Raw genomic sequence first — 72089 nt, 5'->3', positions numbered from 1 at the left:
GGTTAAAAACCACAGTCACAGGAGGAACTCACAAATGGACTGTGGTTTATGGAGAAGGGAGGGGTCAAATGCATCTCTCCTATGATGTCATTTTTAGCTGGTTCAGGGAAATAAGTTTTTTCATTAAAGATTTTGAATACGGTAGTAAAAACTAAAACAAGCTAAACTTAGTATAGAATAGAATAGAATAGAATAGAATAGAATAGAGTAGAATAACAGAGTTGGAAGGGACTTTGGAGGTCTTCTAGTCCAACCCCCTGTTTAGGCAGGAAACCCTACACCACTTCAGACAAATGGCAAAAGAAGGAAAATAGGAAGAGAAAGCAAAAAAAAAATGTGCATAGAAAAAGTGGGGAAGCAAAATAAAAGAGGATAAGGATAAATAAAAATAAAGAAGTGACTCCCAATCTTAATCTGAAGTTTAGATCAATTTAGTAACTCTTCACCCTTTATATTTTTTAGAAACAAATACTCTTCATCTCACATCCTATCCCTTATCTGTAAATCCATAAAATCTCATTTTTTTCAATCCTGGTGTCAGGGAAAAAATCATAAAGAATTGCCAGAACTTTATAAAAAATATGTCTTTAAAAAAAAATCTTGGTCACATAATCCAACTTTAAATTCCTTCCCTTTACGTCTGATGGTAATTTATTCAAAAGTTGTCACACGATTTGATTTCAGTTCTTCTTTATCTAAGCCTGTAGACTTTTTTGCGGATTTAGCAACAGGGGAATCTTTTGAAAAAATAAGGTGGTGTTACAACAGGTGCTAGGGATGGTAAACAAAGCAACTCAAACTGTATATTATAACCTTTTAAATGGAATAACAAAAGTATAAAAATGGCAAAGAAAAAGAATAACTATATGAATGTACACCTATAATTGTACGTAAGAGAATAAATGACAGTAAGAATATAAAGCACAATATAGGTAAACAATATTTTGTCATAAATAGCTAAGTATAAATAAATATAGAATTGTACATAAAAATGGATAACAAATAAGGAGACCATGAATGCAAGATAGAAATGTATAGAAGGGAAAACACTAACTGTAAAGAAACCGATACGGAACTGCTGTATGATATATGATGGAACTTCTTGTTCCTATGTTGTTTTAAGTCATGTGTTTGTTTTTGTTGATGTGTTTATGTGTTTAAAATAAAAATTAAAAAAATATTTTCCCAATGTTACTTATTTTTTTGGGGGGGGGGCGGTGGAGTCCCTTTATAAAATTGTACACCTAAAAGTAAGGATGGAGGCTATCCATCTTTATTTCCATATCCTTATCCATATTTCTCAAGCCAGAGCTAGATATTGCAACAAAAAAAAGAGAGAAATATTTGCTAGCTACAATCCTGTTGTCGTACATTCTTCTTCAGCCAAGGTCAACAGGGAAGTGGAAATCAAAAGTGGTGCAGAAAAGCACAGCTCTGATAGAAAAATACTGTTGTAACATATAACACAAAGAGTTTTGATTTCCTGAGAGAGTCTTCTAGTTGACTCGTGGTTGAAAAGCAGGCTTTATTTTTTTTTTAAACTTCTTTGTTAAGGGCGAGAGTGACATTTTTTCTTTTAATAAAATAGAGCAGCTGTTTCGTGGCTAACCTTAGAAATTTTAGAAGAAGAAAAAAACCAAGCCTATTTGGTTTCACTGTTGTGTTTCTTCTGGGCTTTCTTTCTTTATTACACTGTGGGATACAATTAGGTCTTTTTCATTCTCATGTCCTAAACAGGATCAAGGGTGGTGTGAAGAGATAAAATCTCTTGTGAGTTCAGTTTTGTATCTGGGAAATTCCTGGATAGAATAGTGCTGTTTTCTGGGTTATGATATGAAACTGGTTTATCAGCGCCATTGCGGATTTTGTCAGAAGCATCACAATTAAGGCATAACATACAATATCTCAGGGGCTGCCACAAAGAAGAGGGAGTCAAGCTATTCGCCAAAGCACCCGAGGGCAGGGCAAGATGCAATGGGTGGAAACTAATCAAGGAGAGAAGCAATACGTTGACTCCCTCTTCTTTGTGGCAGCCCCTGAGATATTGGAACACAGCTATCATGTACCCTAATCCTTCTTTCATTAAACTAGGCTTCCTTCTTTCCTTCTTTCCTTCTTACCCCCTCCAAGTCCTTCCTTCCATCCTTCTTTCCTGCCTCCCTCCCTCCTTCCCTCCCTCCATTCCTTCCTTCCTTCCTCTTAAAGAAAAAAGTACCCTGAGTAGGTATTGATATAATTAATTAAAAAATAAAGTTCCTTTCTTCCTTCCTCCCTCCCTCCTTCTTTCCCTCCTTCCCTTCCTTCCTCTTAAAGAAAAAAATACCCTGAATAGGTATTGATATAATTAATTAAAAAATAAAGTTCCTTCCTTCCTCCCTGTCCTTCCTTCCATCCTTCTTTCCTCCCTCCCTCCCTCCTTCTCTCCCTCTTTCCCTCCCTTCCTTCCTTCCTCTTAAAGAAAAAAGTACCCTGAATAGGTATTGATATAATTAATTAAAAAATAAAGTTCCTTCCTTCCTTCCTTCCTTCCTTCTTACCTCCCTCCCTGTCCTTCCTTCCATCCTTCTTTCCTTCCTCCCTCCCTCCTTTTCTCCCTCCTTTCCTCCCTTCCTTCCTTCCTCTCAAAGAAAAAAGTACCCTGAATAGGTATTGATATAATTAATTAAAAAATAAAGTTCCTTCCTTCCTTCCTTCCTTCCTTCCTTCCTTCCTTCCTTCCTTCCTTCCTTCCATCCACCCATCCACCCATCCATCCACCCATCCTCCTTTCCTCCCTTCCTTCCTTCATCTTAAAGCAGGGGGAGTACAAATGTAGGTATATACTTAATTGGCATTTTTCCTTGCCTTTCTTTTTCAGATCCCAATGCCTTCCCCGCCATATGTTCTTTGACATTTCTTTTAATTAGTGACAGATGGATGTAGAGATTTTAGATACTAGTCTAGATCTCATGCTGTTGCAGTATGTTTGAAACAATACTTCCTGTCTAGTAGTCTGTTTTTAAAACTACCTCAATATCTCTTTTGCTTCACTACTGTCAAGAAATCATTGTGATGCAATGGGTAGAATTCCCCCAAGTTAATTCCATTGGAAAGTAAGTCTGCCCTGGGAACTGCTCTAAAGAGCCATAGTTTGCAATACTTCAACTGAAGTAGTAGGCAGTGACATGCGGTGAGGTTTATGGCTGGTGAGGCAGCAATTTTTTTAGACTTGTGGACTTCAACTCCCAGAATTCCACAACCAGGCATGCTCAGTTCCGATTTAAAGTGACAGCATTTGCTTTCCTCCTTTGCTAAATAAGTTTCTTTCTTTCTTTTTCTTCTCCCTTCCCCTCTTTCCTCCCTCTCTCCCTCCCTCCCTCTTCTCTCAAACACACACATACACACACACACAAACACCAAAGTTGCACCAGGAGCATGAAGTTTGAATTCCTCCCCCTCCCTCCGACTCATACATACCTTTTCCAACTGTTTCAGAGAGATTTCAACTCTGCTCTTGCCTGTCATCATGAAAAGAAAAAAAAAATGTAAAAGGAAAAAGGCAAGATCTGAGGTCAGGCTGGGCTAGTTGCTGCCAGAGTCATCATGGATGACTCTGCTTAACTCTTTTAAAAAAGCCTCTAAAAAGCAACCTCTACAGGAGGAGGTAGGAGAACAACGTGCCTCATCTATGTCAGGAATTTTTCGGCTTTTAACCCTTGCTTAACTCTGCTCGAGTGATCATAAAAAGTCAGACTAGATGAGGCACCTCGTTCTCCTGCCGCCTCCTGTAGAGGACACTTTTTAGAGGCTTTTTAAAACAGTTAAGCACTAAGCAGAGTCATCCATGCTGACTCTGGCAGCAACTAGCTCAGCCTGACCTCAGCTCTTTGCCTTTTTCCTTTTACATTTTTTTTCTTTTCATGATGACAGTGGTGAGGCTCTGCTATCAGAGCTATCAGAAGAGGGGAACAATTAAGGAACAGGGGTTGACTCAGGAGTAAAAGCACAAGTGGGCATTGAATGGCCCCTCCCATAAGGAATAAATGGGACCAAATAGAGAGTGGTGTTCTGCAAAGACAATTGGTTTGTTTATTATTGTGAATATTTGTGTTGTGCTTCACAGAGTCTCTTTGCCAGGTATTTCATTGTACAGCATTACACCTGGAAGCTCTTGGCCTGGCAACTATCCAAGAACTGATAAGGTCTGTTGTTGCAATTCACCCTTGAAAGACTGTTTGCTGGGATTTTGCTGGATGTGAATGCTAGGAATTCACATTAACCAAATAAAAAGTATGTGTGTGTTTTTTTAATGGGACAAGGAATCTGTTTTGTGATTCTATTAAGCCTAGGTCAGAACATTACTTTATTTCTTTATTTATGCTCCGTGGTTCATTCTTGTGTATGATCCTCTCTACTTTCCCCCAAATTCATATATTATTAATGCTCTGCGTGATCTAGTGTTTTCTTATTCTCTGTATATATGTGTAATTTTTTTTCCAGTCCCCATTCATTTTACTTCTTTCCCTTTTCCTTCTACTAATTTCTTTTAAGTAGCTTTCTGTTGCTATTTTGGACATCTTCAGTAACAAGATTTGAAGTACTGTGTTTTGGGTTAAATTACTCCTTGTTGAAAGCAGCAGGGTGTACACAATAGTGCTAACACAGGAATATCTCACAGCTTCTTTTTCTTTTAAGTTGACTTGCTATACAAACGCACTTCACTTTGTGCCTCACATTAACAAGAATTATTCGGTAATACACATTATATTTCTTTGTTGTTTCAATTTCTCAGGCTGCGTACTCCCCAACAATTCTTACTAGCTTGTAAAAACTTAAATAATTAAAATTAATTCAAATTAAAGAATTAAACACCCACCCATGCCAGACTGATGGTGGTAGTGGAAACAGAATAATATACACTCAAATAATGGGTTCACAAGGTCTAATATGGTTGACTGAGCTGAACCATTGGGAAGATTTTATCTTGGGGGGCATCACAACAAAGAAGCAAGGTTCCTGTCAGGTTTCCGAAAGATGCCCTAATTAATTCATGAGCCTTGAGCCAAGTTTCAAAGGAAATCAAGTCATTTATTAGGAACACCATTTCGGCAATACCCCATTGAAGTCAGATCTGATCTCATTCTAATTATGACTGAACTTTACCCCTGTTTCTTCCCGCCCCTCAGTCTGTGTCATAAATCACATTCACCAATGAGGTGCATACCTCACAAGCCTGCTGTAGTAATCTGAGATCCTACTCTAGATGAAAGTATGTGTGGAATATGCTCCCAGCCCCTTTCCTCACCATGGCAACTTTATGGGTGTCAGGAGGCAAAAAATGCTGTATTCAGTTTATAAGATGCACCCAGATTTTCAGCCTGCTTTTTGAGAGGAAAGGGTGCATCATCCTCCGAAAAATCTATGTCATCTATCCACCCATAGCCATACATCCACCCAAATGCCCATAGATATTTGCAGCTAGCCATAATTACTCTTAACTACCTGTCTGCAATTAGAAGTGTAAAAGAAACCATGATGGATTTCTTTAATAACAATCTGCTCTGATCTGTAATGGCAAACTCTTTTATGGTACAGGTGGCAGATAATGAGTAGATTACAATACTGTCAATTATTCTGATCTCATAGGATATCAGATTAATTAGACGACATCAGGGGAAAAAAACAACCCACCTCGATCATCAGTTGGATAAAGGGCAGTTTATAATGCCAATACTAAATAAATACAATTTGATAGAATGTGTTTAAATATAGAATATAGAACACAAAATAAATGAGTTGGTTGTGACCTTGGAGGTCTTCTTATCCACCCTGCTGCTCAAGCAGGAGACCAGAGGTGGGTTCCTACCAGTTCGCACCTATTCGGTAGAACCGGTTCGTCAAATCTACCGAACCGGTTAGAAGAGGTTCCACCAGTGGACCCAGAAAGCAGGCCACACCTACAGAAGAGGTTCCAAAATTTTTTGAAACCCACCACTGGTCCTTGGATATGATTATTCTACACTATCATGCTCATATTTATAAAACTCAGTGCCTCTGTGAAAGGTAAGGATGACTACTGCGTTTGTGGTGCAATCAGGACATTGCGTGTGTTGAAGTTGTTTTAACGCAAACCAAAGATGCCTTTTAAAAAACAAGTTTACATCCTATTCTTATGCATGCCAGTGCTGTGTGTGAGGTAATTTAAGGTGGTTCTGAGAAGTGTCGTCGGCACCTTCATATCCGGTCACATGGGCGGCAAGCCACTCCCATCCGGTCACATGGTCGGCAAGCCACTCCCACAAAGGAGGCCACACCCACAGAGTAGGTTCGAACAATTTTTGAAACCCACCACTGCAGGAGATCTATTCTATGTCAGACAAATGGTTGCCCATTCTCTTCTTAACAATCTCCAGGGATCAATCTGAAATTAAGGAAAAGCTTCCCCCAAAAATCCAGGTTGATCAAGGGAATGAGAGGCCGAGAAGGTCCAAACGGCATCTGGGGTCTTACCAGGCTATTTATCAGATCCATGAATCTGCCATTCTTCAGGGGAAGAGGGGGGGGGGACCCTGTTTCATAATTCATCTTCATTGTACTTTGTATACTTTTGCCTTTCATTACTCTCTCTCTCTCCTATATATCCTGCATCCTGTCATCATCGATTTATAACCTTTAGCCTGGCACCTAAGCAGCCTGGCATTTTCTCACCTTTTGTGGGATGTAAGGGGAGGGAGGACCATGTGGCTTGTATTGCTCGAAAGCTGGTAGAGGATGGCCCTGAGAAAGTTCCCTTATCACTTTCTCAGAGCGACCGGTACAATGACATTAGTGGTGGGATTCAAATAATTTAACAACCGGTTCTCTGTCCTAATGACCAGGTGGGTAAGTGGGGCTTAGTGGTCATATGACTGTGTAGGTGTGGCCAACTCAACATTACTCAGGTCAATGGGCACTTTTCCTTAGCTGTTACAATGTAATAAGGGTTAACCGGAGAAGCAGTTTCTGTAAGCAGGGCAATAAAGGTTAGGCTAGAAACAACACTAGAATGTTTCCTTCCTGCCTTCCTTACAGGATTAGCCCTGTAAAGTGGAAAAAACCCAAAAGAAGATTTCTTCCAAGAACCGGTTCTCTGATCCTCTTAGAAAGTTAAGAACCGGTTCTCCCGAATAGGTGCGAACTGGCTGAATCCCACCACTGAATGACATCTTCACACCTGTGGATTGGCTGAATCCACACTGGACTGTTGGGAGGGGTTTCTAATTCTTTTTATTCCAACTATATGGCCTGAGGGTCCCCAGAGCCTTTTGCTTTCACCCTGCTATCACTTCCATTCAATAAAAGGTTCCTTTTGAAATGCTAAGTTTCCAGAGTCTTTACTTTCTTGAAAAGGAGAAGAGGCCAGGCCTTACACTATTTCTCCTACGCATTTTTCACCTTTTCCTTTTGTCAAAATATTCATGACTGGGAGAGACATGGGAAGAAGGTCAGTCAATGAATAGGCATAGCAGCTAAGCCAGCCAATGGGAGCTTGAACAGATCTGAGTCTGTGAAGAGAATTGAAACAGAAACTTAAGTCTGCTGCTCTGAGAAGTAAACAAGCAATCTGTCTGGGCTTGTCTGCTGAAATGAAACTAACTGCTTATGTTTCCCTGTAACTCTACTGCCTTGTGTTTACTTGGAAGAACCATCTGTTGGTATTGTACATTTATTCATCTATCCTTATGTATTTAAAGAAGTTAATGAATCCAGCTGAATCAGTTATCTGTGTGTGGATTTTGGATGTGAATTTATGCAGCAAACTCTGACAACTTTGTGTCTTTCCTTCCAACTCCACTGATTTGGGAACTTCAGATAAATGACGTCTCAGACTGTTCCCCACTCAAACTTAGAGCATTAGATTCTTCTTTCCACAGTGCTGATGTGCTTTTGGAGCACGATGAGCCTCACAGGTTGTGCATTGACAATTCTTAGAGAATTCCCTGGGGCTCAACAAAATGAAGTTCTCCTCCCCTGCTCGTAAGGCAAAGCAGAATTGTGGCATCTTATTTTTTTTTCCTAAACAGCTGCCTGCCTGTTAATGTATTATTATTATTATTTTTAACAGGAGGTTGAAAAATATAACAACTTGCTCTCAACGTCTTTCACTTTCTATTCTCCTGAGTTAGTTTAGGTTGAAGTGATTTTTCTCTACGGGGCATCCAGACAGGTTTTAATGAATATCTATAACCTCATTTCCCTGCTAAGGCTCCATGTGTATGCATAATATAAACCCTGGCCTTGGTTTATCAATAAAAAAACATAGTTCTATGGGATCCCTCCCATAAGCAAATTTGACATATCTACTTGTTTTCTCTGAGGTCTCAAGATGATGAATATCGCGGTCCTTGGATTGAGCTATTATCCTGGCAAGTGGCAGAAGGATTCCTGTGTGAGAAACTGTTGTGGCAGCAGATTTGGACAAAGAGGAGGTGGGGGAGAGGGGACATGGGCCAATCCTGGAATTTGGTGAAGGCTCTGATGAGGACTCTGTGTTGGAGGCAGAAAGGGGTCCGGGGCCATCTGACAGTTATCAGCTGCCTTTGGAGTTGGATATCAGTGAGGCAGATGAACGGCTGGAGCCTGTTCCCAGTGTGCTCATGCACAGAGCTGCCAGACAGCTAAGGAACAAGGGTCAACTTGGGAGTGAGGCCACAGGTGGATGGTGAATGGCACCTAGGGAATAAAAGAGGAGTGAAAGGGGAGTGGAGTTTGCAGGAGACAATTAGTTCATTCCTGCATTCTTGCCAAGTATTGGGGTGTCTGAAAGATATCGGCCTGGCCAATATCTCCAAGCCTGAGAAAGGTCAGTAATTGTAAACTATCGTGAAAGATTGTGGGAGAGGAAAGACTTTGCTGAAGAGGAATTCACTGCAAATTAATTAAAGGGGTTTATTGGGATGAGGACTCAGCTTTGTGCTGCTGGGGAAGCCTAGGTCAGAACAGAAATAAAGGAAGGCAAATGAAGAATGGGTGCTGCAAGATGTGTGCAACTCCATCTGTTTCCTACTCACATACAACGCACAATGCAAGGATAACATGTAAAGATTTCCTCTTGAGCTCACAATGTCAGCTTTAGTATTGTGCACCGTTGCACTCATCACCAAACATACACAATGCGTCATTCCAAATTGGGGCATGTTGGACTGATTTATTTATATGTTTAGCTTTACAGGTAGTCTTCAACATACAACTATTCCAGTGGTGGGATCCTACTGGTTTAACAACCCGTTCGGTGATCATGCGCTTCACCCATAAGTCATTTTTTTCCGTGCCATTGTAATGTTCAGAAGTCATTTTTTTCAGTGCCGTTTTAACTTTGAATGGTCACTGTTGTGGCCCAGCAGGAGCCGTTGGAGCTGCCACCAGACTCTGACAGAGAGGGCCCCTATGAGTTGGCTCTGGACGATGTGGAGGACCCTGGACAGGGTTCCAACTCCGAGCAGGGTGCAGAGAGACTGGTTGGCCACCAGGTGGCACCTGAGCCTTGGACCAGTGGGGAGGAGACAAGAGAGAGTGATCGAGAAGCCAGCAGTGAGTTGTTCCTGTATGCACGCCATCGAAGAGCTACTAGGCATCAGGAACAATTACGCAATTACAGGAGGTAATTGCGCTCAGCTGGTGGTCATTAGGCTCCTCTCTAGAGTATAAAAAAGACTGCTTGTGCACACGCCCCTCTTGCAGAAGTCAACGCATTGATTAAAGAGAACTGTTGTAACTACCTTGGGAGGATGGATGGCGGCCAAGGTTTGTCTGAGTTGCTGCCAAGGTTCTTATCTGTTTGTTTGCTTGGCTTTCAGCCACCGAGATTTTGATCTTGCTATTAAAGTACATTCTAGTTAAGCTTGTCTCGGTAGTCATTACTGGACGGAGGAGGGGGTCAGAACAGGTCACTAAATGAACTCTTGTAAGTTGAAGACTACTTGCTCTGTTTTAATTAATAGCAACATTTTCCTACCCCCTGCTTGATTCCCAGGTTTTTTCAGCATTCCTTCTACCCTTGCTCTGCATGGGGCTTTACAACTTTGCTTCCAGTAGCTTTCTATTTTTATCCTTACTTTAAAACACACAATGTGCACATGTGTGTGTATGTGAGAGGGAGAGTGCACACACACATGTGTGTTTGCTATTAAAAGTATGCACCGTAAGAGAACAGCATGATGAGAAGCTGATCCCATAGGGACTCAGTGAGTAATGTACCAATTATTTCTGGTGCTATAATTATAACTGCCCTCAGAGCAAGTAGGAGAACTTTAGTGTGCAGAGGAAAAACAGTATTATTAGCCAATTTCTCTTCTGGTTCCAGCCAATATTAACTCTCTGATGAACTGCATGCAGATGGCCAGCATAAGGCTCCATTCGAGGGCCATACCTCATCAGAGAATTTGCTGTCAACCCAAACATTCCTTAGTTCTCTTCCTAATCTTCCTTTTGGTCAATGCCAGCCCATCAGTCCAAATGTGGCACTGGGGTTATGGCATTGAACTATATGGAGAGACTTGGATACAGGTGCAATGACAGCAAGAATGATTAGGGGGCTGGAGACTATAACATGCGAAGAACAGTTACAGGAATTATGTCTAATGTAATGAAAAGAAGGACTAGGGGAGACATATAATAGAATAGAATAGAATGGAATAGAATAGAATAACAGAGTTGTGACCTTGGAGGTCTTCTAGTCCAACTCCTGCCTAGGCAGGAAACCCTACACCACTTCAGTCAAACAGCTGTCCAACATCTTCTTAAAGACTTCCAGTGTTGGAGCATTTACAACTTCTGGAGGCAAATTGTTCCACTGATTAATTGTTCTAACTGTCAAGAAATTTCTCCTTAGTTCTAAGTTGCTTCTCTCCTTGATTAGTTTCCACCCATTGCTTCTTGTCCTTCCCTCAGGTGTTTTGGAGAATAGTTTGACTCCCTCTTCTTTGTGGCAACCCCTGAGATATTGGAACACTGCTATCATGTGTCTCCTGGTCCTTCTTTTCATTAAACTAGACATACCCAGTTCCTGCAACCGTTCTTCATATGTTTTAGTCTCCAGTCCCCTAATCATCTTGGTTGCTCTTCTCTGCACTCTTTCCAGAGTCTCCACATCTTTTCTACATTGTGGCCACCAAAACTGAATGCAAATATTCCAAGTGTGGCCTTACCAAGGCCTTGTAAAGTGGTATTAACACTTCACATGATCTTGATTCTATCCCTCTGTTTATGTAGACTAGAACTGTGTTGGCTTTTTTGGCAGCTGCTCCACGGGGCTTGCTCATGTTTAAATGGTTGTCCACTAGGACTCCAAGATCCCTCTCACAGTTAGTACTATTGAGCAAGGTACCAGCTATACTGTACCTGTGCATTTTGTTTTTCTTGCCTAATTGTAAAACCCTACATGAAAGCAATGTTTCAATATTTGAGAGGCTCCTACAAAGACGAGGGGGGTCAAAGTAATTTCCAAAGCACCAAAATTTGTGGCAGGTCTGACAGTTATTTTTGTTAGATTATATCATATCATGCTACAGAACAGTAGGCAGACAATAAAGAAACAAATAAACAAACAAACACACTCTGCTAAACAAATAATTCCCTCAACACTGTCAAACTATTCACTAAGGCTGCATTACTATTCCTATTAGTCTTCTCATTGTTCCTGTGTCCCATACCCTCCCACTTATGACTGCAGGACTGTAACTTTGTTGCTTGTATCCTTACGATTTATGTTGATATTGATATCGTTTCCTGATTGCTTATTTCTATCCTATGACCATCATTAAGTGCTGTACCTTGTGATTCTTAACCAGTGGTGGGTTTCCAAAATTTTTACTCCTGGTTCGCTCTCTCGCTCTCGCATGCTTGCACACCCGTGCGATATTTCTGCACATGGGCAGAAGCGTCCAGATGGGTGGGTGGAGCCTCCCGCCACCGCTACTACTGGTTTGGCCAATCCGGGCCGATCCAGGAACAACCCACCTGTGTTCTTGACAAATGTCTTTTTATGTATATGGAGAGCATATGCACCAAAGACAAATTCCTTGTGTGTCCAATCACACTTGGCCAATAAAGAATTCTGTTCCATTCTATTCTGCAAACAAATAAACAAACCTTGATTCTTTCTTGTAAAGTCAAGACAATTCAAAAATTACCAACAACATAATCGCCTTTAAAGACAGACCTATCAGTCTCCGAATCTAATTCCACTTTTTCTTTCTACATCAATTTGTTTTATAAGAAAATTGCCATTGTTTTTAGTATATGGAAGATAACTCCTGTATAATTATATCTCAAAGGATTTCTGGAGAATTTTAAACCAGGGACAGAAAAATTTAAAGTCATTTGTTCCGTCTAGAGCAGGAGTGTGAAATTCACATTGTCACGGCAGTGTCACATGATGTATTGGGACTTTCCCCTCCTTCAGTGAACCAGCCGTGGGCGTGGCCAGCCTGTGACACATCCAGACCGCTGCCGGGACTTTGACAGCCCTGATTTATTTATTTCATTTATTTATTTAGTTTGTCAAAAATGTTCGAGATAATAGGCATAAGTATAAACATGGACATGAGCACATGAAATTAGTACATATGAATGGGGGACAGTAGGACAGGGACAGTAGGCAGGCTGGTGCACTTATGCACGCGCCCTTTACGGACTTCTGTGGAATGGGGCGAGGTCCATGGTAGACAGTTCAAGGTGGACGTTTTGGGGGTTTGAGGATGTAACAATGGAATCAGGTAGAGCATTCCAGGCGTTGACTACTATGTTGCTGAAGTTGTATTTTCTGCAAGCAAGTTTGGAGCGGTTTACCTTGAGTGTGTATCTTTTGTATCTATTGTGTATTATTGAGGTTGAAGCTGAAGTAGTTGTTGACAGGTAGGAGGTTGTAGTATGTAAATGTAGATGATCTAGAGTGAATGCAAACTATTTCAGATTGCCTTAATCTGCTCTGTGTTGGTGCATATCTCTTGAAGATGCTATTCAAAGCAACTCTTTGCGCACCAACTTGGTAGATTCACCCATTATTGCAAACCTCAAGGTTTTAAACCATTTTTTAAAAATAAATCACAGTAGCTCGACTTACACAGAAAGCAACACTTAACCCATGATTTGCATAATGCAACTGCTGAGTTCACGCAATAAGCTCAAGCAAGAATTTTATTTAAAAATAAGATATAAAAAAATGTTAACAGCTTAGTTTGATGTGTGAACTCAGCCAAGGCATGGGGGTAACTTGCTCAATTTTTTTCTACATTTTTTTTCCAATTGATGTTAAAAAACCCTACATGATATTATAGTGAAAAAAGATGCACTTTCTTTGGATAAAAGAGCTTTGTTCAAAATGGTAGCGGTTGTTCTGACGCAGGCTTCCCAAGAGCATGAAGCAAACTGCTTGTCCAGACCAAAAAAAAAGAACCCTTTTATTAATTTACTATGAATTCTGCTCATTCACATCCAGCAAAGTCTTTCAAGGGAGGATTTACAGTCACAGACCTTATCTGGCTTGGAGAGCTGACAGGCCCATATCTGCAAAACTTGGCAAGGGGTCTTGGAGAGTCACAAATCAATTAAGCGAACTAATTGTCTCCTGCAAACTCCACTCCCCTTTTGCTCCTCTTTTATTTCCTCTGGGAGGGGCCATTCATTGTCCACCTGTAGCCTTACTCCCAAGTTGACCCTTATTCTTTAGCTGTTCCCTTCATCTGGCAACTCTGCCCATGTGCACACTGGGAACAGGCCCCAGCTGTTCGTCTGCCTCACTGACATCTGACTCTGAAGGCAGCTGATAACTGTCAGACGGCCTTGGCCCCCACTCTGCCACTAACACAGAGCCCTCATCAGAGCCTTCCCCAGACTCCAGGACTGGCCCATGTTCCTCCCCAACCTCCTCACGGTCCGAATCTGCTGCCAGCTCTGCTGGCTGCTGGCGGGCCACAACAGTGGTATATGTAGTTGTTAAGGTACCAGGCTAGACACTGGGAAACAGTGAGTTCTAGTTCTGCCTTAAGTCGAAAGCCAGCTGGGTGACCTTTGGGCCAGTAACTGCCTCTCAATTCTAGGAAGCAGGAAAGAGCAAACTTCTTCCAATAAACTTCATTAAGGAAACTGCAGAAACTAGTTCAGGAGTCAGCATTGACTTAAAGCACGGGTGTGAAACTCAGCATGTCACATTGCCATCATGTGACATTTTCCCCATCCAGCCCATAGGCTGCCAGTTTGACACCCCTGACTCAAAGGCACAGAACCAAACAGAATTTGAATTCATATCTGTGTCAGACCTGGAAGCCCTCTTTTGCATCAGGCCTTCAGGCCTGCCACTTCAATGCTGTGGGAAAATGGGAGGGGGGAATTATATGGAGTATGGGAGAAATATATCGTCAAACCAACATTCCTTTCTCAGAGAGTGAAGGACAACTTGCCCTGCACCTGGAGTGGTGTGACTGGGAGGGATCTCCAGTTGGGATGGTGCCTGATTGGGCCACGTGATGGACATGTGGGTGCTGGGCAGGGGCTTGGACCTTCACTTGGATGGGGGAACCTGAAAGCTTTCAGATTCGGGTTTTCCCAGATATGCCAAGATGACATCTTTAATAAAGTGGAACTTTGAGGAACCAAAGTCTCCTTTGGTTGGAGGGTGTTACTTAGAACCCAGATAATCTGTGTTTTTTTTAGACTGCAGTCCATTAGCCTTGTTTAGCATAGCTGCTTCAAATGTGGCTTCTTGTAGGCTAGGAAATCATCTTCTAAGCATTTTAAGTAGCAGAATAACACAGTTGGAAGATACCCTGGAGGTCTTCTAGACCAACCCCCTGCTTAGGCTGGAAACCTTATCCCATTTCCGACAAATGGCTCTCCAATCTTTTCTTAAAAACTTCCAGTGTTGGAGCATCCGCAACTTCTGAAGGCAAGTTGTTCCATAAGTAAAAAGAGATTGATAAGAGAAATAAGAGATAATCAGACCAAAGGGTTGAATACGGAAAAGCCTTTAGCATTAAACAATCAATAAAATGGATATTTTCTCATTACGGTAGAAACAGACAAATTTAAGGGGTTGGTGGACCCATTTGGAAATTGAAACATAAGCATAAAGTTACTACACTCTACAGCAGTGTTTCTCTACTTTAGCAGCTTGAAGATGTGTAACTTCAGAGGAATTCTGGGAGTTGAAGTCCATACATCTTCAAATCACCAAGGGCTAGAAATACTGATCTAAAATAACTAGAGGTAATAAACAATTGGGTTTTAACTGCCACCTACAGTATGTCATATATGAATCTGAGATCTGGTAGCCATATTCTAGTCTAGATGCATTTTTGTAATGATTGAAAATGAATCCTCTCCTGGCCTGTCTCTCCCCCTCTCCCCATTTTCTTTCGTTTCCTCCCTTTCCCTATTCTTTTAGCAATAGCAATAGCAGTTAGACTTATATACCGCTTCATAGGGCTTTCAGCCCTCTCTAAGCCGTTTACAGAGTCAGCATATTGCCCCCAACAATCCGGGCCCTCATTTTACCTACCTCAGAAGGATGGAAGGCTGAGTCAACCCTGAGCCGGTGAGATTTGAACAGCCGAACTGCCGAACTAGCAGTCAGCTGAAGTAGCCTGCAGTGCTGCATTTAACCACTGCGCCACCTCGGCTCTTTTCCTTTGCTTTGCTTTCCATTTCCTTCTTTCCTTCTTTCCTTCTTTCCTTCTTTCCTTCTTTCCTTCTTTCCTTCCTTCCCCCTTGCCTCCCTCCCTTCTTCTCCATTCCCTTCCCTCCCTTTCCTTTCCTCCCTCCCTCCCTTCCTCTCCATTCTCTCTCCCACTCCCTCTCCCTTTTCCTTTCCTTCCCTTCCTCTCTCCCTCTCCCTTCCCTTCTCCCTTCCCTCCCTTTCCCTTCTCTTACTTCCTTTTCCTTTCCTTCCTCCCTCTCCCTCTTCCTTTTTTCCTTTCCTCTCCCTTTCCCTCTTTCCTTTCCTTTTCTCTCTCCCCCCCTCTTCCTTTTCTTTCTCTCCCCCTCCCCTTCCTTAAAACAATAAAACTGAAAACGAAATGAGGCAGAGATCCTGGTGGATCCCAGAAACTCCATGGGCACCAGATGGTTTATCTACAGTCTTTGATTAACTAGTTTAGTTTTCATTTTTCTCCCTTAAAAATGGTTGTTATGTCTGAGCTGCAAAAGTCTGGATGATTGTTCAGCATCAAAAAAAAATAATAATAGACAATTCCAGCTCACCTCTTTCACTTAGTGGACATCTAGATTGCTGCAGCTTTAATATGGTAGCCTTCTTTTAATTGAAGAAACATGCCAGACTGTTACATAAAAACAAACTTCTGGCAAATTTGTCTAGAGATTCACAAGAAAGTCTAAATGCCACACTGGGGACTGTCTGCAAGGTAATATTGGATTGGTAGCTAATTAACTAGTTATGTGTTTCTATCACTGACTAATTGCTTGAATCAATTAGTCAATTAGCTCAAATCAATGATTTGTTCAAAGTGAGCCAGATGGGAGCTCACAGAACATGTTTTGGAAATATTACACTCAATATCTTTTCTCGCATTCTCTGAACTTCCATCTCTTTGCCGAAAAGTGTTGGGTTTTTTTTGCGAAAGAAGAAGGTGCTAATTTATACAATTTGTGTGCGGCAGTGGTGGGAAACTTATGGTCTAATTCACTTTGATCATGTCGATGAGAAAAAGAAGGCAAACTCGCTGGGGTTCTTACAGATCATCTTGCAACCTGCAGGAAATTTTTCCAAGAAAAAGTTCACTTTCCCTGAAATGTACATGTTTTTTTTGTGTAGATATTCTTAAGCTCCTACCTACTTCCACAGGATCTATATCAGTGGTGGGATTAATATTTTTTTACTACCAATACTGTGGGCATGGTTTGGTGGGTGTGGCTTGGTGGGCATGACAGGGAAAGGATACTGCAAAATCTCCATTCCCTCCCCACTCCAGGGAAAGGATACTGTAAGGTGACCAGATTTTCAGATTGGTAAAGAGGGACACCTTTGACCGGGGGGGGGGGGGGTTGATTAAAAATTTTATACGGAGCAACAAAAATTTTCATACAACGCAAAAATAGTATTGTAATGTTCTTTTTTTATTTCAACATAACTACAATTTACAAATATAAATTGTAACTGTTGCCAAACATCCAAATTTTGATCACGTGACCATGAGGATGCTGCAATGGTCGCTAAGTGTGAAAATGGTCACTAAGTGTGAAAAATGGTCATCAGTCACTTTTTTCAATGCCATTGTAACTTTGGTCACTATACCACCTTTCTTGCCACAGTTTTTAAGTGAATAAATGCAGCTGATAAGTTAGTAACATAAGTGAATCTGGTTTCTCCATTATATGACCCCAGGACACTGAAACCATCATAAATACAAATCTGTTGCCAAACATCAAAATTTTGATCGCGTGACCATGAAGATGCTGCAATGGTCGCTAAATGTGAAAATGGTCGCTAAGTGTGAAAAATGGTCATCAGTCACTTTTTTCAATGCCATTGTAACTTTGGTCACTAAGCCCATTATATCACCTTTCTTGCCACAGTTCTTAAGTGAATCTTAAGTGAAGATGTTATATCTTAAGTGAAGATGTTATACAGTAAAACCTCTGGTCACGAACGCTTCTGAGCAAAATATTCACATCCCCCCCACCCCCGCTGCTGATTTCCCCTTCTGCACCATTTTTTTTGTAAGCGCCAAATTTCCAAAATTAGGTTTGATTCATGACTAAATCGGTTTGCGACCAAAGTTATGGAACGAATTATGGTTGTGACCAGAGGTTCTATGTATTCATACCTTTACATACTCTATATCACCTCAAAATGTTGCACAGCCTTCATAAGTTTCTAATACAGATAAAATTAAATACAACATCAAAACCATAAAAAAGTAAAATTAACCTGGCTGGAAAATCCTATGCCTGTCTTGCTATTATTACTGACACACTTGCTGCAGTATTTGATGGCTAAAAGAAAAAAAAATATTGTTAAAGTGTGTATTATGTTCACTCCCATGTCTTGTCTGCTGCGTTGATTTTGAATTTATTAAGAGCGTATTTTACATCAAATCCCTCTCATATTATTCTCCTATGTGCAATGAACCCTAAGAGACAGCATACTATACATGAAATTCCTGTAACTGTATATTTAGTAAATTGTGGAGCTGAGTTCATCCAATTAACTCAGTTTTTGGACTTGAGTAATCACATACAATAAAGGAAATAAAACTATTTAGAATGAAGTGTAGTTGGCTATTTCTGATTAAGGGTGTCATGCAGAAACAATTATAGTTTTGATCAGGAAAATACCCTAAAAAAACCTTTTGTTCTTTCAGGGTTTTTTTAAATGATTTTTCCATGGCACATCACATATTGTTTTGAATAAAAAAACCAGCAGCTGCACATTTTTAAAAACCTACATTATTTTAAAATGCATTAAAAAATAAAAGAAAAAAACCCAGCACACTTACCAGAAAGTTTCTTTTCCCACCATTTTGAGCAGTCCTCCAACCTCCGTGCCCCTCCCCTCCAGAAAATCCAGGAAGTAACATTGATTAGCCATTTCCTGCAGCTCTAGCCATTTCCTGCAGCTCTATGGTACTAGTTTATTTTTTTCTTATAAAATAAGGTAAAAAAGCGGCGCGGTGGGGGGGGGGGAGGTCCGTTTTGTTGCTTTAACGTTTTAATATCTTCAGTGAAAGTACTGAGACAGAAAGAGAGGTTAGACAGGGTGTCTTTTGTCTTGCCCCGGTTAGGATTTCTTAAGCAAATCCACTGGGCTTTCAACATGAAGCAAAAAAAAAAAAAAAAATCGGGACCTTTTAAAAAGGCGGAGGGACGCGGGAAAAATTGTTAAAAATCGTGACTGTCACGCTGAAATCGGGTCATCTGGTCACCCTAACATACATACATACACATATATATACATACATACATACATACATGGTTATCATTGTTAATCATTTATTTGACTATATTATTACTTCATTTTATGTGAGAAATTCTAAATTTTAAATTATTTTATATTGTGATTACATCAGCCTAAATCCATCCAATAGTAGTACATCTTTATATTATATTCTATATCATTCCATTATCCTTGTATTGTAAAATTCTCTAACATATTTCATTTCCATATTTTTTTGTCTAACCATTGATAGAATAAATCCCATATGAAATTGTTTATCTTCTTGTTCTCAAATTTCAAATGTCAATTTACACATTTCAGCACGTTCCATTATTTTCTGAATAACTTCCTCCTGCGTTGGTGTTTTCTCATTTTTCCAATTTTAATTTCCAATACAATTCTAGCCACTGTTAACACATTTGCAATCAAATATTTCAGTTCTCTACTATATATTTCCAGTAAAATCCCCAATAAAAATATTTCTGGCTCTTTATGTTTTTCTGTCATTTTTTCCAACCATGTGTGAATTTTAGTCCAGTATCTTTTAGCTTCCGCACATGTCCACCATATATGGTAATATGAACGTATCTCCTCTGACACTTTCCCTTTGGGACATGGAAAGTGCTTCGAGGTGAGTTGGCTTTGATCCCAACTGGGGATCAAGAAAGCAGGTAGGCAGTGGGAGTGGAGAGAAGGTCCAGCATGGTGTCTTCCAGAGGCACGTCCCATAATTCCCAGCTAACATAGCCTTGAAGAGTTGAAATCTTAATCTCTGGAATATTGGAGGGATAAATACATTCTCGAGTGCAGAGGAGTGGAATTGCCTCTAGAAGGCCATCCAAGAACCCATTTCTAGCGCTCTGTTGGAAAATTGCCCTTGCAGAGGTGTTTTTCAGCAGAACCGGTAGCGGAAATTTTGAGTAGATCAGAGAACCCGTAAATATCACCTCTGACTGGCCCCGCCCCATCTATTCTCTGCCTCCCAAGGATTACTTAGGCTTGGAAATAAAAAAGTCCTGAACACCGTTTTATTCACCAGGATCTGTAAGAGGACAAAGCTGAAGGGATAAATTCTCAATTAGGATCAATTGCAGGAGAAATCTGTTTATTCTTGCTAAGAACACTTTCCAACCCAAATCTGAACAAGGTGGCCATAGATGGGCTCAAAAAGATCAAAATGTGTAGACATAAAAAAGAGCTTTTTTCAATGATATTCATTTCCCCCCCTGGACCAAAATCTTTCCTCTTCAGCTACAATCCCCGTTTAGTGACTGTTTGCACATAAGAGTACAATAATAAGGAAATAGTAACTTTGCCACCAATCCTTACAAGCTTCACAGGAAACGAAGTGAAGAAAAAGTGGAGTCCGAATGTAAACACAGTCATGGCTTCCAGGTGAAATATATGGGGGAATCCCATAGGGGGAAAACTCCACTTAGGGTTAGGGTTAGGCCCCCTTGAATTCGGAGGGTAAAATCAACCTCGCAATGGAGTCCAGCATTAGATATGATGAAACTGGGTGACTTTGGGCCAATCCCCAGGAGACAGTGAGTTCTAGTGCCACCTTAAGGCAAGAAAGCAGGTGTAGGTGACTTTGGATCAGCCCCCCTCACAGGGTTGTTTTGTGCTAAACATATTATGTATGATTGCCACCTTGACATAAGTAAAAAAGGTGGAATTAATTTTTAAAATATTAGTATCAAAACCTGCACACAGAAATAATGGCTGCTTAACTGAGCTGGAGTTTGGGGTTTCTGTCTGGAAGGCCTTTTCACCACCACTTCGAAAGAGTCAAAAGCGGGTGATATGGCCAACATCTCCCTGGACACCTGGACAGTTAGCTAGGGAATTATTTGCTATCTGGCCAGATAATCATTTGAACTGGGATGAGGCAGCTTCACATCACTAAGGAGGTGTCTTTTCCAGCAGGTCTCCATGGGAAACATTATGAGGGGTCCACCACCATTGCTTTACAGTGGCAGTCACAGCGCCAGCAGACACTCAGATTTCTAGTTTCTATGCCACTGCATCATGTTATGATTGATATGTAGAAGAACTATATAAATAGGCCTGAAAAGTTGGACCGTGGGTCTGGCTCTTATGTGCAATGTGCTCACAGCAGACACATGGTAATAAAACATGCATTTACTCCTAGGAGAATGCATGCACCTGCCTCCTTACAACTCGTTGAAAGGTGGCCTAGAGCAGTGTTTCTCAACCTTGGCAACTTGAAGATGTCTGGACTTCAAGTCCCAGAATTCCCCAGCCAGCGAATGCTGGCTGGGGAATTCTAGGAGTTGAAGTCCAGACATCTTCAAGTTGCCAAGGTTGAGAAACACTGGCCTAGAGAGTGCTTCACATTTGATTTGCCCAGGTCACCCATCTGAAATGGGTTAAGAGCAAGATCAATCAGAACAGAGATGAAAGGGACTCCCGGAGGTCTTCTAGTCCAACCCCTTGCTCAATGCCGTAGCGGACGGTGCCGTAGCCTCTTGCGCCCTGAGGTAATTCTAGCAGAGGCTTAGAGGTGGTGTGGGATGGGGGCACTAAGGAATAGCCTATTCTCGAGTAGTAAGGATAGCACCTATGGTAATTTTAATTCTTAAAAGTCCATTCATAGGAGTAAAAATACTCTTAGGAGTAAAATGCCAGGAATGGCTGAGGTAATATCTCTGCATCTTATTTAAAGGACTCCAAAGTACCACAGTTACCTCACTGGGTCCCAGGAAAAGTGCTTTTCCTTCAGGGAAATGAGGCAAACTTCTGGGTGCTGAATTCTTTTTTTTAGCCAAGTTTTTAAGGAGTCCAATAAAATATTTGGTGGAGCCTGAGGTAATTTCAGCTGTGCCTTGTTAAAAATTAGGACCAAATCATCCACAGGTGGGGAAGAGTAAAAGAATTAGTTCAGGAGGCACAAAGCTGAGGCAGTTTTTGTAGGCAGTTAAAAAGGGCTAAACCACAGCAGGTGAATTAAGTGTTAAAATCAGCTTAAAAAGGCAAAATTGCTTCAGTCTCTGGAATAACAGCTCACTCTCTTGGGCAAAGTGAAGTTGTTGGCCCTTGAGGTAACTTTAGCCAAGGTTCAAATTTCTTCTAACAGATTAGCAGAGTTGGAAGGGACCTTGCAGGTCATCTAGTCCAACCCCCTGCTCAAGCAGGAGACCCTACATCTGCCTCTACCTAGGGTTGAACTCACAACCTCTTGATTGTGAGGCGAAAAAGAAGCAAAGCATGTAGAGGACCAGCTAAACTTCAAGTAACTAAAGGTAAAATTACTTCATGTCTATGAGTTGACCTTACTTTCTGGAAATAAAGTTAAAGGAGGGTAATTTTAGCCAAAGCTGAAGTTTATAGAGTAAAATATTGATGGAACTGGGGTAATCACAAGCCAGGTCCTCTTAAAAGGACCAAACTACCACTAGCAAGAATTAAAAATAACTTTTAAGGGTAAAAATCCCCCAGGAGGTGACCTTGCTCTCTGGAATTAATGAATTCTTGGGACTTGAGGTATATTTTTAGTCAAGGCTCAAGTTCTTAAACTCCTGGGCCAAATAAAGTATTCTATTCTAAAGAACTGCAATTAACTACAATTACTTCAGGTCCAGGAATTGATCTTGGTTTGTGGAATAAAGTCAATTCTTGGGAATTGAGGCAATTCTAAGCCAAGACTCAAGTTCTTAAAAAAGCAGAATATTTGGGGGACTAGCATCTTCAATGAACTAAAGGCAAAAGTTAACTAAAATTGCTTGAGGTCCAGGAACTGACCCACCTTTCTTGCAGGAAGGTAAACTCCCAGGGCCTGGGGCAATTTTGGGGATGTCTTCCTGTTCTTGGAGAGAAAGAGGGACTCCAGGGCTGGAGGCCATGTCTTTGGGAACAGGAGAAAAATCTGCTCTGAGGTTTATTCTCAAGGGCCCAACATTCCTATTCTTTGTATCTTGCTTTTTTCACTGATAGGATAAAAGCTCCTTTGTGAAATTGCTGAATTACTTTTCTAGTCTTTGAGCACCAGGTGGACATTTGGTGATGTTGAGTTTTTATTTATTTCAGAGGCACTCAATGAGTAAAATCAGTCAAAACTGAAGACATCAAAGGTAGGACATTGGTTTCCTTAATTATCCAGTGCTGCATTTAGCCAAGAAGCCTGGCAGGTACTATTGGCAACATGAGGTTTATTATGGCAAAAACCATATATGAATAATGCGATAAATGTCTCTAAAACGTACATTTCTAACTGACCCCCTGCCCTGACCCCCTGGAGGCCATTCAGTCCCTGAGTTTCCAGCGTCCGGCGTCCAGACTGAATGAGCCTGGTAGTGGGCCTCTGCCTGTCTCATTCAACCCCCCCTGCACACACACACTGGAGACTCACACTGAATGGCCTTCCGGGGGTCCCACTGGGTGACCCTTCCCAGTCCCTGAGCGAGCAGTGAGGGCGAATCAGCCTGGAGGAGTCAAGAGCGCTCAGCTGCATTGCCTCCTCCAGTCCCTGAGGACCCCCCAGTACTCCGACTGGAAGGGAATCCTTTCGGACCTCCTTCACTCCCTTAGGAAGAACGCCAGTACCAGCCAGACTTCTTAGCCCTGAAAGTAAACCTGGTGATGCATTTTAATGCGATGCCGTATGCAATGTAGGACAGGATTTGTGGCTGAGGTTTGAAAGGAGTTGTCTCTGGTGCTCTCTCAGGTTGGTCTCCTTGCAGATGTTTCATTGAAGGACAAGTGAAGAGTTTGCTCTCCACTTGCATTTTAGTGGCTTGTTGTTTCAGTGTTGGTGGAAGTAGCCTTGGAGGTTCTTTGGTTGAGCTATTTATTTACTGCATGTTGATCTGACGTGGATCTTGGATCAATTTGTTTACTTTTGGACTTGTTGATTGTCTCTTGTGGAAAGATTATAGACAGTGTTGCGTGATGGCTAATTTGAAAGAGTTGCTGGACTTTTAGAATTTTCCTAATGTCTTGGTATGCTGTGAGTCTCCAGACTGAAACTAGGGTTAAGTCTGTCAATATCTGGTGAAACTAGGGAGATTTCATGAGTTATTTGGATTGCTAGTTGGTCTTATCGCATATATCTTTCTACATTTCATCCTAGGTTTAATGTTATCCGTGGTTCTTAGAACCAGAAAACAGCTCAACGGCCCATTTTAAGGCTAGGCGTGGCTGTTGGCTGTTAGTAGATTTTAGAGATTTCTTGCCTGGTGTAACTTTGGCCATGGCATGGTTCTTAGAACCAGAAAACAGTTCAAGGGCCCATTTTAAGGCTAGGCGTGGCTGTTGGCTGTGAGTAGATTTTAGAGATTTCTTGCCTGGCGTAATTTTGGCCATGGCATGGTTCTTAGAACCAGAAAACAGTTCAATGGCCCATTTTAAGGCTAGGTGTGGCTGTTGGCTCTGAGTAGATTTTTTTAGTTTACTTGCCTGGCGTAATTTTGGCCATGGCATGGTTCTTAGAACCAGAAAACAGCTCAACGGCCCATTTTAAGGCTAGGCACGGCTGTTGGCTGATAGTAGATTTTATAGTTTACTTGCCTGGTGTAACTTTGGCCATGGAATGGTTCTTAGAACAATAAAACAGCTCAATGGCCCATTTTAAGGCTAGCCATGGCTGTTGGCTGTGAGTAGATTTTAGAGATTTCTTGCCTGGTGTAACTTTGGCCATGGCATGGTTCTTAGAACCAGAAAACAGTTCAAGGGCCCATTTTAAGGCTAGGCATGGCTGTTGGCTGTGAGTAGATTTTATAGTTTACTAGCCTGGCATAATTTTGGCCATGGCATGGTTCTTAGAACCAGGAAACAGCTCAATGGCCCATTTTAAGGCTAGGCGTGGCTGTTGGCTATGAGTAGATTTTATAGTTTACTTGTCTGGTGTAACTTTGGCCATGGCATGGTTCTTAGAACCAGAAAACAGCTCAACAGCCAATTTTAAGGCTACGAGTGGCTGTTGGCTCTGAGTAGATTTTATAGTTTATTTGCCTGGTGTAACTTTGGCCATGGCATGGTTTTTAGAACCAGAAAACAGCTCAATGGCCCATTTTAAGGCTAGGTGTGGCTGTTGGCTGTGCGTAGATTTTATAGTTTACTTGCCTGGTGTAACTTTGGCCATGGCATGGTTTTTAGAACCAGAAAACAGCTCAATGGCCCATTTTAAGGCTAGGTGTGGCTGTTGGCTGTGAGTAGATTTTATAGTTTATTTGCCTGGTGTAACTTTGGCCATGGCATGGTTTTTAGAACCAGAAAACAGCTCAATGGCCCATTTTAAGGCTAGGCGTGGTTGTTGGCTGTGAGTAGATTTTATAGTTTACTTGCCTGGTGTAACTTTGGCCATGGCATGGTTTTTAGAACCAGAAAACAGCTCAATAGCCCATTTTAAGGCTAGGTGTGGCTGTTGGCTGTGAGTAGATTTTATAGTTTATTTGCCTGGTGTAACTTTGGCCATGGCATGGTTTTTAGAACCAGAAAACAGCTCAATGGCCCATTTTAAGGCTAGGTGTGGCTGTTGGCTGTGAGTAGATTTTATAGTTTATTTGCCTGGTGTAACTTTGGCCATGGCATGGTTTTTAGAACCAGAAAACAGCTCAATGGCCCATTTTAAGGCTAGGCGTGGTTGTTGGCTGTGAGTAGATTTTATAGTTTACTTGCCTGGTGTAACTTTGGCCATGGCATGGTTTTTAGAACCAGAAAACAGCTCAATGGCCCATTTTAAGGCTAGGTGTGGCTGTTGGCTGTGCGTAGATTTTATAGTTTACTTGCCTGGTGTAACTTTGGCCATGGCATGGTTCTTAGAACCAGGAAACAGCTCAATGGCCCATTTTAAGGCTAGGCGTGGCTGTTGGCTGTGAGTAGATTTTATAGTTTACTTGCCTGGTGTAACTTTGGCCATGGCATGGTTTTTAGAACCAGAAAACAGCTCAATGGCCCATTTTAAGGCTAGGCGTGGTTGTTGGCTGTGAGTAGATTTTATAGTTTACTTGCCTGGTGTAACTTTGGCCATGGCATGGTTTTTAGAACCAGAAAACAGCTCAATAGCCCATTTTAAGGCTAGGTGAGGCTGTTGGCTGTGAGTAGATTTTATAGTTTACTTGCCTGGTGTAACTTTGGCCATGGCATGGTTTTTAGAACCAGAAAACAGCTCAATGGCCCATTTTAAGGCTAGGCGTGGTTGTTGGCTGTGAGTAGATTTTATAGTTTACTTGCCTGGTATAACTTTGGCCATGGCATGGTTTTTAGAACCAGAAAACAGCTCAATAGCCCATTTTAAGGCTAGGTGAGGCTGTTGGCTGTGAGTAGATTTTATAGTTTACTTGCCTGGTGTAACTTTGGCCATGGCATGGTTTTTAGAACCAGAAAACAGCTCAATGGCCCATTTTAAGGCTAGGCGTGGTTGTTGGCTGTGAGTAGATTTTATAGTTTACTTGCCTGGTGTAACTTTGGCCATGGCATGGTTTTTAGAACCAGAAAACAGCTCAATAGCCCATTTTAAGGCTAGGTGTGGCTGTTGGCTGTGAGTAGATTTTATAGTTTATTTGCCTGGTGTAACTTTGGCCATGGCATGGTTTTTAGAACCAGAAAACAGCTCAATGGCCCATTTTAAGGCTAGGTGTGGCTGTTGGCTGTGAGTAGATTTTATAGTTTATTTGCCTGGTGTAACTTTGGCCATGGCATGGTTTTTAGAACCAGAAAACAGCTCAATGGCCCATTTTAAGGCTAGGCGTGGTTGTTGGCTGTGAGTAGATTTTATAGTTTACTTGCCTGGTGTAACTTTGGCCATGGCATGGTTTTTAGAACCAGAAAACAGCTCAATGGTCCATTTTAAGGCTAGGCGTGGTTGTTGGCTGTGAGTAGATTTTATAGTTTACTTGCCTGGTGTAACTTTGGCCATGGCATGGTTTTTAGAACCAGAAAACAGCTCAATGGCCCATTTTAAGGCTAGGTGTGGCTGTTGGCTGTGAGTAGATTTTATAGTTTATTTGCCTGGTGTAACTTTGGCCATGGCATGGTTTTTAGAACCAGAAAACAGCTCAATGGCCCATTTTAAGGCTAGGCGTGGTTGTTGGCTGTGAGTAGATTTTATAGTTTACTTGCCTGGTGTAACTTTGGCCATGGCATGGTTTTTAGAACCAGAAAACAGCTCAATGGCCCATTTTAGGGCTAGGTGTGGCTGTTGGCTGTGCGTAGATTTTATAGTTTACTTGCCTGGTGTAACTTTGGCCATGGCATGGTTTTTAGAACCAGAAAACAGCTCAATGGCCCATTTTAAGGCTAGGTGTGGCTGTTGGCTATGAGTAGATTTTATAGTTTACTTGCCTGGTATAACTTTGGCCATGGCATGGTTCTTAGAACCAGGAAACAGCTCAATGGCCCATTTTAAGGCTAGGTGTGGCTGTTGGCTGTGAGTAGATTTTATAGTTTACTTGCCTGGTGTAACTTTGGCCATGGCATGGTTTTTAGAACCAGAAAACAGCTCAATGGCCCATTTTAAGGCTAGGCGTGGTTGTTGGCTGTGAGTAGATTTTATAGTTTACTTGCCTGGTGTAACTTTGGCCATGGCATGGTTTTTAGAACCAGAAAACAGCTCAATAGCTCATTTTAAGGCTAGGTGAGGCTGTTGGCTGTGAGTAGATTTTATAGTTTACTTGCCTGGTGTAACTTTGGCCATGGCATGGTTTTTAGAACCAGAAAACAGCTCAATGGCCCATTTTAAGGCTAGGCGTGGTTGTTGGCTGTGAGTAGATTTTATAGTTTACTTGCCTGGTATAACTTTGGCCATGGCATGGTTTTTAGAACTAGAAAACAGCTCAATAGCCCATTTTAAGGCTAGGTGAGGCTGTTGGCTGTGAGTAGATTTTATAGTTTACTTGCCTGGTGTAACTTTGGCCATGGCATGGTTTTTAGAACCAGAAAACAGCTCAATAGCCCATTTTAAGGCTAGGTGTGGCTGTTGGCTGTGAGTAGATTTTATAGTTTACTTGCCTGGTGTAACTTTGGCCATGGCATGGTTTTTAGAACCAGAAAACAGCTCAATAGCCCATTTTAAGGCTAGGTGTGGCTGTTGGCTGTGAGTAGATTTTATAGTTTACTTGCCTGGTGTAACTTTGGCCATGGCATGGTTCTTAGAACCAGAAAACAGCTCAATAGCCCATTTTAAGGCTAGGTGTGGCTGTTGGCTGTGAGTAGATTTTATAGTTTACTTGCCTGGTGTAACTTTGGCCATGGCATGGTTTTTAGAACCAGAAAACAGCTCAATGGCCCATTTTAAGGCTAGGTGTGGCTGTTGGCTGTGCGTAGATTTTATAGTTTACTTGCCTGGTGTAACTTTGGCCATGGCATGGTTCTTAGAACAAGAAAAAAGCTCAATAGCCCATTTTAAGGCTAGGCGTGGCTGTTGGCTGTGAGTCGATTTTATAGTTTATTTGCCTGGTGTAACTTTGGCCATGGCATGGTTCTTAGAACCAGAAAAAAGCTCAATGGCCCATTTTAAGGCTAGGTGTGGCTGTTGGCTGTGAGTAGATTTTATAGTTTCTTTGCCTGGTGTAACTTTGGCCATGGCATGGTTTTTAGAACCAGAAAACAGCTCAATGGCCCATTTTAAGCCTAGGTGTGGCTGTTGGCTATGAGTAGATTTTATAGTTTACTTGCCTGGTATAACTTTGGCCATGGCATGGTTCTTAGAACCAGGAAACAGCTCAATGGCCCATTTTAAGGCTAGGCGTGGCTGTTGGCTGTGAGTAGATTTTATAGTTTACTTGCCTGGTGTAACTTTGGCCATGGCATGGTTCTTAGAACAAGAAAAAAGCTCAATAGCCCATTTTAAGGCTAGGCGTGGCTGTTGGCTGTGAGTCGATTTTATAGTTTATTTGCCTGGTGTAACTTTGGCCATGGCATGGTTTTTAGAACCAGAAAACAGCTCAATGGCCCATTTTAAGGCTAGGTGTGGCTGTTGGCTATGAGTAGATTTTATAGTTTACTTGCCTGGTATAACTTTGGCCATGGCATGGTTCTTAGAACCAGGAAACAGCTCAATGGCCCATTTTAAGGCTAGGCGTGGCTGTTGGCTGTGAGTAGATTTTATAGTTTATTTGCCTGGTGTAACTTTGGCCATGGCATGGTTCTTAGAACCAGAAAACAGCTCAATGGCCCATTTTAAGGCTAGGTGTGGCTGTTGGCTATGAGTAGATTTTATAGTTTACTTGCCTGGTATAACTTTGGCCATGGCATGGTTCTTAGAACCAGGAAACAGCTCAATGGCCCATTTTAAGGCTAGGCGTGGCTGTTGGCTGTGAGTAGATTTTATAGTTTACTTGCCTGGTGTAACTTTGGCCATGGCATGGTTCTTAGAACAAGAAAAAAGCTCAATAGCCCATTTTAAGGCTAGGCGTGGCTGTTGGCTGTGAGTCGATTTTATAGTTTATTTGCCTGGTGTAACTTTGGCCATGGCATGGTTCTTAGAACCAGAAAACAGCTCAATGGCCCATTTTAAGGCTAGGTGTGGCTGTTGGCTGTGAGTAGATTTTATAGTTTCTTTGCCTGGTGTAACTTTGGCCATGGCATGGTTTTTAGAACCAGAAAACAGCTCAATGGCCCATTTTAAGGCTAGGCGTGGTTGTTGGCTGTGAGTAGATTTTATAGTTTACTTGCCTGGTGTAACTTTGGCCATGGCATGGTTTTTAGAACCAGAAAACAGCTCAATAGCCCATTTTAAGGCTAGGTGAGGCTGTTGGCTGTGAGTAGATTTTATAGTTTACTTGCCTGGTGTAACTTTGGCCATGGCATGGTTTTTAGAACCAGAAAACAGCTCAATAGCCCATTTTAAGGCTAGGTGTGGCTGTTGGCTGTGAGTAGATTTTATAGTTTATTTGCCTGGTGTAACTTTGGCCATGGCAGGGTTTTTAGAACCAGAAAACAGCTCAATGGCCCATTTTAAGGCTAGGCGTGGCTGTTGGCTGTGAGTAGATTTTTATAGTTTACTTGCCTGGTGTAACTTTGGCCATGGCATGGTTCTTAGAACCAGAAAACAGCTCAATGGCCCATTTTAAGGCTAGGTGTGGCTGTTGGCTGTGAGTAGATTTTATAGTTTATTTGCCTGGTGTAACTTTGGCCATGGCATGGTTCTTAGAACCAGAAAAAAGCTCAATAGCCCATTTTAAGGCTAGGTGTGGCTGTTGGCTGTGAGTAGATTTTATAGTTTACTTGCCTGGTGTAACTTTGGCCATGGCATGGTTTTTAGAACCAGAACACAGCTCAATGGCCCATTTTAAGGCTAGGCGTGGCTGTTGGCTGTGAGTAGATTTTATAGTTTATTTGCCTGGTGTAACTTTGGCCATGGCATGGTTTTTAGAACCAGAAAACAGCTCAATGGCCCATTTTAAGGCTAGGCGTGGCTGTTGGCTGTGAGTAGATTTTTATAGTTTACTTGCCTGGTGTAACTTTGGCCATGGCATGGTTCTTAGAACCAGAAAACAGCTCAATGGCCCATTTTAAGGCTAGGTGTGGCTGTTGGCTGTGAGTAGATTTTATAGTTTATTTGCCTGGTGTAACTTTGGCCATGGCATGGTTCTTAGAACCAGAAAAAAGCTCAATAGCCCATTTTAAGGCTAGGCATGGCTGTTGGCTGTGAATAGATTTTAGAGATTTTGTGCCTGGCATAATTTTGGCCATGGCATGGTTTTTAGAACCAGAAAACAGCTCAATGGCCCATTTTAAGGCTAGGCGTGGCTGTTGGCTGTGAGTAGATTTTATAGTTTATTTGCCTGGTGTAACTTTGGCCATGGCATGGTTTTTAGAACCAGAAAACAGCTCAATTGCCCCTTTTAAGGCTAGGTGTGGCTGTTGGCTGTGAGTAGATTTTATAGTTTATTTGCCTGGTGTAACTTTGGCCATGGCATGGTTCTTAGAACCAGAAAACAGCTCAATGGCCCATTTTAAGGCTAGGCATGGCTGTTGGCTGTTAGTAGATTTTAGAATTTACTAGCCTGGCGTAATTTTGGCCATGGCATGGTTCTTAGAACCAGAAAACAGCTCAATGGCCCATTTTAAAGCTAGGCATGGCTGTTGGCTGTGAGTAGATTTTAGAGATTTCGTGCCTGGCGTAATTTTGGCCATGGCATGGTTCTTAGAACCAGAAAACAGCTCAACGGCCCATTTCAAGGCTAGGCACGGCTGTTGGCTGTTAGTAGATTTTAGAATTTACTAGCCTGGCGTAATTTTGGCCATGGCATGGTTCTTAGAACCAGAAAACAGCTCAATGGCCCATTTTAAGGCTAGGCATGGCTGTTGGCTGTGAGTAGATTTTAGAGATTTCGTGCCTGGCGTAATTTTGGCCATGGCATGGTTCTTAGAACCAGAAAACAGCTCAATGGCCCATTTTAAGGCTAGGCACGGCTGTTCGCTGTGCGTAGATTTTATAGTTTACTTGCCTGGTGTAACTTTTGCCAGGGCATGGTTCTTAGAACCAAAAACAGCTCAATGGCCCATTTTAAGGCTAGGCACAGCTGTTGGCTGTGAGTAGATTTTATAGTTTACTTGCCTGGCGTAACTTTGGCCATGGCATGGGACCCAACCCTGACCTGGGTGACCGAGAGTCTCCAGAGATGCTGCGTCTCTTGTGCCTTCGAAAGAGACACCGCTGCAAGTGCGCAGGAGAGGGGGGGGAGCCCCTCTCCCATCTGCGCTTCCGCAGCTGAAGACTTCATTCCTTGACGGGACGGACGGCCTCTCGCATCCTAAGGTAATTCCAGCGGTGACTTAGAAGATGTGTGAGGTGGGATGCTAATGAATACACTTAATTTAGCCTAGTAAGCATAGCACAAGTGGTAGTTTTAATTCTTAAATGTTTATTTTTAGGAGTAAAACTATGCTTAGAAGTAAAAAATAAGCAAAATATGTGGGGGAGTAGAATTTTCAATGAACTAAAGGCAAAAGTTAACTAAAATTGCTTGAGGTCCAGGAACTGACCCACCTTTCTTGCAGGAAGGTAAACTCCCAGGGCCTGGGGCAATTTTGGGGATGTCTTCCTGTTCTTGGAGAGAAAGAGGGACTCCAGGGCTGGAGGCCATGTCTTTGGGAACAGGAGAAAAATCTGCTCTGAGGTTTATTCTCAAGGGCCCAACATTCCTATTCTTTGTATCTTGCTTTTTTCACTGATAGAATAAAAGCTCCTTTGTGAAATTGTTGAATTACTTTTCTAGTCTTTGAGCACCAGGTGGACATTTGGTGATGTTGAGTTTTTATTTATTTCAGAGGCACTCAATGAGTAAAATCAGTCAAAACTGAAGACATCAAAGGTAGGACATTGGTTTCCTTAACTATCCAGTGCTGCATTTAGCCAAAAAGCCTGGCAGGTACTATTGGCAACATGAGGTTTGTTATGGCAAAAACCACCTGTGAATAATGCGATAAATGTCTCTAAAACGTACATTTCTAACTGACCCCCTGCCCTGACCCCCTGGAGGCCATTCAGTCCCTGAGTTTCCAGCGTCCGGCGTCCAGACTGAATGAGCCTGGTAGTGGGCCTCTGCCTGTCTCATTCAACCCCCCCCTGCACACACACACTGGAGACTCACACTGAATGGCCTTCCGGGGGTCCCACTGGGTGACCCTTCCCAGTCCCTGAGCGAGCAGTGAGGGCGAATCAGCCTGGAGGAGTCAAGAGCGCTCAGCTGCATTGCCTCCTCCAGTCCCTGAGGACCCCCCAGTACTCCGACTGGAAGGGAATCCTTTCGGACCTCCTTCACTCCCTTAGGAAGAACGCCAGTACCAGCCAGACTTCTTAGCCCTGAAAGTAAACCTGGTGATGCATTTTAATGCGATGCCGTATGCAATGCAGGACAGGATTTGTGGCTGAGGTTTGAAAGGAGTTGTCTCTGGTGCTCTCTCAGGTTGGTCTCCTTGCAGATGTTTCATTGAAGGACAAGTGAAGAGTTTGCTCTCCACTTGCATTTTAGTGGCTTGTTGTTTCAGTGTTGGTGGAAGTAGCCTTGGAGGTTCTTTGGTTGAGCTATTTATTTACTGCATGTTGATCTGACGTGAATCTTGGATCAATTTGTTTACTTTTGGACTTGTTGATTGTCTCTTGTGGAAAGATTATAGACAGTATTGCGTGATGGCTAATTTGAAAGAGTTGCTGGACTTTTAGAATTTTCCTAATCTCTTGGCATGCTGTGAGTCTCCAGACTGAAACTAGGGTTAAGTTTGTCAATATCTGGTGAAACTAGGGAGATTTCATGAGTTATTTGGATGGCTAGTTTTTCTTATCGCATATATCTTTCTACATTCTATCCTAGGTTTAATGTTATCCGTGGTTCTTAGAACCAGAAAACAGCTCAATGGCCCATTTTAAGGCTAGGCACGGCTGTTGACTGTTAGTAGATTTTAGAGATTTCTTGCCTGGTGTAACTTTGGCCATGGCATGGTTCTTAGAACCAGAAAACAGATCAACGGCCCATTTTAAGGCTAGGCGTGGCTGTTGACTGTGAGTAGATTTTAGAGATTTCTTGCCTGGTGTAACTTTGGCCATGGCATGGTTCTTAGAACCAGAAAACAGCTCAATGGCCCATTTTAAGGCTAGGCGTGGCTGTTGGCTGTGAGTAGATTTTATAGTTTACTTGCCTGGTGTAACTTTGGCCATGGCATGGTTCTTAGAACCAGAAAACAGATCAACGGCCCACTTTAAGGCTAGGCGTGGCTGTTGACTGTTAGTAGATTTTAGAGTATTCTTGCCTGGCGTAACTTTGGCCATGGCATGGTTCTTAGAACCAGAAAACAGATCAATTGCCCACTTTAAGGCTAGGCGTGGCTGTTGACTGTTAGTAGATTTTAGAGATTTCTTGCCTGGTGTAACTTTGGCCATGGCATGGTTCTTAGAACCAGAAAACAGTTCAACGGCCCATTTTAAGGCTAGGCGTGGCTGTTGACTGTGAGTAGATTTTAGAGATTTCTTGCCTGGTGTAACTTTGGCCATGGCATGGTTCTTAGAACCAGAAAGCAGATCAACGACCCATTTTAAGGCTAGGCACGGCTGTTGACTGTGAGTAGATTTTAGAGATTTCTTGCCTGGTGTAACTTTGGCCATGGCATGGTTCTTAGAACCAGAAAACAGATCAACGACCCATTTTAAGGCTAGGCACGGCTGTTGACTGTGAGTAGATTTTAGAGATTTCTTGCCTGGTGTAACTTTGGCCATGGCATGGTTCTTAGAACCAGAAAACAGATCAACGGCCCATTTTAAGGCTAGGCACGGCTGTTGACTGTGAGTAGATTTTAGAGATTTCTTGCCTGGTGTAACTTTGGCCATGGCATGGTTCTTAGAACCAGAAAACAGATCAACGGCCCATTTTAAGGCTAGGCACGGCTGTTGACTGTGAGTAGATTTTAGAGATTTCTTGCCTGGTGTAACTTTGGCCATGGCATGGTTCTTAGAACCAGAAAACAGTTCAACGGCCCATTTTATGGCTAGGCGTGGCTGTTGGCTGATAATTAAGGGGTGTATGGGGTGTTCAGGGAGGGGTAGCACCTCTGGTGTAGGGGCATGTCGTGCCCTTTTAGGGCAGCTCTTCCACCTTTGGTCCCCACCTGTCACTCAGCTCTCACCTGTGGCTCCTAGTAGCTGTAGCATGCGCAGCGGCCACACCCCGGGCAACAGCTTCGACAGGCTGGCTAAACCAGGTTGAGAGTAGCCGTTGGGTCATTGACCTTCGGTGAAATAGGGACTTGTCTCTCCTGAAGACAGATTCTGGCAGACTGTGCGGATGAAACCTACTAGACTTGGACGAGAGTCATGAAGGCAGTCTCTGCAAGTGATGGGGTAGACTATGGTAAGACACAAAGATGCTCTGGTCAGTCCCTGCGCCCAGCCCATCTCCAAGTGTCTCTTGTCCTGCTATTGGAGCAAGATGGAATCTGGGAAGAGAGAGTGAGGCTGACTAGGCGCACCCCTCCCTCAATCTAATCCAATTCACGCTTGTCTTGAGATCCCCCCAATTCCCATGAGTAGATTTTAGAGTTTTCTTTCCAGCCCCTTGAAGGCGTGTCTCTTTTTCAAACCCCACCCCTCTGACCCTGGCACCTGGGGCTGCTGCCATCCACTGAAAAGACCGAGGAGCCATCCCTCATTGTGGGGATTGGCTGGTGTTTAGTTGACCCACACCACAAATTGGCGAAGAATATGTTTCCTTGGGTGAATTCGTCATAATCATGCGAAGGTAGGGGGGGCAGGGCACCAGTGTGTGGGGGGGTATGGAGTGCTGGCGGAGGGCCAGCTGAAAATGCCTAAGCTAGGTCAGAAGGAGCCGAGGTGGTGCAGTGGTTAGGGTGCAGTACTGCAGGCCACTTCAGCTGACTCTTATCTGCAGTTCAGCGGTTCTTATCTCACCGGCTCAAGGTCGACTCAGCCTTCCATCCTTCCGAGGTGGGTGAAATGAGGACCCAGACTGTGGGGGGTGATATGCTGACTCTGTAAACCGCTTAGAGAGGGCTGAAAGCCCTATGAAGCGGTATATAAGTCTAACTGCTATTGCTACTGCTATAGCTGTGATAGGGGCTCGGCTGAAGTGAGCTCGAAAAACTGCTGCGATTAATTCTCCCATTCCACTTGCTGTATATGATGTCAAACTGAACATTAATCTGCACATTATTAGATGAGCAACTAGGAGGAGCATCTGGATGATGAATGCAAACCTACCTGAGCTGTGCAACACCCCCACCCCAATGATTCCTGAAATTGTATCGCCTGTCTTTGAGCCCACTAGAATATTCAAGCAGGGAATACTGTTGAGAAACTAATGCTGGCTCTCCCAGCGGATCCTTAGTTATCTTTTGGATGGACACTTCATAAACTATTGGCAGTGGGTCTCTGCATTTACCAATAATGATAAAATAGTCTGTCAGTAAGAATGAGGCTCTAATGGAGTTTCAGGGTAAGAAAGGTGAGGCACGCCTGATTTAGTCATCTGGGGGAGCCAGATGAAAAGCAGAGCCCAAAAAATACGATATAAAAGTGTGTGATTTTATCAAAGAAAGAACAGGCACCCGAGTTTCCTTATCTCCAGGGCAGAGTCTGGAACTGCTGAATGGAATGATTCCGGAGACCAAATTGTCAAGAAAAATTGGAATTTTTTAAAGAACCTTGACCCTATCAATGCATTGGCTAAGAGAATTGTTCTGTGCAGGTAGAAGCAGGATAATATTCCCTCTCTGAGGGGATTTTTTTGTCATTTTTTTTGTGATGTAGAGGTGCTCTTTGACAACCATAGTGGAACCTGCCCATCGTGGTCATAAGTCATAGTAGTCGTAAAACAAATCTCCCCCTTATGACTGATGATTTTACGTCTCTTTTTGCAGCAGTCATTAAGTGTAAAGTATAATTAATTTAGACACTGGATCTGAAAGTCCATTTTTGCTTCTTTGCCCCGAAAATAAGCTGATTTATTTATTCATTCATTTTTTTATACGCAGACCCAAAAGCCACAAACTGGAAGTGAGCACACCCTCAATGCTATAAAGCATATAGCTGAGATTAGCACATGCGTAGACCCCCCCCTTCCCACAAAAGGAGGCATCAGCAGTATAGCATTTCTAGGCATCTGGTTTATTTATCGATTGGTTTTACTGCTTCTAATATACAAAGAAGGGATAAGAAAAGACAATAACCAAACATAAATTGAAGTGATAACACAAAAGCAAAACAAAACCAGAAAGAGACAGGAATTTTTTAAAAAAAAAATAGCAAAGAACAAGTAATACCCATCAGAGCAAAAATCTCCATAGAGCAAAATTCAGGGCCATTTTTGCTATGCTTGCTGGGATTTTGCCATAAACAGGGCCAGGGGGAGGGATAGAGAGAACTGGGGAAGCTGTGCAGGTGGAGAGAAGACAGGTGTTGAGGGGGGACAGAGTGGATAATGATGCCCTGGAGCTGTGCAACTTCAACTTTTACGGCAGTGCTCCAGAAGAGATTGGAAGATCCCCCCATTGATCCTAAAGCCAGAATGCAAATAAAGATCGCCAGCCAGAGCCAGAGACCTGTGGCTGCCCACGCCCAAGAATTGATAAAACCAAGTGCTGCATGAACACCTGTATAAAGTAAGGTGACCAGATTTTCAGATTGCAAAAGAGGGACACCCTTGACCGGGGGGGGGGGGGGGGGGCTTGATTAAAAAAAAATTTTTTGTCAAAAGGTCACCCCAGGACACTGAAACCAGCATAAATACGAATCTGTTGCCAAACAAAATTTTGATCACGTGATCATGAGGATGCTGCAACGGTCGCTAAGTGTGAAAATGGTCGCTAAGTGTGAAAATGGTCGCTAAGTGTGAAAAATGGTCATCATATTGCATCACAAAGATTTGCAAAGATCACATTTGCAAAAAGGAACATTTCTTGTAGTAAATACATTTTATAAACAATTTAAAAGTAAAATTCCCCCCAAAATAATAAAAAAGGTATTATATAAATAAAAGAAATCCTTAAAAACCATTGTTAAGTATTACACCAGCAATAATTTATACTGTCACCATTTCAAACTATCATCAGAAATACGAATCTGTTGCCAAACATCAACATTTTGATCGCGTAACCATGAGGATGCCACAACGGACGCTAAGTGTGAAAATGGTTGCTAAGTGTGAAAATGGTCGCTAAGTGTGAAAAATGGTCATCAGTCACTTTTTTCAATGCCATTGTAACTTTGGTCACTAAATGTTTTCCCCCTCCTCGAGACTCCTCACTTCTTCCTTCATTCATCTTGCTTATCTACCTTCACCTTATCTGTCTTCTGCTCTTTCCCTCTCTTCCTTCCTTCCTCCCTCCTTCCATCCTCTTCTTTCCTCCCTCACTCCCTTCCTCCTTTTTTCTCTTCCTTCCTCCTTCCATTCTTTATACGATATAAAATTCAATGAGGGTGAAACACACCAAATCTGGCAAAGCTGCCTTTCACCAACCTGGCCTGCCCATAGAATAGCAGCCACTTTGAGACACATAAACCTGGTCTGAACATATTGCATCACAAAGATTTGCAAAGATCACATTTGCAAAAAGGAACATTTCTTGTAGTAAATACATTTTATAAACAATTTAAAAGTAAAATTCCCCCCAAAATAATAAAAAAGGTATTCTATAAATAAAAGAAATCCTTAAAAACCATTGTTAAGTATTACACCAGCAATAATTTATACTGTCACCATTTCAAACTATCATCAGAAATACGAATCTGTTGCCAAACATCAACATTTTGATCGCGTAACCATGAGGATGCCACAATGGTCGCTAAGTGTGAAAATGGTCGCTAAGTGTGAAAAATGGTCATCAGTCACTTTTTTCAATGCCATTGTAACTTTGGTCACTAAACAGCCATGTTCCTGACTTAACAACCACCATGATTCACTTAACGTGGCAATAAAAGGTCGCAAAATGAGGCAAAAATCATTTAACACCGTCTCCCTTAGCAACAGAAATTGGGGGATCAATCCTGGTCGTAAGTCGAGGATTACCGGTAGCCAATTGCAAAAGGCAACTTTACTTGGAACAGGTGAGATTGTGCCCGGATCCCTTTCATGCCAACATCCCATCCTGTCCATGGGGAGAACTCCACAGGCGGACAAAAGCCCCAATCCCCTCTCAACCTCCAGCTGACTCTGCCATCCGCCATAACCACACATGCCCCTCAAAGGCAAAACTCAGGGGGCTGAATTCTACAGGGGGAGGAGTAAAGGGGGGATTTGAGGGGCAGCCCAAAGCACCATCTGTCTAAATTTGCATCAGGCAGGCAGTAACATTTTCATAGACCATGATCAGAGGAGCAGCTGATCCTATGGAGAGACTCCTCCTGCATTCAGTCCCAGGCCTACAAGTGGAAGTACCCTTCCTTCCTTCCTTCCTTCCTCCTTTCACCTTCCTTCCCTCCCTCCCTCCCTCCCTCTTTCTTCCTTCTAGCCTTCCTTCCTTTCCATTCTTTCTCCTTCCTTCCTCTTGCCTATCTGCCTTCTGTCTTTCTGCACTTTAGATCTCTCTTCCTCCTTCCTTCCTCTTTCCATCCTTTCACCCAAAATCAGGATGTTTTATTAGCATCAGCATCATTCTGCTGAAAATGCCAGATTCTGTGGTACTTCTGGATGAGATTTAGAAAATTACAGAGACATGAGGAACCATTATATAATTTCACTTGGCAAAACTCTGATTAAAATAATAGCAACAAAATGTAAGGTTTTTTAATTTTAAAACTCTAGCAAAACATAGATTTATTTCTAGTTTAGTTAATTAATGCCATTATAAACAGGAATGCAATTGATTAAATAAAAATGACTTTTTCTTTTATTAAGAATACTTATTCTACACTAAACTAGAAAATATTTCATAGGCCCTTCAACAAGTTTGTTACAAATTTTCAGGATTGCATGCATTCTTGAAACTGATACCATGTAATGTTAAAAAGCAGATCACTAACTAAGTACACTAAAAACCATGTTTAATTATTTGCTAGAGGCCAATAGCAATGATGAAGAAATTTCTCTCATCCTCAGTGACAATATTTTTAGGGCCAAAAAATAAAACTCTGTATATTGGATCTGTTGAATGGAGAAAGGCCTGCCCCCCCCTCCCCCAAATGAGACACCTTCCACGATAATAGGAGAGGAGAGCCTGGAGACAGCAATCACAAGGCAGAACGTAGCTAAGAGAACGGGGCAGCTAAGAGAACGGGGCGGGGGTTGGGAGAAGGCATGGGACTGGCTGGGGAAGGAGGGAGGGAGGGAGGGAGGGGGAGAACATGAGTGTGTGTATCCCTCCTTCCTTCAGCCCAACACTCTTGCTGGCATTCTGGCCAGACGAGAGGGACTGCAGAGGGTCTAGGGCAGCGAGTCATTCAATCAATGGGAAACTTGCCTCTTGGAAGGAATGACCCGGTTTGGCTCCCACTTTCAACAATCAAACAGAGAAGCGAAGAGGCAGGAGAGATGAAGCGAGAGCCAAGCCGAGCTAGAGTGTTGGGCTGAAGGGAGGAGGGATACACACACTCGCATTCTCCCCCTCCCTCCCTCCCTCCCTCCCTCTCTCTCTCTCTCTCTCTCTCAAATGGCAAATCGCTGCTGGGAGCCCGGTCTCATTTGGGGGAGGGGGAGGAAGCAAGCCTTTTTCCATTTCAAGGAGCTGCCGCTCCTCCCCCCCACCTCTTAGAAGTCCAGCCAGCTGCCCGCCAAGCTCTCCACGGAGACTCACCCAGAGTTTTCACCGCCACAGGCTCTGCTTGGGAGGACCAGGCTATGGAGGGCATAGCATGGTCATCTCAAGCGAAGCTCCACTCCCCCGCATAGCTGCATTGCCCACACACGCGGGGATTCAAAGTATCCAGCCGGATTTCTTGAATCCCCGCGTGTGTGCGCAACGCAGCTAGGCAGGTTCTGCTTGGGAGGACCAGGCTATGGAGGGCATAGCATGGTCATCTCAAGCGAAGCTCCCCTCCCCCGCCTAGCTGCATTGCCCACACGGGCGGGGATTCAAAGTATCCAGCCAGATTTCTTGAATCCCCGCGTGTGTGCGCAACGCAGCTAGGCAGGCTCTGCTTGGGAGGACCAGGCTATGGAGGGCATAGCATGGTCATCTCAAGCGAAGCTCCCCTCCCCCGCCTAGCTGCATTGCCCACACGGGCGGGGATTCAAAGTATCCAGCCAGATTTCTTGAATCCCCGCGTGTGTGCGCAACGCAGCTAGGCAGGTTCTGCTTGGGAGGACCAGGCTATGGAGGGCATAGCATAGCATGGTCATCTCAAGCGAAGCTCCCCTCCCCCGCATAGCTGCATTGCCCACACGGGCAGGGATTCAAAGTATCCAGCCGGATTTCTTGAATCCCCGCGTGTGTGGGCAACGCAGCTAGGCGGGCTCTGCTTGGGAGGACCAGGCTATGGAAGGCATAGCATGGTCATCTCAAGCGAAGCTCCCCTCCCACACCATCCGCTCGCGGCTCTTAATACTCACCAGTCAGCGCAGCTGCAACCTCTTTCGGCTTTTGGTGAAAGGAAATGGAGACTCGCGCAGGCGTGCTGAAAATTTCCCATCCCAGCCAGCTCACTGATTGGCTGGAGTCCAGGCCAATCCAATCAGTGAGCGGGCAGGCTGGGCTGGCTTAAATTTGTAAGTAGGTAAAAAAGCACACTTTTTTTGGCGCTCGCAGCTCCCGCCCATCAGCTGCTAGCTTGCTGGGCTGGCTCATCGGTAGGATAGAGAACAAAACGATGAGCCAGCCCAGCAAGCTAGCAGCTGATGGGCGGGAGCTGCGAGCGCCAAAAAAAGTGTGCCTTTTAAAAAGGCGGGCGGGACGCGGGAAAACGCATTGAAAGGCGGGGGTGTCCCGCCAAAAGCGGGACGTCTGGTCACCTTAGGATACTGTAAAATCTCCATTCCCTCTCCACTCCAGGGGGAAGATACTGTAAAATCTCCATTCCCTCTCCACTCCAGGGGAAGGATACTGTAAAATCTCCATTCCCTCCCCACTCCAGGGGAAGGATACTGTAAAATCTCCATTCCCTCCCCACTCCAGGGGAAGGATACTGTAAATTCTCCATTCCCTTCCCACTCCAGTAGAAAGATACTGTAAAATCTCCATTCCCACCCCACTCCAGGGAAAGGATACTGTAAAATCTCCATTCCCACCCCACTCCAGGGAAAGGATACTGTAAAATCTCCATTCCCACCCCACTCCAGGGAAAGGATACTGTAAAATCTCCATTCCCTCTCCACTCCAGGGGGAGGATACTGTAAAATCTCCATTCCCACCCCACTCCAGGGGAAGGATACTGTAAAATCTCCATTCCCTCCCCACTCCAGGGGAAGGATACTGTAAACTCTCCATTCCCTTCCCACTCCAGTAGAAAGATACTGTAAAATCTCCATTCCCACCCCACTCCAGGGAAAGGATACTGTGAAATCTCCATTTCAACCCCACTCCAGGGGAAGGATACTGTAAAATCTTGAGTCAGTCAGGATCAAACTGCAGGCAAGGGCAGAATTAGCCTGCAATACTGCATTCTAACCACTGCGCCACCACGGCTCTTAATAATCTGAGATTGACAAAGCCATTGGTCTTTTCCAACAACATTTTTTTGATGATTCCTATAGCATCTTTGATCTTTTACTGGGATTTCTTTCATTGGAACCTCAACTAACCAAGCAAGCTACTAAATTCCTGTTCTGAGTTGAAACCAACCAGATTTAACAAGTGGAATACCTGTACTTGCAAAGTTAAGGAGTTTGCAAGCTGACCTTTGATGCCTGGTATTTATAGAATCTCTTCTGGGCTGACATTGACCTCAATTGGACCATTAGATCATTTCCTTTTCTTCTTCAAAAGGGATAAAAGGTGACCTTGAATTTACATCTGCCTTTAAATTGCATGTAATTAGGAACAAAAAATCCTTCTGCATGACAAAATCAGGTCAGCTATGGCTGCAGGATTTTCAGGTAAGCTGAAGTTGGCTGAGAAGAGAAAGAATTAACTGTGACACATCCTACAAAGTTTGTCCTTTTCAATAAAAATGGCCCCGGTAGCATCGTTTTCTGAGCTGCAGTGATATGTCTGCTGCAGACCTGTGTAAATTCCAAAGCCAAACATCTGGATGAGACAGAGAAATTGATGTTGAGATTCTAGAAAGAGTGCAGAGAAGAGCAACAAAGATGATTAGGAGATTGGAGGCTAAAACATATGAGGAACGGTTGCGGGAACTGGGTATGTCTAGTTGAATAAAAAGAAGGACTAGGGGAGACATGATAGCAGTGTTCCAATATCTCAGGGGTTGCCACAAAGAAGAGGGAGTCAAACTAGTCTCCAAGGCACCTGAAGGCAGGACAAGAAGCAATGGGTGGAGAAATTTCATGACAGTGAGAACAATTAATCAGTGGAACAGCTTGCCTCCAGAAGTTGTGAATGCTCCAACAAAGTAGGCCGCACCCACAGAGTAGGTTTGAAATTTTTTTGAAACCCACCACTGGAATGTGGAAAAGACAAATCCAGATGAATACCTATTTACCTATTTTCCTCTGCTTGATCAGTAAAATAACATGGCCATATAGAACATGTGGGCACCACAGCTGCTTGAGAAAAGACAAAACCTGATTTAAAGTCTCCCTGACATGTGCTGCACTCATGCTGCTACAAACATCAAAGCACCTTTGGGGAATTCAGGAGTCCAGACATATTAGCATGCAGGGCTTCACTTTTAGCTACTGATAGACCTTGATTCTTGGATTTCTTTATTCTGTCCTCTGACAAGGATCAGTCGAATTGGGAGGCAGAGGGAAGAAAGACCTAAAATACTTTTGTGAAACATGGTGTGCATGTGTTTGCGTGTGTAAGTGCATAGCATAAAAATGTGCACGTATTATTCAATGATTTATTTACATTTGTACTGCTTTAAGGTTTGTCTATCTTTTCCTCTCTCAGGAGCCGAGAGTAATTTTCTAAAGGCAGAACACAATGTTCAGATTTTTTTTAAAAAAGTATAATAATCTGATAAAGCAACCAAAAGTAAAAAGAATGTGGCATAAACACAGTGTGATGGAATGTAGTCTGGATTCCCAGGAGGGAGGGGCTCAGAGGTGGTATTCAGCCAGTTCGGACTGGTTCACCCGAACTGGTAGTGGAATAGCAATAGCAATAGCAGTTAGACTTATATACCACTTCATAGGGCTTTCAGCCCTCTCTAAGCGGTTTACAGAGTCAGCATATCGCCCCCACAGTCTGGGTCCTCATTTCACCCACCTTGGAAGGATGGAAGGCTGAGTCAACCTTGAGCCGGTGAGATTAGAACCGCTGAACTACAGATAACAGTCCGCTGAAGTGGCCTGCAGTACTGCACCCTAACCACTGCGCCTGCAAATTGCAGGTGGGCCCACCCACCTGCCTCGGCTCTATGCCATCCTACTTAGGCATGTTTTCAAGCTGCGCACATGCTTGCAAGCCACACACACAAACAAAGAGAATGTGTGGATGGCCATGAGTATGCACCGATGGCTTGAAAACGTTCCTAAATAGGACAGCATAGAGCCAGGGTTCCACAAATCTACAGTGCCGTTTAGAACTGGTTCCAGCTCCCTCCCCCCGCCCGTCTGCACATCAGCAAGATGAAGAGTGAGAGGAGGAATTCTGGGAGTTGAAGTCCACAAGCTGTCAAGTTTGAACACCCCTGGGTTGTTTTTTTCCTAAAGGTTTAGGGGTGCAAGGGCCTTGTAACTTGACAGCTTCAAGACTTGCATGCTTCAATGCCAGAGTTCCTGAGCCAAGATTACTGGAGGAGGAATTCTGGGAGTTGAAGTCCACAAGTCTTAAAGCTGTCAAGTTTGAACACCCCTGCAGGTTTTTTTCTAAAAGGTTAGGGGTGCAAGGGCCTTGTAACTTGACAGCTTTAAGACTTGTGTGCTTCAAATGCCAGAGTTTCTGAGCCAACATTCTGAACTATTTCGGAGGCGTGGCTGGCTTGGGTTGCTGCAGGTTCCAGCGACCCAGGCTGGCCAAACACTACGGTTTCAACCGTACTGGTCCGATCCAATAGGAACCCACCTCTGCTTCTAGCCCATTGCTGCTTTCTACCCATCCTTGAATCAGTACAAAACTATCCAGGTATAACACTGGTTGTTCGCACTGTCAATCTGTCAATCTCTATTGGGCACCCATTGACAGAGGTGAAAAAGCCAAATGGATTGTATGCACTTTGAAGCCATCTCTAAATGTTGCTGGAATAAAAGAGAAGTAGGGCGTTAACACAAGGCAGCAAAAGACAACTGAAGTAAGCCTGTTTTATTCACAGGCAGGGATTAAATGAGCATTATTTTAAACAACCTGGTAGAAGTGTAGTCACATATGTTCATGCCATAATTAAATACAACTGGAAAAAAACCTTTCCTCTTGAACATTTGCAAGCTATAGTCTATTGTCTATTTTATTATGTATTCCAACAATTAAGGTGGCGCAGTGGTTAAATGCAGTACTGCAGGCTACTTCAGCTGACTGCAGTTCAGCAGTTTGGCTGTTCAAATCCCACCAGGCTCAAGGTTGACTCAGCCTTCCCTCCTTCTGAGGTGGGTAAAATGAGGACCCGGATTGTTGTTGGGGGCAATATGCTGACTCTGTAAACCGCTTAGAGAGGGCTGAAAGCCCTATGAAGCGGTATATAAGTCTAACTATTGCTATTGCTATATGCATATTTTGCTTTATAAGAGTCCTGGTGGTGCAGTGGTTAGAATGCATAAAGGGAGGTAAAGGTTCCCCTCACACATATGTGCTAGTTGTTCCCAATTCTAGAGGGCAGTGCTCATCTCCATTTCAAAGCCGAAGAGCCAGCACTGTCCGAAGATGACTCCATGGTCATGTGGCTGTCATGACTAGATGCCAAAGACACATGGAACACTGTTAGATTCCCACCAAAGGTGGTTCCTATTTTTCTACTTGCTTTCGAACTGCTAGGTTGGCAGAAGCTGGGACAATTAACGGGAGCTCATTCCGTTATGTGGACGCTAGGGATTCGAACTGCTGAACCGCCGATCTTTCTGATCAACAAGCTCAGCATCTTAGCCAGTGAGCCACCGCGTCCCCTAGAATGAACTCAACTTGTCGATCAGAAAGGTCGGTAGTTTGGAGGTTCGAATCCCTAGCAGCATGTAACAGAGTGAGCGGCCGTTACTTGTCCCAACTTCTGCCAGCCTAGCAATTCAAAAGCTTGTAAATATGAAAGCAGAAAAATAGGCACCACCTTTGGTATGAAGGTAACACATTTTGTGTGCCTTCTGCGTTTAGTCATGCCAGGCACATGACCACGGAGACGTCTTCGGACAGCGCTGGCTCTTTGGCTTTGAAATGGAGATGAGCATCGTCCCCTAGAGTCGGGAATGACTAGCACATATGTGCGAGGGGAACCTTTGCCTTTACTAATACTTCACATGATCTTGATTCTATCCCTCTATTAATGCAACCTAGGATTGCATTGGCATATTTATTTTTTCACCCAGGCAAACATTTTCTGGAAGGAGAGCAGCTAGTTAGGAGGAAGAATTAGAGAACTGGAATGAAGGCAGGATGGATTAAGCAACTGGTTAAAAAGAAAAAAACCATGGGCCTGGTAAGAGGTACTGAAACTATCCTTCAAAGTTTTATTCAGTGCAGGAACCCCAATTAAAAATTATTGAACAATCTTCTTTCACATTTCTCCTGCCGATCATTCCCACTTGTTTTTCCCTCCCATCGGCTTCTTAAAAATGTATTTCTGCAAAAAAAAAACAACAACCCACAAATCTCAGCCTTCTGTTGCATTTTAACACAACCCCATTGACTCATGTCTGCTTTTCCCTTATTTTTAGGTTTAAAATCCAAATGACATTTTCTTTTGAACCTCAGCAGTGTGAAACCTTCTGCTGGATGGTGGGTTTTTTTTTACACAAAGACTTAAATATGTAAAAAAAAAAAGTTTTCTTTTACTTAAATATCAAGACTGTCTACATGGAGCAGAGAAAGAAAAAAATGGCCTTTTTTTTTTTTTTTAAAGCAAAGAGAGGTCAGCAAAAATATCCACGAACAGTTAGCAATATTTACCATAAAATTTAAAGAAAAGTTCCCACTAGCCTGAAAATCAGCCTTTATCTGTTGGAGTGTTTTGCTGTTTTCAGGTGTGGCTTGGTATAAAAGAAAAACAGAGTCCAGATATTTACTGCATTTTTTGGAGTATAAGACGCACCTTTCCCCCCAAAAAGAGGGTGAAAATCTGGCTGCATCTTATACACTGAATCCAGCATTTTTGGCCTCCTGAAACCCGCCCCCTTCACAAAAATGGATGTGCAGAGGGTTTGGGTAGCCTGCAAAGTGCTTCTGGGGGTTTTGGAGGGCAAAAATAAGTAAAAAACAGGCCTTTTTTGCTCATCCCCCCCCCTCCCCAGCCACCAGGAGCACCCTACAAGCCTCCTAAAGGCTATGTATGCCCTGTTTTTTTTTAATACAGAAAACAGGCCCATTTTCACAAAAAAAGAGGGCTTTTTTGCTTGTTTTTCCCCTCCTCAGCCCCCAGGAGTACTTTGCAGGCCTCTCAAACTCTCTGCAGCCCCCTTTTTCACAAAAAAATGAGATGTGCAAAGGGTTTGGGAGGCCTGCAGAGTGCAAAACCCTTTTTAAAAATCTTACCTCTTCAAAATGTGGGTGCGTCTTATACTCCGGTGCGTCTTATACTCTGAAAAATACAGTACCTTCATAAGATTTATGCATTTATTCAGCTGAATAAAGATGGGGCCTCTGAAAGCAAGAAGGAACCCTGAACACCCTTTGACACACATATTTATACGTTTGCTACATTGTCCATTTCTCCTCCTAGAAGCACTGGCACATTCCACCCAGACAAGCTGGCACACAAGCTAGATCAGGGGTGTTAAACTTGCGTCGTCACATTGTTATGTGATGTATCACAACTCTTTTCCCCTCCGCTAAACCGGGATGGGCGTGGCCAGCATGTGACGCATCCAGCCGACGGGCCAGGAGTTTGAAACCCCTGCTCTAGATAATGTAAAGAAGTACAACAATAGCCGCCCACTGCCATTGGAGGTCCTCCAATGACATTGGTTATCAACCAGGGGTGAAATTCAGCAGGTTCTGAAGAACCGGTAGCGGAAATTTTGAGTAGTTCAGAGAACTGGCAAATGCCACCTCCGGCTGACCCCAGAGTGGGGTGGGAATGGAGAGTTTGCAATGTCCTTCCCCTGGAGTGTGGAGGGAATGGAAATTTTGCAGTATCCTTCCCCTGGAGTGGGATGGAAATAGGGATTTTGCAATATCCTTCCCCTGGAGTGGGGAGGGAATGGAAATTTTGCAGTATCCTTCCCCCAGGAGTTGGGAGGGAATGGGGATTTTGCAGTATCCTTCCCCTGGAATGGAGTGGGAATAAAGATTTTGCATTATACTTCTCCTGGAGTGCGGAGGGAATGGGGATTTTGCAGTATCCTTCTCCTGCCACCACCACCCCACCAGGCCACACCCACAGAACTGGTAGTAAAAAATATTGAATTTCACCACGGGTGTCATCTCAAGGACTTTGCATGTTTCCTGAGGAACTTAGCAATAGCAGTAGACTTATATACCGCTTCATAGGCCTTTCAGGCCTCTCTAAGCGGTTTACAGAGAGTCAGCATATTGCCCCCAACAATCTGGGTCCTCATTTTACCCACCTCGGAAGGATGGAAGGCTGAGTCAACCCTGAGCCGGTGGGATTTGAACCGCTGAACTGCTGATCTAGCAGTAGCTTGCAGTGCTGCATTTAACCACTGCGCCACCTTGGCTCTTAACTTTCCATGACCTTGAAGGCCTCCAAAGGCAATGGTGACATTGGCATATATGCTCCCTCAAGACCTCCAAGAGAAACATTAGATTCCTAGTCAACAGGAGCATTTTCGAAGCCAGGTGTCTTGTTGAGGTCATTCCTTCTTCATCATTTTACTCCTTTTATTATCATTTTCATGGATTGTGGGGGAGCTTTTTTGCACTGTAAATTGTAATGCAAGAACATCTATTAAACCCTCCAATAATACATTACTGAAACACAAAGGCACAAAAAAGTTTAATTGCAGTTAAATGAGGTGTAAGATAGCAGTCTGAGAGCTGCAATTGTCAATAATACCTAAGCGGACCGAGATAAAATTTTTGAAATAAATGTGAATTTCACGGTGAGCTTACAGAAATCATAGACGATGGGGGGGGGGGAATGTCTGAGAGAAATAATGGTAATAAAAACTTGGAAAGTATTAGTGTTGCTTCAGAGGTGGGTTCCTACCAGTTTGCACCTGTTCGGTAGAACCGGTTCGTCAAATCTACCAAACCGGTTAGAAGAGGTTCCACCAGTGGACCCGGAAAGCAGGCCACACCTACAGAAGAGGTTCCAAAAATTTTTGAAACCCACCCCTCTCTCTCTCTCTCTCTCTCTCTCTCTCTCTCTCTCTCTCTCTCTCTCTCTCTCTCTCTCTCTCTCTCTCTCTCTCTCTCTCTCTCTCTCTCTCTCTCTCTCTCTCTCTCTCTCTCTCTCTCTCCACACACACACACACACACACACACACACACAGACAGACAGACAGACAGACAGACTCACACAGAGAGAGAAAGAGAAAGGAAGAAATAAAGAAATAAAAAAGAAAAAAAGAAAGAAAAAGTGAGGGAGAGATGAAAGAAAAAATGGAAAAAGGGACAGAGAGACAAAAGGGAGGAAAGAAAGAGAGAGAAAGAGAGAGAGAGAGAGAGAGAGAGAGAAAACACATGGCTGGCAAGCCACTCCCACCAGGTCACATGGCCAGCAAGCCACTCCCACAAAGGAGGCCACACCCACAGAGTAGGTTCAAAAATTTTTTGAAACCCACCACTGTGTTGCTTGCATGAAAAAAAACTTCTACAATCCTTGTTGATTGAGTCCTTTTGAGTCCTAGCCCTATGTTAGGGATAATTTCTCCTTAGTCCTAGATTGGATTTCTTTTTAATTAACCTCTACTGGTTTACAAATTCTATGGCTCATTATTCAGAACCTTCTTCCTCATTATTCAAGTGCAATTGTTGCATTCCTGAAGAATAGGCTGAAAAAATCCTGGGAGTTGAAGTCCGCACATCTTGAAGTTGCTAAAGGTTGAGTAGCAATAGCACTCTCTAACTTAGAGGTCCTCAAACCTTTTAAACAGGGGGCCAGTTCACAGTCCCTCAGACTGTTGGGGGGGGGGGAAACTGACTGGGTGGGCATGGCTAGGTGGTCATGTGACTGGGTGGGTGTGGCTAGGTCATGTGACTAGGTGGGCGTGGTCAATTTAACAGTCCATTGAACAATTCAAACTTCATCCTCAAGTATAGATCCCTCCCCAAGTGTAGTTTGATTGCACGCAGAGCTACATTGCCTTTACACACACACACACACACACACACACACACACACACACCTGGATAAAAGTATATAAGCCCAGCTTCACTGATTACAAGTTTGAAAAGGCAACGTGGCTCCACCTGCAATCCAAGGCTTGGATCGGAAGGCAGCAGGGGAATATTGGGGGCGGGGTATGGCAGAGGAGCTGCTTTCAAGCCATTGGAAGATATATCCAATCCAACTTCTGTCTTTATGTTTGTTTGAGAGAGAGTGGGTGAGAGAGGGATCCAACTTCTCTGTGTGCATGTGTCTGTTTGAGAGAGGGGTGAGGGAGGGAGAGAGGGAGGAAGGAGGGGGAGGGAGAAGAAAAAGAATGAAGGAAAACTTTTTTGCAAATTGGAACTGAGCATGCCTGGCTGTGGAATTCTGGGAGTTGAAGTCCACAAGTCTAAAAAAATTTGAAACCCCTGTGTCAATGCCTCACCAGCCATAAACGTCACTGCACGTCACTGGTTGGAAGGGATTTTGAAGGTCTTCTAGCCCAACCACCAGCTCAGGCAAGAAGCCCTATACCACTCTGGAAAAATGGTTGTCCAATCTCCATCTTTAGTGATGGAGCATTCTAAAGTTCTAGAGTTTAATTATTCTCACTGTCCTTAGTTCTAGGTTGGATCACTTTTGTTCAGCTTCCTTTACTCTCAGTCTTCAACTTGCTCCTACAATTGTGGGCCAGTCAGAGGAATTTTCTATGTACACATTAAGTTTTTCCTTCGTGGACTCCTAAACTACAGATTTGTAATAGATTAACAGAGTTGGAAGGGTCCTTGTAGATCATCAAGTCCACCCCCCCTGCCCAAGCAGGAGACCCTACACCATTTCTGACAAGGCAGTCCAGTCTCCTTCTTGAAAGCCTCAAGTAATGAAGCTCCCACAACTTCTGAAGGCAACTTCTGTTCCATGGATTGATTGTACTCCCTGTCCCTCTTCAATAACTCTGAGGCACCTATTGAAAGTTTAATGTGCAGACTAACCGGGTCACAAAATCTGTCTTGGAAATTGCTAGGAATTATCTTTTCTTATCCTAGGACCAAAAACAGGATGCTGAAAAGAGACAGGGCATTATGTTATGGTCCATTACAGTCATTGCTGATTTACCATAGTATGAGATTGATTTCCTTGCCAAGGGAAGCTGCACAGCTGAACCAACGGCAGGCTCCAGATGTGCTGGGAATCATCACTCAGCTTTCCAAGCCAGCCTGGACTTAGGCATTCCCAACACATCTGGAATCTGACACATTGATGAAGGCTGAATGTAGAGAGACATATATTTTCCCCCAAAAAATATCACAGTCCAGGGTCAGATTCAGACGTGTTTAGAATTATCTCTCAGCCCAGTTTACCTAAGAAAACGATGGTGAAAACCACATGGGAAGGTCAACAGGGGTGTGGCTTTGAATTATTACAGAGAAGGTAAAATAAATTTTAACCCACCAAGACAGTTGTGTTGAGAGCCATCTTAGGTTTCTCAAAATCAAAGATTGAAACTGTGTCAAACATGATTCCCCATGGATGAACTGATATGCCATAAAGGTGCAGTAGGTGAAGAGAAATAAATCCATATACTAGCTGAATACTCGTGCTCTGCTATGAAACTAGGTGATCGGGCTTGATTAATCTACACTTACAGCTTGATCATTAATGCATTGTTATGATTGGCCTCTCCTCTCCTCTCCTCAGGCTTGCCCCACAGAAGCAGTGGTGGGTTTCAAAAAATTTTCAAACCTACTCTGTGGGTGTGGCCTCCTTTGTGGGAGTGGCTTGCCAGCCATGTGACCTGGTGGGAGTGGCTTGCTGGCCATGTGTTTTCTCTCTCTCCCTCTCTCTCTCTTTCCTTTCTTTTATCTCTCTGTCCCTTTTTCCTTTTTTTCTTTCATCTCTCTCTCACTTTTTCTTTCTTTTTTTCTTTGTTTTCTTTCTTCCTTTCTTTTTCTTTCTCTTTCTCTCTCTGTGTGAGTCTGTCTGTCTGTGTCTGTCTGTGTGTGTGTGTGTGTGTGTGTGTGTGTGTGTATGTGAGTGGTGGGTTTCAAAAAATTTTGGAACCTCTTCTGTAGGTGTGGCCTGCTTTCCGGGTCCACTGGTGGAACCTCTTCTAACCGGTTCGGTAGATTTTACGAACCAGTTCTACCGAACTGGTGCTAACTGGTAGGAACCCACCTCTGCACAGAAGTCTCCCATCTGCTATCTCCCTTCTCTCCCTCAGACTGGTCTCACAGAGGCCTCTCCTATCTTATCCCCTTCTCTCCCTCAAGCTCCTTGCCAAACTCCCAGCCTGCAGGCCGGATGAGTCACATGCTGGCCACGCCCAAGGGGCAGTTGGAACAGAATAATTTTCAGGTTGGGAGAGGGAGTAGAACGTCTTAACTTCTTAGTATCTTAACTTCTTAGTATCAAAGTATTCTAGTCCAACCCGCTACTCAGGCAGGAAATCCTATACCGTTTCAGACAGATGGCTATCTAACATCTTCTTAAAGACTTCCAGTGTTGGAGCATTCACAACTTCTGGAGGGAAGTTGTTCCACTGATTAATTGTTCTGACTGTCAGGAAATTTCTCCTCAGTTCTAGGTTGCTTCTCCCCTTGATTAGTTTCCATCCATTGTTTCCTATCCTGCCCTCAGATGTTTTGGAGAACAGCTCGACTCCAATGGTGGGATTCAATTTTTTTTACTACCGGTTCTGTGGGCATGGTTTGGTGGGTATGGCTTGATGGGTGTGGCAGGAGAAGGATACTGCAAAGTCCCTATTTCCTCCCAGTCAGCTGGGACTCAAGAGGCAGAGAATAGATGGGGGTGGGGCCAGTCAGAGGTGGTATTTACCGGTTTCCTGAATTATTTTTCCCGAACTATTCCTTATTTTTTGGATTATAAAATATACCGTAGTATAAGACGCACCAAGATTTTGAAGAGGCAAATCCAAAAAAAAGTTTTTGCACTCTGCAAACCTCCCAAAAATGGCTTGTTTTTCACGGAAACAGGCCCATTTTTTAAAAAAAATATATGCTCCTCTGGATGGGACCCCCAAAAATGGCCCTTTTTTTTGCAAAAACGGGGCCATTTTTTGTCAAAAAAAGGGCATGTATAGCCTTTAGGCTTATAGAGTGCTCCTGGGGGCTGGGGGGGTCAAAATTGAGCAAAAACTGCCCATTTTTTGCTCATTTCTGCCCTCCCCAGCCCCTAGGAGCACTCTGAAAGCCTCCTAAAGGCAATGCACAGCCATTTTGGTGAAAGGGGCGAGGTTCTGGAGGAAAAAATGTTGCGTTCAGTGTATAAGACGCACCCAGATTTTCAGCCTCCTTTCTGAGGGAAAAAGGTGCGTCTTATACTACGAAAAGTATAGTAATCAAAATTTCTGCTACCGGTTCTCCAGAACTGGTCAGAACCTGCTGAATACCACCTCTGCTTGATTCCCTCTTCTTTGTAGCAACTCCTGAGATATTGAAAAACTACTATCATATCTCCCCTAGTCCTTCTTTTCATTAAACTAGACATACCCAGTTCCTGCAACCGTTCTTTGTATGTTTTAACCTCCAATCCTTGTTGCTCTTCTCTGCTCTCTTTCCAAAGTCTCAACATCTTTTTACACCGTGGCGACCAAAACTGAATGCAGTATTCCAAGTGTGGTCTTACCAAGGCAGATGGAGGTGCTATCGTGAATACTTCTCTTTTTGAAATGGTTAGTGATACATTCTTGTGCTCCTGTTAGCAGGGTACGAAGACAAGTCAATGGACATTTTTATTTCTTTTCTTTCTTTCTTTTTTTCAAATATCATCTGAAAAACTGCAAAATCCAAACATCTGGGTTGCAAAATAACCCAACGTGGCACAAGACACCAGCAAACGATTCACAGTTTTGTACCTTGGTTAACGAGCAAAAAAAAAAAAAAAAAGAGTGTACATGCTCACATTTTCAGCGAACCAGTGGTGGAATGATTTGAAATCCACCTCTGACTATCCCCATAAAAGAAGGAATACGGTGACCAGTGGGTCAATATCCCCATCTCTAGGTCGAGCACTGATTGTTTTTTTTAAATAAATAAAATAACAGAACAGAATAGAATTGCAAGCCAGACTTCCAATTAAGCATCATTGAGCTGCAATTCTTCATTTTTTTCTCCCCAGTTCTTTCAAAGATGATTTGGGCAAAGTATGCATAGCTGACTATGCATCAGGCACACTCTCTCTGTCACTCGCTGTATCTCTGCCTCTCTCTCTGTTTCTTTCTCTCTGTTTCTTTCTCTCTGTTTCTTTCTCTCTGTTTCTTTCTCTCTGTGTCTCTCTTTCTCTTTCTCTTTCTCTTTCTCTCTCTCTCTCTCTCTCTCTCTCTGTCACTCTCTGTCTGTCTGTCTATCTCTCTCTCTCTCTGTCACTCGCTGTATCTCTGCCTCTCTTTCTTTCTCTCTGTTTCTTTCTCTCTGTTTCTTTCTCTCTGTGTCTCTCTTTCTCTTTCTCTCTCTCTCTCTCTCTTTCTCTCTCTCTCTCTCTCTGTCACTCTCTGTCTGTCAGTCTGTCTCTCTCGCTCTGTGTGTGTGTCCCTCTCTGTCACTCTCTCTCTCTGTCTCTTTCTCTGTCTGTCTGTCTGCCTCTCTCTCTGTCACTCGCTGTATCTCTGCCTCTCTCTCTGTTTCTTTCTCTCTGTTTCTTTCTCTCTGTGTCTCTCTTTCTCTTTCTCTCTCTCTCTCTGTCACTCTCTGTCTGTCAGTCTGTCTCTCTCGCTCTGTGTGTGTGTCTCTCTCTGTCACTCTCTCTCTCTCTGTCTCTTTCTCTCTCTGTCTGTCTATCTCTCTCTCTCTCTGTCACTCGCTGTATCTCTGCCTCTCTTTCTTTCTCTCTGTTTCTTTCTCTCTGTGTCTCTCTTTCTCTTTCTCTCTCTCTCTCGCTCTTTCTCTCTCTCTCTCTCTCTCTCTCTGTCACTCTCTGTCTGTCAGTCTGTCTCTCTCGCTCTGTGTGTGTGTCCCTCTCTGTCACTCTCTCTCTCTGTCTCTTTCTCTGTCTGTCTGTCTGCCTCTCTCTCTGTCACTCGCTGTATCTCTGCCTCTCTCTCTGTTTCTTTCTCTCTGTTTCTTTCTCTCTGTCTCTCTCTCTCTCTCTCTCTCTGTCACTCTCTGTCTGTCAGTCTGTCTCTCTCGCTCTGTGTGTGTGTCTCTCTCTGTCACTCTCTCTCTCTGTCTCTTTCTCTGTCTGTCTGTCTCTCTCTGTGTCACTCGCTGTATCTCTGCCTCTCTCTGTGTCTCTTTCTCTCTGTGTGTCTCTCTCTTTCTTTCTCTCTCTCTGTCACTCTCTGTCTGTCAGTCTCTCTCTCTCGCTCTGTATGTGTCTCTCTCTGTCACTCTCTCTATCTCTGACTCTTTCTCTCTGTCTGTCTGTCTCTCTCTCTCCCTCTCTTTTTCCTCTGTTCATTTTTCACTCAGCCAGAGGAAATAAAACCACCGGGGGACAATCAAATCTAGTAGCAGCACAGGCTTTTTTTTTTTGTTTAGATGTCCATTTTGGATCAATAGTTTCTAGATCTTCAGAAGGCTTTAATAAGCATCCTCCAGACAGCACAGAAGATGGATAGGAATCGATTGCTCGACTTCTGTTGTTAAAGGAAAAATTGTGGCATGGCACTACATGTGAGTTCATTGATTTGGGGAGGAATGTCCGTTTCTGGAAACCCCTTTCCTAAAAGCACAACCTCCCTTAGTGTCTGACATCTTGGCTAAAATGTAGAGTCGACAGACCAATGCTTTGGGCAATCATTGCATCCCACTAGCAGAGGACGGCAACTTTTAGCATCCTTCTTTATCATTCTGTGCTACAACAGACCACTTTGGAGAGAGGGAAAAAAAGCAAGAGAGGAAATAGATGTTCTTTATCTCAAACAAACAATGCAGGTACAAAGAAAGGGGGATGATTGAAGAGAAACTGTGGGATTGCTTGGTTTATCAACCGCTCTTCCAATAAAGGGGAAGGAGGCATGGGGACTTCATCATGGCTCAGTTTTTGGAATTGTTTAGACTGGACCCAGAAAGCAATTGAATCTTTTTTTTCCCCTTTCCTTTTCAGTTTAAAAAGTCTGTTTGATGTGTAGTGGTGCAGAAATGTTTAAACAGTACAGCTTATTTTTTTTTGTGCTTCCTAATTTAAGCAAAGCATCTCTGTAGATTTTTTTCCCCATTTGAAAATTTCCAAATTCTCCACCTCCACAAATCTAAATTTGCCCCAGCAAATTAATTCTTCTTCTTCTTCTTCTTCTTCTTCTTCTTCTTCTTCTTCTTCTTCTTCTTCTTCTTCTTCTTCTTCTTCTTCTTCTTCTTCTTCTTCTTCTTTTTCTTCTTCTTTTTCTTCTTCTTCTTCTTCTTCTTCTTCTCCTTCTCCTTCTCCTTCTCCTCCTCCTCCTCCTCCTTCTCCTTCTTCTTCTCCTCCTCCTCCTCCCTCTCTTCCCCCTCTCCCTCCTCCCTCTCCTCCACCCTCTGCTGTTTTAATAATTTTCATTACATATTTTTTTAAAACAAAAAAGAACCAACTTTGACAGTTTCCTTCTACGCAACATTCCCATATTGGTATATATATCCATTATAGGTGCATCCCGCCCCCCCCCCCACCCTTACTCCTATATGCCATTATCTATACATGTAATTCCAATGTTTTTATACATACAAATATATTCATTTCTTATGTTACAGTCATCCATTGTATGTCATTTCCATTTATACGTATTTATGGCTAATTTCTAACTGTTGTATCTTCTTCGTTTAATCTTTCCGTAAGTTTTACACCTGTCCTCTAACCATTTATATACCATTCATTCCATGCCTTAGAATAACCCACCCTCTGCTGTTTCTCACGCATACGCTCACACACCCAACACAGCTGCTGAATATTAAGCAAACAAAAATATTAAACAAACATGTCTTTAACCTTCTATATTATACTTTCTAAAATACCCATCCTGCTGCTCTACTCTTTGAAAACCGATTTTGTTCTTGCTGCAGTATTGTGACAAATGCTGTTGAAAAGGGCAGGACTGCACTAGGTATAAGTGAAGCCTTCTATAGCAATAATACCTCCATTTAAGATTTATATTATATACCTCTAACACCCCAAAACTGTCCTGCTGTTTGTTTTCTGCACTGCAACCCTATTTCTGACTGTAAACTTAACTGCTTTTTTTTCTCTTAAGGTTTCTCGTTATTCTCTTTTTGGTCACTACGATAATCGGAAAGCTTTCATTTTGCAAATGTTGATCTTTGACCTCTCCCCATCAAAGTTATTACAGTAAAAGGTAAAGGTTCCCCTCGCACATATGTGCTAGTTCCCGACTCTAGGGGGCGGTGCTCATCTCTGTTTCAAAGCCAAAGATTTTAATGTATAAGAGTGGGATGATTTGAATACCTTGGTATAATTGTATGTAGTGATCATTTTATGTTAGAAAGATCTTTGTATATTAAACGGATCAATGATGATGTAAGGAATAATTGATATATACATGAATTGAAATACTTAACCACTATACAGATTAATAATTAATAATGGGAAACTATTTTTGGAATTCTAGATGATTGGTGACACTATGGTTAATTGAAAATGTGAATGTATATTATAAACCAATGGGAATTCTTTGTTCCAATCTTCGCTTTTTCTCCTTAGAGATAGGTGATACTATAATACTTCAAAGACTCATTGTTATTAGATACATAATTATGAACTCAAGGAAATAAGGATTGTTACAAATGAAAGAAGGCACACACAATGCTGTATTTTTCCACCAAATAGGTGGTACCTATTTTTCTACTTGCATTTTTACATGCTTTCGAACTGCTAGGTTGGCATAAGCTGGGAGAAGTAATGGGAGCTCACTCCATTATGCGGCATTAGGAATTCGAACCGCCAAACTGCCGACCTTTCTGATTGACAAGCTCAGCGTCTGAGCCACCTCCCCACCTCGTCCAGTTACAATATGATGATTTAAATCAATGTCTTTCAAACTTTGCAACTTTAAAATGTGGGGATTTGAACTCTCAGAATTCTCAGCTAATTGGATGGACTCAGTTACAGTCACATAATAATATTATAGAAAGAGTTAGAAGTGCGGGAAGCTCCCCCCCTCCTAGAAGAATGAAATAGTTTGAGAAATATTTTAAAAAGGCAGGATAAAATATCTCCCCTAAAAGTGAAATAAAAATCTTAAGGGAGACACATAACTCAGAGCCTCAGCTCCCTGCCCCCCACTCCAAGCAGATACTGAATGGGAGCAGCTTTAGAAATGCAGATTTGGTAATCCATTGCTCCCTGCAGCAAGGTCTGGCTCTGAACAATGGTAGGGTTAGCCTTCAGCCACAATAGGAATTGCCCAACAAGCCCCTTCATTGCGTCACCTGGCAAACTTCAACCAAACCTGACTCAGACAAACATGACCCCACATGGCACCATGGGAGTCTGACAACAGCCAATAGAATACATGTTCTTGCACAGGAACGGGAAGCTCAAGTTCAGAGACCAAGAGAAGGTATAAAAGACAACGACTCACAACTCCATATGGTCAGCTGCCCAGAACCACCCATGTGCTTCTGCTTCACCATTAAACCATTTTTCCAATCCACCTCTATGTTTCCAGTGTCTTTTTCCTGGCCTGGAACTGAACCAGATGGATATTTCTTCCAACGGAAGGGACCTTGGAGGTCTTCTAGTCACCCCTGTTCAGGCCGAAAACCATTTCAGACAGATCACTGTTCAATGACTTTTTCAAAACTTCCAGTGTTGGAGCATCCACAACTTCTGGAGGCGAGTCGTTCCACTGATTAATCGTTCTCATTGTCAGGAAATTCCTCTTTTTCTAGATTGCTCCTCTCCTCGATTAGTTTCCACCCATTGCTAATTGTCCTGCCTTCAGGTGCTTTGGAGGATAGGTGGATCCTCTTTCTCTGGGGAAGCAATTGGTAAACTGGGGCAGCCTCTTAGCAAAGCAAATTGATGAACTTTTGGAAGATCAGTTCTGACTGAAGAAGTTTCTTCAAGAAAGCCCAGTTGCCTTTTGAAAAAGTGCCTGTTAACTCACAAACCATTTCTGGCCTGCTCTTGAGTTGCCATAGGAAAGGGGAGATGGGAAACCGATGAAACAGCATGGCAGCAAAAGACAGATGCACATTACGGACTTATCTCTCTCAAGGCTGTATCCTAGGTTACCCACAGTAGCCGGAGGGGGCGGGGGGAGTGATCTCTACAGATCACAAAAGTGTGGTGGTTGGAAAATGTGATTTATGACACACCCTGGAGGGAGGGGGAAAACCAGGGTCATAATTGGGTAAATTACATGGGGTCAGAGCTGGCTTCCCTTGGGTATGTGCAGACCTGGTGCTCTCTAATAAATAACTGGATTTCTTTTGAAGCTTCGCTTGAGGCTCATGATTTAATTAGGGCATCCGTAGGAACCCTAACAGCACTTTGGGGACAACTTGGATGACTGAAAAGACTCCATGGTCATGTAGAAGTTGTGTGTTCAGACAAATGTCCCTTGAACTTCCCTTTTAAAGCATTTCTCCACTCAACAGCATGGTTCTCTTAGCTTAGCTATTTTGGCCTTTGAGCTTGTAAATCTCTTTGCAGGCCCAACTTTGGACAACTGTAAAGCAAACACACACACACACACACACACACTCCTTCTTTCCCTCTCCCTATGACAGATGAAGAGTAATTCTTTAATACTTCTGTTCTGTTCTTGCCTGCTTTGTATCCAATTATTGTCTAAAACTTTCAAAGAGCCTCTGTATTCATCTCCACATTGTTTACCATCTATGGTGTGAAATCATTTTATTTGTTTAGCACTTTTAGAATTCAAAGGTGGGAGAGTGGGGGATACATTGCTCACATTATCCCTTTGTTATTTCTGCTTCTTCCTATAATGAGCCCAGTCTCTCTCGTCATTAGATCTTGTGTAACTTACAAAGAGTTTTGATCTGTCTTTTATGTCCTTGTTTACATCTTGGTTCAAGTGTATTCCTCCCATGCCTACTCTGGTTTGTTCCTTTTCTGACAATTAGGGCTGTGTTTATGAAATAAATGGATCATTTGCATGATAAAGATTTGGAGGAGATGTGTGTGTGTTTTCCCTTTCTTCGTACAATTCGTTCATTTTCGTGATTCATCAACTCCTCTTCCTTAGCAATTTCCCAGAAGAGAAAGAGGAAGGAAGTCTTTAATAGTTCTTTCTTTCTTTCTTTCTTTCTTTCTTTCTTTCTTTCTTTCTTTCTTTCTTTCTTTCTTTCTTTCTTTCTCTCTCTCTCTCTCTCTCTCTCTCTCCCTCCCTCCCTCCCTCCCTCCCTCCCTCCCTCTCCTTCCTTTTGGCTCTCTGTCCCTTTTTTCTTTTTTTCTTTCATCTCTCTCTCTTTTCCTTTCTTTTTTCTTTTTTCTTTATTTATTTCTCTCTCTCTGTGTGTCAGTCTGTCTGTCTCTGTGTGTGTGTGTGTGTGTGTGTGTGTGTGTGTGTGTGCGTGTGTGGCAATGGTGGGTTTCAAAAATTCAAAAACTTCTGTAGATGTGGCCTGCTTTCCGGGTCCACTGGTGGAATCTCTTCTAACCGGTTCGGTTAGAAGAGATTCCACCAGTGGAATCTCTTCTAAGAGATTTGATGAACCGGTTCTACCGAATAGGTGGGAACTGGTAGGAACCCACCTCTGATTGGAACCCTGACAATATAAGTCTAAATGTAATTCCTGTTGCTGAAAGTGCTGTGTTCCTTTATAGGTGATTCTTGATTATATGGATCAATCTGGGCATTGTGTTCAGCCATGATGATTGCTACTGCTGCTGTTGTTCTGAGAGAACACAAGGGGTGAGAGTTGCAGCACCAAACAACTCTGAGCTGGAGGGGGAGGGAGGGGAAGTCAGATCAAATGCTGTGGTTTTAAAAATATCCGAGCTTGGTTTGTGGAAATTTGCATAAGGAAAATAAATGTAAGCAAAATTATCTCTGCACCTTTTTTGATTAGCGAGTCCAGGAATAAAATAAAAAAAGAGCGATTCAGACAAAAACCACTAATGAAAAGAAATTGGGTTATAGATAATGCTGATCTTTGAAAATGTCAGCGTGCATGCATTTTATGTAATGGAATAAAAAAAAATGCAACAGGCGCTAGCGATTGTGATGTTTTACCACCGAATGGGCTCTCATCAAAGTTATTCACATCTTCTCGGTCGCATGTGGTTTTACTCGAAGAAATGTTTTAAATGCTTTATGTGAAATCAAAGATCGGCTGGACACCAACTTTTTCTTTCCAAATCAAGATGAACTGAATTCATCAGAATTGTTCTGACCTTCGAGAGCACGAAGCAAACTCCTTGTCCCGACAAAAAAAACACTTTTATTAATTGACTGTGAATTCCTCTCATTCATATCTAGCAAAGTCTCCCAAGGGAGGATTTACAATCACAGACCTTATCTGGCTTGGAGAGCTGCCAGGCCGATCTCTGCAAAACTTGGCAAGGAGTCTCAGAGAGTCACAAACCAATTAAGCAAACTAATTGTCTCCTGCAAACTCCACTCCCCTTTCCCTTCTCTTTTATTCCCTCTGGGAGGAGACATTCATCGTCCACCTGTAGCCTTACTCCCAAGTCAACACTTATTCTTTAGCCGGTCCCTTCGTCTGGCAACTCTGCGCATGTGCACACTGGGAACAGGCTCCAGCTGTTTGTCTGCCTCACCCAGGTCTGACTCTGAAGGCAGCTGATAACTGGCATACGGCTCTGGCCCCCTCTCTGCCTCCAACACAGAGTCCTCATCAGAGCCTTCCCCAGACTCCAGGACCGGCCCATGTTCCTCTCCAACCTCCTCACTGTCCGAATCTGCTGCAAGCTCCACTGGCTGCTTGTGGATCACAACAAGAATAACTGTCAGCATTCCAAATATCATGCAGAATTAAATGGTCAGGTTAGTGTTGGGAATCAGCTACCCCACACCAGCCCCTGTTGCTGGGGTGCTGGTGATTTATTTTAAAAGGAGAATTGGGATAATGTGTTGTTGTCATTCTTTTCTAGAAACACAAAGTCATCTTTTGTCTCCGCACCTCTGCATCTGACCGGAACCAGCTGGGTGGAGATGCCAGCGTGGAAGAAGAAGATAGGACCATGTGATGGATTTCTGGGTGTGGGGACAAGATCATGAACTTTCAACTGGGAGGGAATCCGAGGTAACTTCCACAGATTCCACAGATGGTTGCCAACATGGCTGTCTTATTAAATTGAAACTCTAAGGATCGTTTTGCCTTGGACTCTGATTTAATTCTGCATGATGCTTGGAATGCTGACAATAACTTTATTTGGGGGCAAGAAAATTAATTTTTTTTGGGGGGGGAGGCTGGGGAGGCTGAGGCCTCAGTTTATACAACCAAGGATTGCATTAGTGGCTGCTGTTACACACAGCTGACTTATGTTTATGTAATCGTCCACCAGGACTCCAAGGTGTCTCTCACAGTTACTGTTTTTGAGCCAGATTTCACCTAATCGCTCCGGCCCTCTGGAACGAGCTCCCCGTGGAGATCCGGACCCTCACCACCCTTCAGGTTTTCTGCAAAGCCGTCAAAACCTGGCTGTTCTGACAAGCCTGGGGCTGATGAGTTCCCACCCCCTCTCGAATTTGTGTGGCTGTTGGTTGCTTTTAAATTGTTTTTGTATTTTGTTTGTTTGCCTTTTGTTTTTGTCTGTATTATCCCTTTCCCCTTTGGTTTGTTAGCCGCCCTGAGTCCCTTCGGGAATCGGGCCGCATACAAGTGCAATAAACCTTATAACCTTATAATCTGTCCTTGTACCTTTGTGTTTTTTTTTCTGCCAAGGTGGTTTTTCGTTTAATAACCTGAGAATAAATCATGGGATATTTTCTTAAAAAATAATAGGAAAGAGCCTTAGATTAGTGTAGATTAGGGGACTTCTTCAAGGGAAACTAAATATTGCACACATACAACACATGGAGAATGTGCAACGATTGTTAGTGGGGGAATATAGAATTTAAATCCACCGAAGAACACTGATTTATGTCAGCTGTCTGTTTGTAGGAGTGATATGCCACTCTGGCTGTTGAATAATATCATAAGCCAATATTTGCATCTGGTGCTAATGAACCTGAACAGAAAGGAATTGCATCTTCCCCAAAACACATTAAGACAGCTAGGTCTATCTTTCTCGCTCCCCCTCCCTCTCTCTCAGATCCATAAAGCACATTATACTTTTGCTAATGTCTTTTGCCGTATTATGTCAAGGTTGGATGGACTGAAACAAGAGTATAAAGCACAGAGAAAAGATGCTTTGTGCTTTATTTCATTCGTGCGCCGTAAAGATCCTTTACGGGGGTGACTGTTCCTGGTGGAAAATTGATCCTCTCCATTTATATTTTCTGGCTAAACATGAAAGGCGGCATTTAGATTATAGTTACATTCTTACAAGGATGATCACCTGCAAAAGCCACCTGACCAGGAGTTGCCTTGGTGAGAATTGGATATGTTCCTCTACAGTTTTGTTTTTGATGTAAGAGGACTGCCCAATTCATAAAAAGCTTGATGGTCCATCTATCTCTCATAGTTATCTATCCAGACAATTAGACCCAGAAAGGCTGGCATGTGTTGTGGCCCACCAGCGGCCAGCAGAGTCGGACAGTGAGGAGGTTGGGGAGGAACATGGGCCAATCCTGGAGTCTGGGGAAGGCTCTGATGAGTGCTGTGCATCAGAGGCAGAGATGGGGCCAGGGCCCTCTGACAGTTATCAACTTCGGAGTTGGACATCAATGGGGCAGAAGAACAGCTGGAGCCTGTTCCCAGTGTGCGCATGTGCAGAGCTGCCAGGAGAAGGGAACAGCCAAGGAACAAAGGTCAACTTGGGAGTAAAGGCACAGATGGATGGTGAATGCCCCCTCCCATAGGGATTAAAGAGAGCACAAGGGGAATGGAGTTTGCAGGAGACAATTTGTCCATTTAATTAATGTGAAGATCTGTTCCTGACTTCTTGCCAAGTATTATCTGCTATAGAGTGGCGTTTGGAAGATATCAGCCTGGCAGCTCTCCAAGCCTGATAAAGGTCTGTAGTTGTGACATTTCATGAAAGATTGTTGGCTGGGACTTTGCTGGAGAGGAATTCACTTTAAACTAAATAAAGGGGATTTTATGGGGATGAGAATTTGTCTTTGTGCTTTTGGGAAGCCTAGGTCAAAACACCATGTTCCAGGTTCCTTCAATTAAACAATGTCACCTATCAGGATCTCATGAGTACCCCTTTTCTGGATCTCACCCATGCACATTATGGCATAAGTTTTTTGTGAATTTCACGTAACTGGGTTCATGAAATGATGTGCTGATATAGACCCTAGATTCTCCCACTTTAATGCCCAAGCACAGCAGGATTTGAAAAGCTAATTTCAGTCGGTCACTTGAACCAGAGGTTTAATCTTCTGAGCTTTCAAACTTGTGCTGGAGTCCATTGTTAGAGAACCTCTCTCTAGCAGAGTATGTGTTTTGATCTATTCTATGTGTGGTAATTGTATGGTGCCTAATTGTGTGGCTTTTAGTTGTTGATTGCAATGTTAATGGGCGGCTTTCTTTCTTTCTCTCTCTTTTTCTTTTTCCCTTCCTTCTTTCTTCCTCTTTTTTTCTTTATTTCCTTTCTTTTCCTCCCTCTCTTTCTTTCTTTCTTTCTTTCTTTCTTTCTTTCTTTTCCTCTTTCATTTTCTTTCTTTCTTTTCCTATCTTCCTCCCTCCCTCTTTCTTTCTTTTCCTCTTTCATTTTCTCGTTCTTTCTTTTCCTTCCTTCTTCCTTTCTTCCTCCCTCCCTCCCTTTTTCTTCTTCCCCCTCCCTCTTTCTTTCTTTCTTTCTTTTCCTTCCTTCTTCCTTCCTTCCTTCCTTCCTCCCTCCCTCTTTGTTTCTTTTCCTCCGTCTCTCTTTCTTTCTTTCTTTCTTTCTTTCTTTCTTTCTCTTTCTCTTTCTCTTACTCTTTTTTCCATTTCCTTCCTTCCTTCCTTCCTTCCTTCCTTCCTTCCTTCCTTCCTTCCTTCCTTCCTTCCTTCCTTCCTTCCTTCCTGGGAAATGGGCCACTTGTCAGTTAACAGGAGTGCTAATTTACCACCATCTTATCAAATACTTAGGAGGTAAGGATTTGGTTGTATTAAGCCAATGACTTAATAGTTGGCCATCAACACTCCAATCTACAACTAAAAAGCCACACACAACCAGGCACCATATAAATACCATACATAGAATAGCCCAAAGCACAATGTTAGGGCCATGATGGCGCAGTGGTTAGAATACAGTATTGCAGGCTAATCCTGCTAACTGGCAGGGGTTCAATTCTCACTGACTCAAGGTTGACTCATCCTTCCATCCTTCTGAGGTGGGTAAAATGAGGACCCAGATTGTTGGGGGTGATAGGCTGACTCTGTAAATGGCTTAGAAAGTGCTGTAAAGCACTGGGAAGCAGTATATAAGTCAAAGTGAAATTTCTAGAGAGAAATTCCCTGAGGATCGGCTCCAGCATGAGTCCGAAAATTTAGAAAACTAAACTCAATGACCAACTCAGATTGAATTCTGCAGCACAAATAGACACAAATATTCGCCTTCAGACACAAATATTCGCCTTCATTCATGAGAATTTAAAGAACTTGATACGAGTCCTGGCACCGAAGTACATAATTTTTGGAAATAAAATGAAACAAATTAAAAGATCTACAAATGTGCAGGTAATGTAAGTTTTAAGTACAAGCTAAAATTCCTATCCCGAGGGGAGGAAAGATGAATAAATTCATTTTCTACTCTTAACAAGGTTTTTTTTTTTTTTTTAAACGTTCTGAGCCATTACTTATAAAGTCCTGCACTGGCCATTTGTGCACAAATGCACTTGTGCTGGTTTTAATTAAAAAGAACCTTAATGTCTGGATTAAGCTATTGGAAAATAATTGGATTTGCAATGCAATATTGATGTAGGAAAAAAAAAAATCCTCCTTTTATGGAAATACCCGGTTTATGCTCCTTAGTATTGCATTGTCTGCAGTTGCTCTTATTTTTCACGCTTAATCTTATAAAATAATTATCTAGAGGAAGTATTCATACCTCAATAAAACTGGGCTTACGTTTCATACAGTATAAGCACATATATGCATGTATGCGCACAAAAGTGCACCCACAGTCGGTTTAAGTAACAGCATATAAAAATACAAAATACCAACGGGGCAGATACAACCTCGTGAATGACCCTCACTCTGTGAAGGACCTTGGAGTACTCATTTCTAATTATCTAAGGGCCGGAGTTCACTGCAACAGCATTGCCAAAAAGGCATTAAGAGTTGTTAACCTAATCTTGCATAGCTTCTTCTCTGGTAATATTGAACTGTTAACCAGAGCATACAAGACATTTGCTAGACCAATTCTCGAATACAGCTCATTTGTCTGGAACCCGCACTGCATATCGGACATTAATACAATCAAGCGAGTTCAGAGATATTTCACGACAAGAGTCCTCCACTCCTCTGCTCGCAACAGAGTCCCTTACGCCACCAGACTTGAAATTTTGGGCTTAGCCAAGTTAGAACTACATCGTCTTCGGTTTGACCTAAGCGTAGTACATAACATTATCTGCTACAACGTCCTACCTGTCAATGACTACTTCAGCTTCAATTGCAACAATGCAAAAGCACACAATCGATACAAACTCAAGGTAAACCGCTCCAAACTCAACTGCATAAAATACGACTTCAGCAACTGAGTGGCCAAAGCCTGGAATGCTCTACCTGACTCTGTGGTTTCACCCCCATAACTTTAACCTAAGACTGTCCACTGTCGACCTCACCCCATTCCTAAGAGGTCCGTAAGGGGGCGAGCATAAGTGCACCAGCATGCCTACCATCCCTGTCCTACTGTCCCCACTTATTCGTATCCATTTCCCGTATTCATAATCATGTTTATACTTAGATCTGTTATCTTATATTTGCTTGACAAAATAAATAAGAATTAAATATAAAAATGCATTGAAAGTATTCCTAATATACAGTGTATAAATGTTTTCATATGCATACCACTAAACATTAAGACACGTTGTGGTCTACATTCATAAAACAAGGGTGGGGGGGACTGTTGTGGCCCAGTAGGAGCCGTTGGAGCTGCCACCAGACTACGACAGGTGAGGGGCCCTTTGAGTTGGCTTTGGAGGATGTGGAGGACCCTGGATAGGGTTCCGACTCCGAGCAGGGCGCAGAGCGGCTGGTTGGCCAGCAGGAGGCACCTGAGCCTTGGACCAGTGGGGAGGAGACAAGGGAGTGTGATCCTGATGTCAGCAGTGAGTTGTTCCTGGATGCCCGGCACCGGAGAGCTAATAGGCATAAGGAACAGTTGCGCAGTTACAGGAGGTAATTGCACTCAGCTGGTGGTCATTAGGCTCCTCTCCAGACTATAAAAGGAATGCTTGTGCACATGCCCCTTTTGCAGAAGTCAACGCATGAACTAATGTTGGAGAACAGTATTGTGAGCTTGGCAGGCTGGATTGCTGCCAGGGCTTATCTGTGCTGGATTGCTGCCCAGGCATGTCTGTGCTGGTGTGCTGCCAAGGACCTGTCTGTCTGTTAATAAATTCCGTAAAGTATCTTTGGCTTGGAGTGTGTTGGTGTGGGACGAGGGGGGTCAGAACAAGGGACATCATTAATCTTCTACACAGTTGGCACATGGCAAAAAACCAACAGATATCTATTTGTTTCTTTCATTTGCATACCACCAAAATCATATAACTCATAGAGGGAGGTGGGGAGGGAAGGAGGGAGGGAGGGAGGGATGAAGGAAGGAAGGAAGAAAGAAAGAAAGAAAGAAAGAAAAAAAGAAAGAAAGAAAGAAAGAAAGAAAGAAAGAAAAGAAAGAAAGAATAATAGAGTTGGAAGGGACCTCGGAGGTCTTCTGGTCCAACTCTTTGCTCAAGCAAGAGACCTGATACCATTTCAGATAAATGGTTGTCAAGACTCTTTTTGAAAACCTCCAGTGATGGACCATCCACAACTAAGGAAGGAAGGAAGGAAGGAAGGAAGGAAGGAAGGAAGGAAGGAAGGAAGGAAGGAAGGAAGGAAGGAAGGAAAATAATTGAGTTGAAAAGAACCTTGGGGGTCTTTTAGTCCAACTCCCTTCTCAAGTAGGAAATCCCATAAGATTTCAGATAAATGATTTTCGAGTCTCTTTGTGAAAGCTTCAAGTGATGGAGCACTGACAACTTTGGAAGGAAGGAAGGAAGGAAGGAAGGAAGGAAGGAAGGAAGGAAGGAAGGAAGGAAGGAAGGAAGGAAGGAAAGATTGCATAGTATCTATGAAATCTAGAAAAAATGCATAATTGAATGCTTGCTCTGAAAAGCCTCAAAATACAGCTGATTCTCTTTCCATAGACTGTTTCTCACTCACTATAACTTCCCAGTCCTACCCTTGTTGTAAAAAATTGCAAGTCCTTTACTTAGATGTATAATATATACCACTAGAATACCAAAGAGTATTCTATATGTAATATTTTTAAAGAATTAGCTATAAAATGTGTAAACTTTTTTTTTGTCAGAAAATGTAAATTTTTGCACGCATACAAAATTGCCTTAGAAGAAAAATTGCAGATTGAGTTTTGTTCCAAGGGTAAAAATGTGATCCAATTCTACCAGGAAATCAATCAATCAATCAATCAATCAATCAATCAATCTTAGCAGTTGTTCTCATAAACACTTGGAGCTGTCTGCCAGATTTTAAATCCATTAACCCCTCTCAAAATAATACTATTCCTGACACTTTAGTTTTATTTTCCACATTTAAAAATTATACTCATTTTTAGTTGTTCAATCGTGATCATCATAACATCATTTTGTAATCAACCGGTTGCCAAATTTAAAGCAAATAACCTTTTAAAAATGGAAATAGCATATTGACGCCTCCGCTGCCAAATTTTATTCAATGTACTTTAACAAAAATGTAGTAATTTCACTTTTTATTTTACCTTTTCACTTCCAGGTACCCCACCAGTAATGACAATACACAGAGTTACCTGCATTTTAGTGGCTTTCAAGTTTCTTGCTCTGCATAATGGTTTTGTTTTTTTTCAAAGATTAAATTAGTTTTAAAACTAATATAATATAAGGAAAGAAGCAAAGCAACATCCTAAGGCATCAGCTGCATTTCCACTAATGCTTTTGGGCTCATATAGAAACCAGAAACATTCTTCAAAAATGGCTAGCGGTTACAACTGATAACTCTGTTGCTTCAGTGTGTGTGTGTGTGTGTGTGTGTGTGTGTGTGTGTGTGTATGTATGTATGTATGTATGTATGTATGTATGTATGTATGTATGTATGTATGTCAGAGATAGCAATAGCAATAGCAGTTAGACTTATATACCGCTTCATAGGGCTTTCAGCCCTCTCTAAGTGGTTTACAGAGTCAGCATATTGCCCCCAACAATCCGGGTCCTCATTTTACCCACCTCGGAAGGATGGAAGGCTGAGTCAACCTTGAGCCAGTGAGATTAGAACCGCTGAACTGCAGATAACAGTTAGATGAAGTGGCCTGCAGTACTGCACCCTAATCACTGTGCCACCTTGGCTCTGATAATATTCAGCAGATTCTGACCAGTTCTGGAGAGCTAGTAGCAGAAATTTTGAGAAGTTCAGAGAACCGGTAAATGCCATCTCTGATTGGTCCCTCCCCCATCTATTCTCTGCCTCCCGAATCCCAGCTGATCGGGAGGAAATGGGGATTTTGCAGTATCCTTCCCGTAGAGTGGAAAGGGAAGGGAGATTTTACAGTATCCTTCTCTTGCCACGCCCACCAAGCCACACCCACTTAGCCACTGCCACAGAAATGGTAGTAAAAAAATTTGAATCCCAACACTAATGTATCTATTTATGCATGCATATCAGTGGTGGGTTGCAGGCAGTACGCCCCGGTACGGGCGTATCGGAGCCTGCCCAGAGCACTGGATACCATTCCGGTACCGTGTTCCGGAAGGCCCACTTGCCCAACCGAGCTCCTTACCGGTCTTCTAAGTCTTTGGTGCTTCTGCGCACTCCGCTGAGCAGCTGGAGCATTGCGGAGGCTGGCGGAGATGTTAAGATGCATGTGCACACTGCGTGAGTGTGCACATGTGCTCCTGGCATCCATGTGGACACCGTCCGGCCTCCACATGGAACCCACCATTGATGTATGTATGTATGTATGTATGTATGTATGTATGTATGTATGTATGTTTTGAGATTACCTATGTCTACCAGACCAATAATTTTCATGACAGTCCCCTATAACATATTCTCAAAATTTGAAATGTGTTAAATTTCAAACTTGTTTGTCCCACTAATTGCATGCCTTACAACAGGGGTGTCAAACACAAGTCCTGCGGGCTGGATCTGGCCTGCAGGGTGCTTAGATCTGGCCCTTGAGGCCCTCCTGGAAACAGTGAAGGACCTCCCCGCAGTGCCTCTGCCAACAAAAACGGAACTGCCCTCCATGGTAGTGGATCTGAGTACTTGAGAGACCGCCTCCTGCCGATTACCTCCCTTCGACCTATTAGATCGCACAGATTAGGCCTCCTCCGAGTTCCATCCGCCAGTCAGTGCCGACTGGCGACTACGCGGAGGAGACCCTTCTCAGTAGCAGCTCCGACCCTTTGGAACGATCTCCCCATGGAGATTCGCACCCTCACCACCGTCCAGACCTTCCGCACAGCCCTTAAGATCTGGCTATCCCGTCAGGCCTGGGGATAAGATTCTAATTCGCCCCACCTGAATGTTGAATGAAAGTTGTGTTTTATTGCTTTATTTTTTTCTCATTCACGTATTGTCTTATGTTTTGTCTTGCACTCCCCCTCCCATGAATTGTAAGCCGCCCTGAGTCCCCTCAGGGAAAAGGGCGGCCTATAAATCACAAATAAAATCTAAAAAATCTAAAAAAACTCGGGAGGGTCGTGTGCTCCATTTTTGATGGCATAAAGTTGCAGGAGGCCATCGCACCTGAAAATGGAGCTCAGGAACCCGTTTTCACTGGCAGAGCACTTGGGCCACCACAGGCACCCCTGACATGAGTGATGCGAGGCTTGCCATGCCCATCCTTGCCATCTCCTCTCCCAAGGTCAAGCACAATCCTGATGTGGCCCTCAATGAAATCGAGTTTGACATCCCTGCCTTAGAAATATGAACATGAGCAATTGCAGGCTGGATTTTGTTCCAAGAGTAAACATGTTATCAAATTTTAGCAGGAAACCAGTCAATCAATTGATCAATCTTAGCAGCTGCCCTCATAAACAACTGAAGGCATCTGCCAGATTTTATATCCATTAACCCCTCTTAAAAGATTACTATTCTCGACATTTTAATTAGGGACAAGAATGTAAAATTAATGCCGTTCTTAATAATACTTTAATTCTGTTGTTTTAATCTTTAACTATTTTCCACTTGTTGAAAAATAACTTGTAAGCTGCCCAGAGTTAACTGGTAGGTGGAATAGTGGCATAAAGATTTAATAAATAAAATAAATTGGTGGTTATTTGGAACCCACTTCTAGGCTTTCTGCATGAAAGAGAAAAAAATGAAATTTTAATTTTAGGCTTTGATACTTAAATGGCTTACTGCTAAAGAAACAACTTGTACATTTGGTAAAATTAAAAAAGTTGGTACTATGTCTTTATTACTTTATTACTATCCATCCTCCTTCCCCGTTTTTTTCCATTGTCTTTATTTTTATTTCTATTTAATACTAAATAGATTATAGATTAGATTATATATAGTCTATTTTGTAGGTTTTCACAGGTGTAGGTATGCAGGTCTTGTTGTATTTGGGTCTTTTCCCATGTAAGATTGAGATTGTCTTGGCAATGTTTTGGCGAGGTCTCACTCGCCATCTTCAGGCTGGTGTTTTAGGCTTAAAGCGTGGTCGGAGCTGCCATCTTTCTATAAATCTTGGTGGTGTGTGTGTGTGGTGTGCTGGCTTCATTTCAGTAAGTGGATTAATTGGCTGTGTGGCTGTATCATGATTAGTAGATTGGTGCTTATTGGTGCTGGCTGTGTGTCCATTGTTGTTTTGTGTTGTAATGGCCAGGATGGTGGGTGGGGCTTGTTTGTTGACTAGGGCTGGTTTCCAGATGTCTGATAGGTGGGAGGTATTGTCACGTTTATTCATATTGTGGGGGTGTTTCTCTATTTCGATAGCTTCCATAATTAATCTCCAACAGATTCCCAAAAAAAAAAAAAAAAAAAAAGAATTACCAACCTAATCCAAAGGGAGGCACCCCCAAAAACCAAGTCACAGAACAGAAAAATGGCATCGCCCTCCTCC

Source organism: Thamnophis sirtalis, unplaced genomic scaffold (genome assembly GCF_051295495.1).
Source record: "Thamnophis sirtalis isolate CommonGarterSnake01/CBP01778 unplaced genomic scaffold, rThaSir2_p1.2 scaffold_2, whole genome shotgun sequence".
NCBI lineage: Eukaryota > Metazoa > Chordata > Lepidosauria > Squamata > Natricidae > Thamnophis > Thamnophis sirtalis.
This window is presented reverse-complemented; position numbering follows the sequence as displayed.